Here is a 72,089-nt window from a genome sequence, read left to right as displayed (position 1 = left end):
CACAAGCCACTAATATAATATAAATAAAGATCATGTCTCAAGAGATACATAGATAAAGTATAAGTGAGTCTCATCTCTCACAAGATACAATCTAGCTCAAAAGATTACATTAATGAAGCTCAAGAAACTACAGCCTATAATACATATCTTCAGGTATAAAGATAAGAAAATGAAACTATCCTGAAGCTTTAATCAGTCTCTCTCCCCCTTTGTCATCTATCACCACAAAGGTCCAGTAATGACATACTAAGGACAAAGGGGTTGCAAGCTGTCTCAGAAAGCTGTCATCACTCATCATCATCTTCATCTCTACCAGTATTCTCATCATCTGAGAGTGTAGCACCAGCTAGACGAGAACCACCTGCACCAGATGGGTCATAGAAACTACCCATAAGGTCACTCCACTAGTCTGAAGCATACTCGTCTGCAGCACTAGGACGTGGCTGAGAGTGAGTAGGCACCTGAGCCTATAGTGGTAAAGTGTTAGGGTGCTCTAGAGCCTGCTGCTGCTGCTATCGCTGAAGGAACTCAGCAAACTCCATGTCGTACCTGCCCTACTGCTGCTCCCCAGTCTCAGGCTCACTAGATGCCTTATCTGATAGTGGAGACCTAGGAGGATCAAGCTCAAGTCTAGAAGCAATCTGCTTCAGAGTCCAATTGTCCTTCCTCCTAGCCTCCCTCTCCTTCTACTGACAGGTCTGTATGTCCTTGCACATCCCAAAGATAGCACTGAACATCTTCCAAATAGGAGAAGGAGGACTGCGGTGATGTGTAGAAGAATGTGAAGGAGCATGTGGTAGAGGAGAAGCTCGTCCAGCTGCTGCACCACCTGTAGGTGAATCTACCTCTAGTGCTGCTCCTCCTCCTCCTCCTAGTCCTTCTAGAGGTACCCCAATCTCTGTCAAGTCATCTACAATCTTCAGAACTTTATGCATCTTTTCGTACTCAAATGTGTGTCCTACGACCTTCTCAATCATAAACATGATGTAAGGTGCAAATCCATAGCCCTTGAGGGGCCTCTCTCCCACACTCCTGATCTCTGACCAAATAAAGTCAAACACACTAAATGACTGTGCATTAGGTGCCATCCTATGGAGCAGGTTCCTGGAATAATCTACAATGTTGCCCTTGTCTCCTCCCTTGCAGTCAATGGTCTTCCTAAACATCCTATCCAGGTATCTATAGGTAGGGTGAAGACCTAGAACCTTCCCCACTACTCCTCTCTCACCTCCTAGTGGGTACATGTAGGCGAGCTGCTCAGGAGGTAACACCTGCTCTGTGTGGATCTTGTCTCTCTGAAGGTCCTCCTCTGAGAAGCCAAGAAAAGCTACAAAGGTGTGGTAGTCAACACTGTACCACTAACCTTCAAGCATCCAATGCATACGCCTCGGCTCCTCTTCCATAAATAGAGTGGCATAAAACTGTGCAATGACTTCAGAGTTCCAATCATGCATAAACTCCATGAGCGTGTATACACATGTGCGCTGACAAGTGGCAATAGCATAGTCAATGGAGGACTTCTATAGCTTTCTAACATGTTTCCAATCTATCCATTGAGACTTGGCTACCATAGGATTCCTAGCAAGTATCACACTAGTATAATAATCCAGATGGAACATAGTGTGAAAGTGATGATCATACTGAATCCTAGGCAAACCTCTAGGATCAATCCTCCTCTGATCTCTTGCTCTCATAGTCATACCCTTTCCTTTGTAGTTGACTCTGACAACATAGTTGGGTAAAACAGGAGCATGTACCTCAAGAAGGCTATAGTCCATGCCCTGACCTGGGTGGTGCACTGGAGGTGCTGGCTGCTCCTCCTCTATCTCCTCAGAGCTGTCACCATCATCTGACTCTCTGTCTAAGTCTCTGTCAGTGCTTTTCCTTTTCCTATGCTCAAGTCTGTAATCCTCAGTTTCATCACCAGAAGAGGGGCTGTTATCACCATCACCACCCTCTTTGTACTATGGAGTGCCCCTAGTGGCTCTAGAGGGTCTCCTGCTACTGCCCTGCTCCTGCTGACTGAATCTAGGATGCATGTCCTATCTTGCCTTCTTGTGTTTCTCCAAAGCTGGATCATGCCTATGCTTGGACCTAGGCTCCTGTCTTTCGCTCATGACTGCTGTCCTGTATCCAAAGATATGCAAGGAATTTTAGATAAATGCCCAAACGATAGCTTATTTTAGTTGAAATATAGAAATAAGAATAATTATCCTATGCTTTGCAATCACCTTAACCAAACTAGGTCACAAGGTTCGCAAAACACAATAGACAATCAAACTTAGTCCTATGAATCAACCACTGAGAAGATTGAAATGAGGGAGCAAAACCTACTCTGCTGTCCATACCAGACACGTCTAGAATGAGTGGACAGCAACCCTAACCAGGGTCCTTCGCTCAATCTTCAACTAATCCAATCCAAACTCTAGGCATTGCTTCTAGACAGATAATGTAGCATCTCTACCGAAGGGATTTCAAAACCATGCCCTAACCGCTTAGATCGGATGAGGTCTAGGATTAGGGTACCTTGAGAGAGTGAATGAAGATATGATTGGAAATCCAAGTCCCGGAGCCTTTGATCTTGATGCAAATCTCCTCCAATCCAATCTCCCTCTCTTCCTTTTCATGGTGGAAAACTTGAAATCGCCAATGAAGGTCGAGGAGAGGCAGCTGGGTTGGCAGGAAGAAGAAAAACCTAACTTGGCCGAAGGGGTACCAGCCATTTTTATAATCCTGCTCATACCGCATACCAGAGACGCCCGGTATTTGCAGGCTGGCTGTTCTTTTTTCAAATTTCATTCACTTAATTCCAATCCCCTTCTCTATCATTTCTTGATAAAAAACATGTATGTCCTTGATCCAAACAAGGTGTAAATACTTTTCTTATCCAAATGCCATGAGTATCACTTCTCTTTTCTAAATATTTGGCATATATAGATTTTGATTACTTGAGAGAGAGATTTGTGAGACATAGTAGATTGTGGACTTAAGAAAGCCATGTCATGTGTAATTAGCCAATCAAACAATCAAGAAGAGCTATAATTATCACATGACAAGGCTAGGTCACAAAGACCAAGATTCAAATAGTTTTTAAATTCACACCACCTACACATGCTAGTAATGAGTTTTGAAAACATCTCTCCTATGTCACACAAATGCACATTCTAACATATAAAGGGCCTTAGATGCACTTACAATGCATGTATGTAAAAACATACCTTTGCCTTGAGCCCACAAGAATACCACTAAGAAGATACATAGCATGATAATCTTTATGTTGGCCTTGATTGCCATATAATCATGCTAGATACGAAATCAATTTTTCATCCAAAGGACTACAATGAATGCTAGATAAATTTGTTAGTCCACAAGGTACAAAATAGAAACTAAGCTCCCCCTAAATAAGTGCTTTAAGTAATTTAATTGACTTTCAATTAGCACTTTATTCTATTAATAATTTGGGGGTCAATTTTCTATTTTGAACCGCAACCAAATAATTTGCCATATTTAAATTTGAGTTCAAGAGATGCTCACAATTCACATAGATTTGGTAAACCACAAGCTTCTGAGTAACTTAATGATATATTAAAATATATGGATTAAAGACTCAGTTGCAATCCAATTAGTGTTTTGGTTCCTGCAATACCGAACACGTCCGAAATACGCAGAACAGAAACACTTTCTTTTTGTCCCTTGCCATATCGGACACGTCCGATAGTAATACCAGACACGTCCGATATATGCAGGATAGAAACAAATAACCCGCTGCTTGTGATTCTTCGTTTTAGCTATAGTATTTATTCTATGCCCTGCATCTCAACAAATAAATTGCTCTACTAGAGAGCTATTAAAAGCATCATATGGCAAACATGATAATTATCAAGTAAAACTAATTAGCCACTTTCAATTTTTCACAAATATGCCTATTTGTGAGTCATTGAGCACAAAATAAACAAAGTGGCTATCCTATAGGGTTTAGGTACTTGTTGTCAATGGTGAGGATGAAGTAGATGATATATTCATTAACTTATCTTCAGGTCAACCATATAGGAGATTATGATAAGAATTGGTTGATAGATTGAGTGAATATTTTCAATTAGCTTGCTCAACCACCCCGAAGCCTTCATCTCATCACCAAGTACCTACATCATTAACCTAAGCAAACTTTGGTACCTAACTCTTGTTGGGTCCTTTTGGATTAGTCAATAAGTGCTTAGGCACTCAAATAGCTTTAGTACTAGTTTGTGGTGAACACATCACCTTACTAGTGCCAACTCCATTTGTGGTCTTCCTAAGCATATCATTATAAACAAATGTGTTCAGCTTAGGAGCGTTACCATTTGGGCATTCATAGCTTAGATGCCCCTTTCTTCTACAAGCATAGCATATGCGGCCTTTATTTGCTCTATGCTTGTTTTGCTTGTATGGGCATCTATCAACCATGTGCCCCATCTCATTGCATCCATAGCATCTTCTTGTTGCAACTTGGGCTTCCTTTCTTGCCTCTTTGTACATTGGGCATTTCTTGGTAGGATGCCCCAATTTCTTGCTCATAAGACAAGCGCTTTGTCCATCACTCTTCATTTGCTTGGCCTCCTTGGTAGAAGCCTTTTGATTGGCGGCTTCAACCTTGTCGTCCCAACTCTTATGTGGACACATAGCCCACTCATGTCCATATAATCCACAACCATAGCATAACCTTTTTCCATGTTTCTTGCTCTTGGTTGTGTTGGCCTTACTTGAAATGTGATTCTTTTGTTGGGCTTTGGAGGAAGCAAGGTTTGAACCCTTCTCAAGCTTCTTCACCATGTTATCACGGTTATCTTGAGAAGGTTGTGCTTTCTCCTTACCCTTCAACTGAATCACATCTTTCTTTAATCTTTCCACCTCTTCTTTGAGCTCTATGTTTTCTATGAGGTTTACCTCAATCGAAGATTGGCTTGCTTGAGGAGCACACTCATTAGTACAAGAAATATTTAATTGAGATGGTGTACTAGTGAGTGAATGTGTGAGAGGTTGAGAAAATTTTACCGATGTGATCACAACCTCATGCGCTACCTCAAGCATGATGCTTAATTCTACTACTTCATCATGAGAGCATTTTAGATGAACATAGTTTGCTTGTAGCACATTATACTTGCTTGATAGTTCATCTAGCCTTGCCTTGAGCTCAAAGTTTTCCTTCTCTAGTTGTGAAACACTAGAAGAGGAGTTAGTAACTAAAGCATGCTCAATTGACAAATTTTCATACCTTTCACTTAGAGCCTTTAGTTCTTCCATCTTGGAGATAAGAAATAATTCTTGCTTTTGAAGTGATTGCTTTTGCTTCTCAATCTCTTCTTCAAGCTCATCATTGTTTTCAACTATCTTCATGATGATAAACTTGTCTTTGCGGTTGAGATGATCAAGGTTGTAGTTGTCTTCAACTTCAAGATCACTCTCATCTTGATCATCTACTTGTGCTTTCTCCTTTTCTTGATCTTTCTTGTTACTCTTCTTCTTGCTTTTCTTGGCCATGAGACACAAGTGATGAGTATCATGAGATACCGAGGTTGACTCATCACTTGGTCACTACTGGGCTTGAGTATCGTCGCAAACAGCTGCTTGCTGCTCTGCTGCCTCAGCCATACCGGACACGTCCGGTAGGCATACCAGACATGTCTGGTATGTGCAGGCTGACAATATGTCATGTGTTGCTTGCACTTCTTGCTCCAGCTCAGTGCTCTTGAGGTCTTGTGAGGCTTCTTCGCTGCATGAAGACACAATGGACATACTTTCCATTGACTCGATCTCAAGTGCATCATCACATTTGGATTTTCCATATAAATCAAAAAGTCTAGTCCAAATAAGATGAGCACTCTCCGGAGGTGGTTGTCCATTGAAGATTGCCTCATCTTGAACCTCTGCACTCAATGTACTCAACATGACATTAATAGCTTGAGCATTGAGTTGCATGCATATCTCTTCCTCTTTTGACAAATTTTTGTAGTTGCTCCAATCAACTATAGGAAGAGGTATGCTTGCATCCATAATATGCTCAAAAAGAGGACTAATATCCCTAAAAGCATTGAGTACATGAATTGACTAAGGTAGAAAGTTTGAACCATCATTTTGGAGAAACACCGACTCCAACTCGGTAGGCGTCGACATCCTTTTCTCACGGTGGTGAAGCTTTAGGTGAGAACCTTGCTCTGATACCAATTGAAAGGACCTAGGATGCCGCCTAGAGGGGGGTGAATAGGTGTTTCTAAAAATTAATACCTTTAAATACGGAAATAATTAGAAAAGGGTGTTTCCAAAATAGAAACTCTAAATTAAGAGTAATACCACCACTCATAAGTTAGCCACAGAGTAAACAAGGTATAAAGAATATATCTAGAAGCTACAACCCTGCAACACAAAGTTAGAACAAAAATCAAATAATATTCAGCCCTGAGCTCTAATACCGGATGTGTCCGGTATACATGATTTCTGTAGATCAGTCTGAAACTTGCTCCTTTCGATTTCTATCTTCAAACCAAGCTATAGGAACTTACTAGAGATGACAATATACACAGAGAACCCGCACAAGAGCTAGAGCAACACAAATATCAAATAAAATGCGAATTGAGATACGATATTTGTTTTACCGAAGTTCGGACTCGTTCGAGTCCTACTCTCCATTGAGGGGGCTGCAAGCGACCCAATGAAGGTCAGCCCTAGAGGGTACCACAAAGGTCACTCTAGCCAGAGTCTTTTCCAACTCCTTTTCCTCCTTCCACTAGTTGATTCCGAGGCGGTGGAATCGACCGCTACAAACTTTCTGAGGCACACCACAATCTCTCGGGTGCTCTCTGGTGATGCCTAACCGTCTAGGACCAAAGAGTCCAAGAGTAACAAATGCGAATCACGAGATTGACAATATGCACAAGTGCTCAAGTGGATGGATTGCTCTCTTTTTGAATTTCACTCAACCCATAATTTGATTTGGCAAATTTGATCAATCACTCACTAAGAGAGGGTTGGGAGAGTTGGCAAGGCTCAAAAACGTGTATAGCAACCAGTAGAATCAGCAGCCTCCAAAGGTGGAGGCTTGGGGGTATTTATAGCCCCCTTGGAAAAACTAGCCGTTTTATAGCCGTTGCCATACCGGACATGTCTGGTATCCGGTATGACTTATGCTGCCCTAACGGTAACTAAGTTACAGTGTCAATATTAGGCTCGGAATTCCTGATGAATGTTGGAACTCCTGACCGTCGGAACTCTCGACTCATGTTGAAACTCCCGACCCTCAGCATATTTGAAAACTAAGTAATTGAGTTGAAGTTTGTGAGGTGTCGGAACTCCCGACACATGCCGAAACTTCTGACCGTCGAAACTCCCGACTTACGTCGGAAGTCCCGACCCTCAAGGCATTTGAAAACTAGCTGTTGGTCTCTGGTCGTCCATACCGGACACGTCCGGTATGACCAGGACAGTGAACCTCCAAGTCAGTTTTAAGCGTGAGACGTCGGAACTCCCGACCATTGCCGGAACCCCGAACCGTCGGAACTTCCGACTCACGTCGAAACTCTCGACGAACCAACCCGAGAACAACACTTATCATTGCTGGGCAATACCGGACATGTCCGGTATCTTGCCAGACCAGCAAAAAAAACAGATTAGCTCTTTTGTCCCTCAAACACTCAAAACTCATATGGGTTGGCTTGAGCACTTATAAAACATTATCTATCAACATGATGCATCCCTCTTAATAGTACGGCATACCTATTAAACTCAAGATTAAAGGAGAAACAAATTTATACCGCTTGAGTTGACCTCTTTTGAATTAATGCCATCTCTTTCAATCTTCATCAAGTAAGGGTGCCAACATGTTGATATTGATCTTTTCACTTGAGCATAGCCATCTTGAGCACGTGACTTGATTTCATTCATCAATTTTGAATAATCCCAAATGTATCAAGTCACTTTCATCAAATACTCCAATAGTGATTTGATCCTCCACATAAACATGGCCATCATAGCTTGATTAGTACCTCAACTAAATGCAAGTACTTCCTTCTTCACCCTAGCTAGGTTCTTCGGCCGCCAAGCCGTCGCTTGCCCTTCACCCTTGCTTAGTACCTCGAAGCATGTCCTTGCTATCTTCACCATCTCAAGCCATCAAGTCACATCTTGTGTAGAATCATCCATTCATTTGTATTGTTATCTTTTTCATTTCAATTTAGCAAGCTTCAAATATGAGACCATTCCATATGCAATCCCTCATGTCTCATTAATTAATTCTTATGAGCTTGCTTTCACACAGTACATAGAAGTCCCACAATAAATAAGCCTTTGCATGAATTCTATTTGCATTGTTGTCTTGTGCTTGAACTAATTATTTATACAATAACACATCATTTTGTCTTTCATTAAGTACCTATGAGATAACATATTACCTATCCACACTTAGCAAATGGGTTAGACCTTTAATCACATTGTCATTCAATCATCCAAAACCACTAAAGGGCTAGATGCACTTTCACCCACGTCCAAGCACGGCGTAGAGCTGGAATCCAGAGGTACTTGGCAGACCAAGTATAAGTCGGTGCCTGAAGCAAGTATATAGTGGCAAAACTTTCTTAATTTAGAATCTCTATCCCTACAAAATCTCGCTACCCGAGCCATCTTTCTTCTTGTTACCTTAGGTGAACTAGTTAAGAGACTTTTACACATCCAGTCCTCATGGAAATACGATACCCTGAATACTTCCAGGTGAAATGTTACAATGGTAATTCTGTGCGCTTGTGGATTATTTCTGTATGCGTTAAGAAATACCCACACGAGGCTCCAAAAAAATGAATTGGACTTTGTTTCCTGAGAGCTTGGCCATGGCTGGCTCTCATCGGCGCTTCATGATGGTTCGGGTCACCACTCCTTCCCTTACCGCGCCACCCATCATCTTCCATTGCAGCGACGACATGGGCACGAAGGCATGGAGGTCGACCGCTGTCGAGGCTAGAGTGGGTCCCTCCCCTCCATGGTTGTTGGGGCCAGAGCGGGGTCCCTCCCCTCCACTGTTGCTAGGGCCAGAGCTCAACCTCCATGGCTGGGACCGGAGCACGGTGGTAGCATATGCGCACGCGGCATCCTCCATGGCGATGAGCACCCTGCAGCCACCATTGGCACCCCCATCCAGTATCCTCCACCTTTGCTCCCTTCTGCTTACTCACATGGTCCTTGACGTCGGGGGAAGGACGCCCCGCGTGCGAGCCTCCCCGGCTGACTAGGCCGCCATGGTGATGAGGATGACGACGATGGTGGCGGCGGCCGCCTTCCAACCCCCTCCTCCCTCTCCGACTTCCTACTGGTGGATTTCATGCGAACCAAGTGCTCGATGAAATGCCACTATGGGGGTAAACGTACCACCTAATACTCAACATGTCACTGTACCTAGCTATGTGGGCAAACAAACATAATCCCAACCTAGCCTGGATCTGCTAGGAAATTCACCCAAACAAGTAGGTGTTACACCTGTTAGGCCTGTCCTATGGTGACCTAGCTCTCCTAGACCGTTAATCAAACACGCCCTCGTTTCTAGTGAGACTGGCTCGACCGGTGTGGCGAGTGTGCGTCAGACGCCTGCCTTTGTATGTCACAGAGCGCAAACATAGGCGGATCATCGGCCATGTGAGAACTTGGCCCACGGGATGATGCAAACCAAGGGCATGTTTGGAACGCTAGCCCAACGGCCCGGCTACACACTTGGGCTGCAGTGCTCATGTTTGGTGTTGCTAGCCCAGTCTTGGAGTCAGCAACACATGAAACATAAACAGCTTGGCCAGGCACCAGAAAAATGAAGGGGGTTCATTTTTTCGGAGCCTGGCCTAATGGAGCGAGCGAGTGGCCCGATGGAGCGAATGGTCACCTTCCTATCCTCTCACCGCCTGCTCTGCTCCGCCTGACAGCCCCCATGGCGCCGCCCACCTCCACCGCTACCGTGGCGATGGCTGCCCATGTGTCTTTGACACCGGCCGCTGCTCCTCAAGTCGAGGCGGAAGATAGTGAGTCGCTTCTATCGATCGACGGCAAGGAAGCCCCACCACTCGTCCTAGGCAAAGACGTTGGACCCCTTTGTCTTGCTACTTGCTAGAGACGACGGCGATGGTCTCGAGCTCGAGGAGGCGGTGGAGCATGACCCACTCAGAGAGCGAGATCAAGAGGTCACGGCTGGTGTTGACCTCCATGGCTAAGGGCGGGCGCCACCAGAACCGCAGCTCCTGCTGCTCGAGCGCATAGGGCCCGTCCCATCGGATCTCACCGCCGCCGTCGGAGGAGGGAGACAGAGCGGAGTAGATGCGTAGGGAGCAATCGGAGATCCAGAGGAAGCCTTCAATGTCAGAAACTACGACAAGGAGCTTCCTAGCATGGGAGGCAATGGCCTCGATGTGGCCCGGCACATCGGCCACCGGCTCGACAGCATCGTACCTCCCTCTGCCTCTATGCGCTCTCCGTGCTCCCGCACCCCACCATGGCGCCGACTTGACCATGTTAGGATTGATGGTGTGTACCCCTCTGTGTGTAACTGTAGATCCGTAGTAAGACTCCTGTTTGGGTTCCTCTGCATGCCTTGGCTGCAGCCTCCTGGAAGCCGGTGCTTGGCACGGTGGTAAGGAGGCAAGGTGGTGGCGATGCTGTGGAACAGTGGAGACCCTGCAGGGGGAGCGACGGCGGTGGTGGGGCACATCCCATCGCTGGCAGCACGACCTTTGATCGGATTAGGGTTTCTCTATAGTGGGTGTGGCGGCTCCGGTCAACCTCATAGTCCAAGCCCTCATCCCCACCTTCCTTTTATGTGTGCTGTGCGACAGGGACCCACCAACTAGATTAGGGTTGGGCTCCCCCGATCAGGGAGCAGAGATAAGGGCCCAATAGGCCGTTGGGCCTATTGATGGAGATCAACTAACATTCCCCCCCCCTTGATCTTATTTCATCTTTCACTTTCATATCATTTACTTTTGTTCATTCCATTACAGATTAGCGCATAGAGCATGTCTCATCGTCACGGTCCATTGCTGATAGACTTAACAACTACAACACATTACTCTGTTCTAAAATAGATACTTATCTTTGGGCCTTCTTTTGTCTAGGAATATTTTAGGCTTTCCCTTAAACCCATGCTAGCTACATGTTCTCTGAACACCATGTTCTCTGAACATGTTGGGTGGTAAGCCTTTTGTAAGCGGATCCGTGAGCATCCTTTCTGTACTTATATGCTCAAGACTTATGACTTGATCCCGAACTTTATCTTTCACAACATAATACTCTATGTCAATGTGTTTGGCAGCACCACTTGACTTATGTTGTGAGCATCCTGTACTGCCAGATTATAATCACAGTATTACTTTAGTGGTCTATAGATGTCGTCAACCACCTTCAAACCGGGTATGAACTTCGTTAGTTAGTTCACTGTCTGTTGCCTTATAACACGCTACAAACTGTTATACATTGTGGATGATGTAGTGATAGTTTGCTTTGAGCTTTTCCATGAAATAGCTCCCCTTTGCGAGATGATAGAAAATCCATGTCTGGATATGCATTCACTCTCGCATAATCAGAATCTGAATATCCCACCATGTGGAGTGAATCAGATCTTCTATATGTCATCATGAGGCATTTCGTTCCTTGCAAATAATGTAGACTTTCTTTACTAATTTCAGTGTTCTATTCCAGAATTGCTCTAGAATCTGCCAAGTAAAACCCGGTAACAAATGCCAAGTCAGGGCGCGTACATACTTGAGCATGTTGCAAGCTTCCGACAGCTGAAGCATATGGAACCACTTTTCCTTTATCGATTGAGCTCATATTGGTTCCTAGGACATTGCAAATCCCTATATCTGTCGCCCTTGACTATAGGAGCAGGTGAGGGACTACATTTGTGCATACTGAATTTCTTTAAGATCTTTTCTATGTATGCCTTTTGTGACAGTGTTTATACCTTTTTTCTTCTATCTTGGTGAATCTCGATCCCTAGAACGAACGAGGCTTCGCCAAGATCTTTCATATCAAATTTCTTTATCTCCAGTAGTAGACTGACATCACTACTAGCAAGTAAGATATCATCTACATACAGGACAAGGAAGATAAATTTCCCATTCTTAAACTTTGCATAGACACAATTGTCCTCTACATTCTCTTTTAAAACCCAAAATTCTTTATTGACTGATCAAACTTTAAGTACCACTGTCTTGAAGCTTGCTTTAATCTATAAATGGATTTCTTTAGGCGGCATCCCATTTGTTCTTTTCCTTCTATGACAAAACCTTTTGGTTGTGCCATGTAAACATTTTCCTCCAAGTCTCCGTTGAGAAATGTTGTCTTTACATCCATCTGATGTAATTCTCAATCATAATGTGCCACTAATGTCATTATGATTCTAAAGGAAACTTTACATGAGACTAGAGAAAATGTCTCATTGTAATCAATCCCTTCTCTTTGCATAAAGCCTTTTGCCATAAGTCACGCTTTATATGTTTTTATATTCCCTTGAGAGTCAAGTTTTGTTCTGTAAACCCATTTACAGCCTACTATATTGGCTCCTTTAGGAATTATTTCTAAGTCCCAAACTCTATTGACATTCATCTGTTTCATTTCATCTTCCATGGCCTCAAGCCACTTTGATGAATGATCACTTCTCATGGCTTCTTCAAATGAGGTGGGATCATCCTCCATTTGAAATTCCTTAGTGTTATACACTTCATAATCAGCAGAAATAGCTGATTTTCTAACTCTTTGAGACCTTCTAGGGGCCTCCACATTTGGCATAACTTTTGTTTGAGGCTGTTGTTGCTCCCCCTCATGTGTGGCAATAGGTTCTATAGGATCCTGAGGAACAGGTTCCTCATCGTCATTCATTGTTGCCACAGGTGGGATAACAACAGGTGCTGGCACCACAGTATCTAGCACTGTCGGTGTAGCTATAGCAGGTAGTGAGAAAAATAGCTCATGAATCATTGGAGTGGACGCATACACCCGCTTCACTTCAAGGACAATTTCTCAAGCTACCATGCTCCCCTCATCTTTTCATCCTCTAGGAAAACAGCGTGTCTCGTTTCCACAAACTTTGTATGTCTCTCTGGACAGTGGAAAACGAAAACCTTTTGACTTTTCTGTGTTGCCAATGAAATGGCACCTTACTATTTTGGGATCTAATTTCCCAATGTTTGGGTTAAATACTTTAGCCTCAGCAGGGCTCCCCCACACACATGAAAGTGGTTTAGTGAGGGTACACTTTCTGTCCACAACTCATACAGTGTTTTGGGCACCGATTTACTTGGTACTCTTTTAAGAATATAAATAGGGTTTTTAACGCCTCCATCCACAGGCTCAACTGTAAGGTGGAGTTACTTATCATACTGCCCACCATATCCATTAGGGTACAATTGATTCTTTTAGCTACTCTATTCTGCTGAGGTTCACCTAGTATAGAATACTGGGCTACTATGCCATTCTTTTAGGGTATGCCGACCGTAATACTCCCCCACGATCAGACCTGACTATCTTAATCTTTAATATCTTGAATTTATCTAGTCCATCTTTTCTTTCTTTGATTGGATAAATATAGCCATAATGGGAGTACTCATATGTGAATGTTATGAACAAATCATAACCATCCACACTCTTTACAGGAAAGCTGATCACAGATGTCTGTGTGAATAATCTGTAAAATTCCTACGCTTCATTTGTCATCTTTCTTAATATTCTTTACATACTTTCCTTTTATGCATTCTCTGCATTGTTCTAAATCTGAGAGCTCTAATGGAGGAAGAATATCATTCTTAACTAGTCTTTCTATTCTCCCCCTCGAAATATAGCCTGAACGATAGTGCCATAATTTCGACAACGCATCGTGAGCTCTCTTATGCCACCACTTCCAGATTAACAATTTATCACCAGCTGCTTCATCAGCTGAGTGGCATATATCTTTGAAGAGCCAGTGAACTAACTCTTTATACTATCGAGGTACTCGGTTACCGTGTCATATTCTAGGATTGAGCCCACAATTGCAGGTTCAATCATGTTCTTTATCACAGCCAAACATTTCTTGTTGGCAGTGACCCACTTTCTATGCACAAGGGCATAGGACATCTTTTGGGATTCAAAATCCCTCTCTTTAGTTGCCTAATTGGCATCATTCTCTTTTGTCTTCCTCACCGGTGCCATAAATTCAGTGGAACACGGTGAGGTGACTACCCAGTCCACCTTAGACAAGATGAAAAACCAGGTCAAAACTTTTCTTAACATAAAAATAACATCATTTGCATGCCTTGATTCCAACGTTGGTCAAAATCAAAACATACTATTCTTATACACTAATTCTATATCACCGTTGGGCAGAAATAGAATTAATGCATAAATCTTTAACTTTCACAACTGTTCTTACACACTAATTCTACATCACCGTTGGGCAGAAGTAGAATTAATGCATAAATCATTAAAATTAACATATGTTCTTATACACTAATTCTACATCACCATTGGGCAGAAGTAGAATTAATGCATAAATCATTAACATTACGATATTGTTATTAACAACGTTGGTCAGAAAACAACAACATCATAATCATATCTAAAATCTTTTCTCTAATTAAATACCACATTGATTCAAAATAACTGGAGAATCAACAATTTCTTTAGCAGCGGAAAAACTTTCTTTTGCTCCAATTAAATATTACGTTGGTACAAATTAACTAGAGAATAAACAATTTCTCTAGCTGTGGAAAAACTTCTTCTTTTCTTGAATTTTACCCACAGAGAAAATTGTATTTTCTATTTCCTTTAATCCATTAATCAATTTCTAGGAAATAAACATTTACTGGAAAAACTTTCCTTTTCTCCAGTTAAATATCACGTCTGTTCAAAATCACTGGAGAATGTACTTACTCAATTTCTTGAATTTTACCCAATTACTTTTCTATTTTTCTTTTGAGCCAATTTGCATATTCAATTTTCCAGAAAAAATAAAAAAAACAAAACTAGGCTCTTGCTCTTTACTGTTTCGGCCTGAAACGGCCCACGGCCCACAGCCACGTGTGCCCTTCCCGCGCGCTCACCCGTGCCCAGGCCGCAACCTGGGCCTAGGCTGGGAATTCAGCCTGGCACGCGCACCCGCCTGGGCTGAAAGCCGGTCCATTCTTTCATCACCGTCAGATCTCATCCGACGGCTGCGCGGTGAGATCGGGCCGATCAAAAAGGGCGACGGGCGCCCTCCCCTAAAAACCCTAATTCATTTGCGCCTCTGCTCTCTCTCTCTCTTCGTTTCTCTCTTCGCCGCTCTCCCTCTTCTCTCCTCACACAGCAGCGAGGCGAGCGCAACCGAGAGCGAGCGAAGGCGGTGGAGCAGCGAGCCACGGCACCGTCGCCAGCCCCCTCGCCGACGTGCGCGTTCCCCAGCAGGTGAGCGCACCACCGTCGAGCGGCCTGGCCGCGGCGTCCCCTTGGCCGAGCTCGGCGAAAACCTTCCCGGCTCGGTCTTCTTCTCCCTCGCCGGCAAAACGGTTCGCCCGGTGCACGGTGAGATCTCTTTCCACTCCCTCTTCCCTTTCTCTATTCCCATCCCCTGTTCTTTTCGATTTGGATTGAGTTCTTCTCTTTTCCGAAACGATGTGGGGAATTAGGGTTTGGATCTAGGGTTCCTTTTCTTCTTCCCCTTCGGATCTGAGCGGGTCTAGGCCGAATCCCACTTCTTTCTTTTCTTTTCGCTTGTTCACCCGAAAAGGGGATCTAGGGTTAGGGTTTCATTTTTCGATTCGATTCGGCCGATTCGGTTTTCTCTCCTTTTGATTTCTTTTCTTTTCTTTGATTTCTTTTCTGATATAGGGTTTGGCTCTGTTCATCAAAGGCCAAAACCTTTTCTTTTCCTCCTTTCTTTAACCCAGTTAGGATTAGGGTTCCAGTGCCGAGGCCCTTCTTTTTCTTCTTCCCCGAGCTGTTTGCGCGGGTTAAGGTTAGGGTTCTTGAGACCCTAATCCTCTTTCTTTACTTCTTCTCTGATCCGAACACGGATCTGTTCTTTCTCCCCCGCGCGGTGGCGGTGGTGACCGGGTTCTAGTGACATCCGCCACCCCCGGTCCCTTTTCTTTGCTTTTACCGGTTAGGGTTAGGATTACACAGAGGCAACCGGCTCTGGTACCATTGTTAGGATCGATGGTGTGTACCTCTCTGTGTGTAACTGTAGATCCATAGTAAGACTCCTGTTCGGGTTCCTCTGCACGCCTTGGCTGTAGCCTCCCGGAAGCCGGTGCTCGGCACGATGGTAAGGAGGCGAGGTGGTGGTGATGATGTGGAATGGTGGAGACTTTGCAGTGGGAGCGACGGCGGTGGTGGGGCACATCCCGTCGCTGGCAGCACGACCTTTGATCGGATTAGGGTTTCTCTGTGGTGGGTGTGGTGGCTCCGGTCAACCTCGTAGTCCAAGCCCTCATCTCCACCTTCCTTTTATGTGTGCTGTGCGACAGGGGCCCACCAATCGGATTAGGGTTGAGCTCCCCCGATCAGGAAGCAGAGATAAGGCCCAATAGGCTGTTGGGCCTATTGGTGTAGATCAACTAACAGACCAGGCATCTCGACCTCCCCTTCACAGCCGCTGGCTCCCTCGCCATCACCGGAGACCCTCCGCGCCGGACCGAGCGCCACCAGGGCCGCCGCCCTGCGCTGTCGAAGGTGAGCCCTCGCCAGCGTGGCCGTCCATGGGGCATCTCCGTCGCGGCCCACACGGCGCGCGACCATGCCCGCCTCACCGGCGCGCGGCGAGCGGCCCCGGCGCGACGGGCTGCCCTAGCGCGAGCGCGGCTGCCCGGTGCGGTGGCATGCCGCGACGCGGCCTGGCCGGCACGGTGCCCATCCCCGGGGCGGCAAGCCTGCTCAGGCGCGCCGGCTATCACCAGTGTTGCTCCTCGTCCTCATCCTCCTGCCCTCGTCCCTCACCGGTGCTGCTCCAGCCCCTCCACCGCCGGCCATCAACTGCTCGATGAAATTCCAGTGAAGACTTTTATGATGGTAAGGCTACCACAATCCAGTGCAAGGTGGCCATACTTCTTCTGCGCTGGCAATCAAGCACGTTCTCGTTTGGACTCGGCTGCGCAGGGCTCGGCAATCAAACACAGTGACTTGCGGCCATAGCCAGGCCAGCCGGCCAGGTCGGCCAGCGGCACGTAACCAAACACGCCCCAAATAACCAATCAAAGCTGCCTGCGCCCGTCGAGCATGGCCGCGCTTGCCCTCGCTCCGGTGATCAGCCTGGCTTATCCAGGTACCGCAACCAATCACGTCGGCGCTGCCAATTGAGAAAAGATTCGGCCAGCATGCATATGCATGCATGGCAATTGGCAAATTACCGCGCGTGTTCTGATGAAGTTCCGCAGCGAACAAGGGCCTCGGTACGCATGTGCGCTTTAGCATGTTCAGTGAACTAACGTAGTAAGTCAGAATAGCCAGCAAGCCAATTTGGAACATTCAAGCTGCAATTAACCTTGTCAACCATCATAAACGGCCCTGCAACTGCAAACTGTAGTATGTGGGCATGTGGCGATGCTGGCTTTCAGTATGTAACGGAGGAAGCAAAGCCTGAAGCGTTCTCATGCAAAACAAGTTGCCTGGACTGTTTTGTGTATATGCAGCCGGGAAGAGCACGTACATAGAATGGAAGCTGGCGGCGATTTAAGCCTAGGCCGGCGAGAGGTTGTGATACCAGCCTTTTAACTTTTTTTAGATCAGCAATAATTCACATGATTGGACACAGTTAGGCCCCGTTTGGCACGGTTTCTACCGGCTCCAACACCAACACTGTAGCACACTGCAGCACGAGGCCCGTTTTCTCCCTCAACTTGTCTGTGTTACTGTAGCACGCGTACTGTAGCACCCCGGGACAAGCCAGAGAACCGGTTCCTCCTGTTTCGATGAACAGTGCACGTGCCGGTGAGAGGGGAGGGGAGAGAAACCGGCTTCGTGCTACAGTGCTGCTACAGTGTTGATGTCGGATAAGCCGGAGCCGGCCGAAGCCGTGCCAAACGGAGCCTTAGTTGGGAGCGCGGCATACATGCAGGTTCAGATATAAAGTGCTATGTTCGCTTGGCTGATAAGCCATGACTAAAAGTACCGTTGGCTGATTTGTTGTGAGAGAAAAATATTATTCATCGGCTGAAAAAATACGGCTTATAAGCCAAGCAAACAGGGTGCTAAGCAACCACAGGCGCTTCAGCTTATATTGGGCAGCTGTGTTCAGTCAAGATTACAGATTAGAAATAAAGAGAGGGAATGAATTGTCTAATTAATTCTTTGAGTTGAACTAGAGAGAACCACGGATACCCATTGAAACACAATCCCCATTCTCAGTTAGAAAGATGCTCCTAGGCTGTAATTTTTTTTTGGCATGTACAGAAGTTGCTCATCTGTACTTGTTACCCGCTTGCTGGCGCTCGTACGTCCGGACGGAACGGCTGTGTCGATGGGACGCTCATGTGGCCATCCAACAGTTGTCGTCTAATGGTGGGTCCTATACTAATCAATGCATTCCTTACTCGTTAGCCACTCTACGACATGGGCCCTGTTTGGATCCAGGGCTATAGCTAGTTTGTGCTAGTTTGAGCTCAACTAGCCCAAAAGTATCCAAACAGGAGGGCTAGAGTGGTTATTTACAACTAGCCCACCCCAAAAAACTATCCCTCAAAAGAGGTGATTATTTGGGCTAGTTCTGGTGGGGCCCGCTGAAAACTCTTATTTTTTTATTACTCCACCGGTCCACCCGCACCGGATCCTCGGCACTCCCATCCCACATCGCGACTAGCTTCCCCCCTTCACGACTCGCGCCGCCGCCGCTTCAATCCGCCAAAGGAGCAGCACCGGCGGCCCCCCGGAGGCGGATCTCTGTCGCCCGCGCCGCCTCCCTCCCTCCCGCCATGCCCTTCCCCTCCGTCGGCGAGCGATGGACGGAGACGGATTCGACTTGTGGAGCTCGCAGCCGTCGGAGAGCGGCCCTGCCCGCGCCGGTCTCGACCTCAACTCGCAAGCGCCGGCGGCGGAGGGGTTCCTAGGGATTCGGCTGTACAAAGACTTCCTCCAGGGCGACGACGTCGAGCTCCTTCCTGGATGCGGCAGGGGCTCCGGCCTCCCTCCCTATCGCCCACCGCGTGCCGGAGCAGAAGTACATTTATTGTTAATTTAACCCTTGCATCCAAACACCTCTTGGACTAGAGTTAGTTCAGGGCTAGTCTAGAGCTAGAAACTAGCTCTAACCTCTAGCTGAGCTAGAGTATCCAAACAGGGCCATGCTTTGCTACCTTTGGCCTCGTAAATTATCAGCCATCCTACGACATGCTTGTCGACACATACTCGACAGGCATTACAAGTCGCAATGGCTGCATCACTGCGCGCTACCTACAACCCTCACGCAACTTCCGTATCAAGATACAGTATAATGATACTTCAGTTCTATCGCAATGTTGCATTACTATCTTCTGAATGTTGCAAGTATATATATGAATGTCGCTTCGGGCATCTTTCTCCCATGCGGTCGAACACTTCATGTACCTACCGTTGCTGGAGTGCGAACGCAACAACACTCACCCTTGCATCGCTTCACACGCTGCCTGGACATTACTGTGACAGAGGGAGGGGGAGAGAGAGAGAGACGCGGGTGAAACGACCCCGATTTCCGCGAAGGAAAATCCACAGCGTCGAAGTGTAATAAGACCGTTGTAGATCATATTACCCAAGTTTCCAGTCGAATACCACATCCATACAACGATAATACCATAGTACAATAGTGCGGAATTACATAATTTATTACATCGCCGCATTGGCGGAATCAAAAGTAGCATTTATTCAGAATAACTTGAAGATAAGATCGCCAAACTCGAGCATAGGCACGAACCCCTCATCCGTCAAACTCCTCGGAGCTATACTCCTCAGCAGAACCTGTGTGCCAAAATTTATCAGTACAATTTGTACTGGCCACTCCCAACCCATGAGCATTGCTTTGTGGAAATTGAATGCAAGTGGAATATAGTCAAAAGGAACCTATAAGGCTAGGGTTTCCTATGCAGTAGCATATTAAGTATATAATAAAAGTATAGTCAAGTTTTAACACCATTCCCACACACATTCCACCCCATTTCCATTCTAGAGCCAGGTTTCGATCCTGGGATCGATATACCACCATCTCCATACCATTACCATACCATCGCTCAGTCGACAGGCCAACTCCCTCTCGGCACTGTCTCAAGGTCCGTAGCCCCTAGCTACGACCGACACTCTCTCACGGGGGAAGAAAGAGAAGGACTCATCTCACTATCTAGTTTAAGCGAAACCCAGGAAAGGTCCATAGCCGACAAGTCGGCACATGTATCGATCGATCAACCATACACTCTGCAGAGGTTTTACATAACCACAAGATCTACCTTCTTCGCTGACCGTCGTCAACTGGGCTGATTCTGGCCGCTTGCTAGCCTAGGATAATGCCACTCTACCATTCAGCCCTGGTACACCCCAAGTCTGGTCTAGGGTGGCTAAAACTGTGAGTCATGAGTCGGGTCCACAAGGTATCCATGAAGTCTCAGAAGGGTGTGGGGGAAATCCTCCGTGCCCCGTACCTCCTTACACTGTCCGCTATCAACCTAGCAGTAGTGGCAATATCCTACCAAGTAGTCCGGCCGTCCCGCACCATATAGGGTGAGTGGTACGTAAGGCTTCCCGGTGAATCTGAGTACTAGTAAGTCCTTAGGGATGACCAAGCCAGAATGTCTTCATTAGGGTTTCCATTTACCGTGCCACCACAGCACCTCCATCCCGGGCTCCTCCCATCACAGGTTCACACCTAGGACCACCTCATATACCTTTTATCCACCACAGGTATCCATTCCAGGGGTGCCCAGGTAGCACCACATGGCATGACTTGCCCTAGGCTCGTCGTATACTCCAACTTGGTCAACACAACCCTCACCCTCCACACACCCAAGTCACACACGCAGCACTCTCCCCATAGTCTAGATAACACCACGCATTAATGTTGTATAAGCGTAGTAGAAGTACAAGTAATGAGATATAGCAGTAAGCGTGTGTCTAGCCTAATAGTAGGGTATGCAGGGGTAAGGTTGCGTCAAGGTAGAGGCCATCAAGTAAGCATACTACCATGCAAGTCCTATCATATTATGAATATAACAATAAAGTAAAGCAATAGAGGTTCTATATTAGCCATGCGTAATAGGTGCTACGAGATTGGGTGGGATGTGGCACCTTTAGTGTAGTCATCTCCGTACTCCTCATGGTACTCACGGTCCTCGTCTGTCTGGTTCTCCTCCGAGTCTACAAACGATCATATTATAGTCGCGTTAGCGACGTCTATAGAATAGCACAAAGAAGCAATAAAAATTCAAAAGAGTCAAATGCACTCAAGCATGGGTTCATTGCGTAGAGCTCGATTTTAGATGAATTTTGGTCCTAGTTTCATATTTTTCTGAGGTCATATGAATTAGTTATGAATTTCCGAAGATTAAACCATCTCTGAAAATGGAAAAAGGCTGAATTAATCCTGGGCTGACACGTGTCACGCAGCGACTGGTCCACGTGGCATGCTGACGTCAGCATCCCGGTTCCGAGCTGATAGGTGGGGTCCAGCTGACATCAGCATTACATCATCAGTTCTGACAGGTGGGTCCAAGGAGTCTTGGGTCACTGACATGTGGGTCCGGTCAAAGTCAACGTCAGTCAACGGTGAGTCAACGGTCAACGGTCTACGGTCAACGATCAGGGTCACTGACGTGTGGGGCCAGGGCTGCTGACGTCAGCAGCTGATGTCATCATGACGTCAGCATGACATCACCCTGGTTGTGTTGGCTCCTGACGTGTGGGTCCCGTGTGACGTCAGCATGATGTCAGCATCTAACATGTGGGTCCAGAGTGTCCATGTCACTGACATATGGGCCGGGTCAATGGTCAATGTTGACCGGTCAACGGTCAACATGGGCCGAGTCTCAAATGGGCTCTGGTGGGCTCGGGTTGGGCTGGTCTGGGCCGGGCTGACCTGGACATGTGGCAGGCTATGACGCAGCCATGTCACAACCTTGGGCCCCCACTGGGCTGTGGTCTTTAGCTGTGGGCATGAGCGTGGCTCACGGTGGACCCATGTTCACGGTCCATGGACCTAAAGCAGGGTCCATGGTGGACCGAGTCCACCCTTCTTCTCTCAGGCGTGGTCCATGTGCACCGGGTGCATGCGCAGGTGGCCGGCGAGGGGAGTTTCCCCTGTTTCTCCCATGGTTGTGCTCTTGCCAGCGGCGAGCTCGCTGGTGAGCCTCCGTGGCAGCACTGGTGTCCAATTGGGGAGGGGAAAAGCTTCCCTAGGCCATGGTGATCATGATGCTAGGGTCTAAGTGGTGGCCGAGGCCTTCTAGGGCATTGGCCACAGTGGTTGGTGGCTCGGCGGTGCTCGCCGATGGCAAGGTCGCGCATGCAGGCTCTCTGGTGGCTCGGCTGGGCAGATAAGGGCTTCTGCGAATCCGTGGGTGCACGGCGAAGGCGTCCAGGGCTCAAGGCGAGGCTTTAGGTTCCCATGTGGCTGATAGGGGCTCCCCGGCGGCCACGGTGATCATGAAGACGACGACGAGGCATGCGGGTGCACCACGGGGCTCCGGTGGGGTGGTCACGGTGTGGTTGCGGGTGTGCGTGTGTACCCAGAGGCTGGAGACGGCCCTGGCCTACGCGCTCCTAGTGTGGAGCGCCATGGCCGACACGATGTGGTCCGGTGGCGAGCAGGGGAATGACTAGGGGCTCACCATTGGTGTCGTGGAGGATTGGATGGTGACGTAGTGGTGAGTTGCGGCCGTGTAGCTCCGGAAGTCGTGTAGTGTCGACCCACGACTGTGATGATGACGACGGCGTCGCCCTCGGCTCCGGTGACTTCGGCAGCACGCGGGTGGCTCCGATCCTCCTTTCCTAAACTCCTTCTCGGCCCTCTACTCTCGGTGTGGTGTGGCTGCTGGGCCACCAAGCGGCGGCGGTGGCTGATGGAGAGGTTGAGGTGCCAGGCGTGGCTTTATAGCCGAGCACCATGCCTCCAATGGCGGCTGGCATCGTGCGGTGGAGAGGCATGGGACGCATCCGACGGTGGAGCGAGGTTGCGTGGCTGCGGTGCATGGGGGAGCAAGGCCATGCCCTGGGCGTGACCCCCTGGCCTGCTCCTGCCAGCGCTGTCGGGGCTTGGTCACGCGGTAGTTGAGGCGTGGGCGGTGTGGGGGAGGAAGACGACACTGTGGACGGCGTGCGGCTGACGCGTGGGGTCCAGCGGCAACGACAACAAGCGAACGGGGAGGCGCGTGGGCGTGGGCGGCATGCTGGCTGGCTTGCTGGGCCTGCGCAAGCTCGTGGGCCGGCCTGCTTCTTCTTCTTTGTTTTGAATTCAAATTTGGTTTGAAATTTTGAATTTCAAATTGGTGTACCTTTTAGATATGATGCCCATATCATTTATATATATATATATATATATTAGTAATTTATTTAGCTATTTTGTATAACAACAATAGGTGTAGTTTTGTTATACACAAATGGAAATAGTTTTCTTTTTAAACATTTATCCTTTGGTTTGAATAATAATTGCTTTATGGTGTGTTTCTTTAAAGGAGTTTTAGGCATTACATAAAGCAAATGAAAATCCAAATCACCATGTGAGTTAACAATATATGCTATGTTTCATTTGTTAGTATTTAAATAAACATGATTAACAATGGCATGCCATGCTTGTGTGATGACTTAGGTTGGGGTTAGACCTAATGCATCTCTTAGGTTGGGTTTCTATACATGACACTCATCAACACATGGGAGTTTTTAAGAAAAAAATTTGTAGTTGGTATTTTTAGTGTATGGATTTTTGGGTTGTTACAGCGGGCAGCTATAACATGAAAACCCAGTTGTTGCAACATCTTAAATTATCTTGCGAAGCATCAAGAGAGATGAATCTTGCTGCTGCAGGAATGTTTGAAGACAAACTAAGGCAACTGCAACATCCGAAAAAACACATCTCGATCAAAACAATTTAGTAACATTCAGAGAAATATATATCATTTTGATAAAATCATGTTGAGACATCTAATTATCGTGGCTACAACATTAAAAAAGTACGCATCTCCATCTCAATGAGAGCATACAAAATCCGCTTATTATGCCATGCAACACCCCCAAAAAGATATTGACAACAAAATCAACTCGATGTCATTAGAACATCTTGTTAGAGCTACTGCAACATGAGTGAATCCTCTAAAATCAAACATCGTTGGGACATTAGAAATCATGCGTTGCAACATTACGGAGTTACCCCTATAACATGCACTACTACAGTGCAGGGATATAGTAACACAAACTTGAAAAAAGTGTTACTAGCTCTTTTAGTAACATATTTTTCTTTGTGCTCCAATTGGCCATGTTACTATAGGCTGGTTTTTTTAACACATTTACTTGTCTATAGGAATATTTGTCTAGTGTTACAATAATTTTTGCTGTAACACTTTTTTTTCTCTAGTAACACTTCTACAAGGTTTTACCCCTGATGCAACGGTCTAGAAGTGTTGCAATAGGCCAAAAAGTGTTGCAATCCACCGTGGGTGTTGCAATAGTAACACCCGGCGTTGCTAGAGATATCTATTGCCATATACCAAAGAGTGGCAATAGGTGCACCAGCAACGACAATGGGTGTTGCAATAGACCTTATTGCCACACATCAATAGCATTGCAATAGATGTACAGTCTATTGACACACTATCTCTGTGATCGCTATAGGTGGAACCCTCTATTGCCATGACAAATATTTGGTTGCTACATGTGGCCTTTTTATTGCCACACTATCTCTGTGGTTGCTATTGATGGAACCCTCTATTGCCACGGCAAATATTTGGTTGCTATAGGTGAAAGTCTATTGCCACGATCAATACTTTGTTGCTATACTTGGACCCTCTATTGCCACGCTTACTATTGTGTTGCTATAATTTGGAGACTCTATTGCCACACCCACTATTTCATTGGTACGAGGTTTTCTATCACACCATTGGTTTGTTGCTATAGCATATATTACAACGTTTTTAGTAGCATGAAACAATATTTGCACGCAATTAAATTTTTTAGAACAACAATATATGGTTAATAAAGCATTTAGACAACTATGAACCAAAATATGCTTTGTTTGTACAAATCATTAATAAAATCATCAAATATCAAATTTGGCTTAGACACACACACAGCTCAAACATAAGGTATCAAACACACTTCACATCAAAATCTAATAAGCTATAGCACTGCAACAAAGGTTGGCTTGTTGACCATCCCATCACTCGTGCGCTCCACTTATAAACTCCAGCTTCCTCCTGAAAATAATCGTTGACATTGGTATATGCATTAGTTAAACTAAAACTGTAATATAATATTTTGGCAATAACAGCATAGACTCAACGAAGTAAGCAATTTGAAATAATAAATTGAATACTAATAGATTTGCAAATTTACAGATTCAATCATAGTAAAATTATCCATGACTTATCTTTGGGGAAGGGGAGAATGAACCCTTTTACTGAAAATGACTTTATAGGAGGGGAAGAAGCAAAAGCAACACAAGAAAACTAGATCATATATATTGAACTGAATTGTGAAATTTAAACCTTAACTTACGGATATGGATAACACATGTACAGAATGTGACAAATTATATCAAAAGGCAAGTATAAAATCTTAACCGCGTACATTTACTAATACTATGGTTTTTAATTTTTAAGTGCATCATGATAAGGAGTACAAAGACAGAACATTGCTAGATGAAAAGGATCATTTTTAGGTGATGCTATGGTTTTGGAAGGATCACAGATCAACAATATAACTCAGGTGATCTATGGCAACTAACAACCAAATTTTAATTCAGAGCCGAGCTTGTGACTCATCCGAATTATATTTAGTGTGTGGGGGGTAGAGATTTAGATTAGCAGCACATTCTGCACACATCGAGATTACCAATAAAGCTACACAGGCAACACAATACCCACTTTGACTGATCCTAGCAACACATAGATGAAAAACAAAACCCAAAGAACAGCAGGAAGCAATTGCAGATCGAGTCCTCACCACTCAAGGACGCACTGGAGGTGAAACTTTTGCCTGCAGCTGGTCACCTGGCAAAGGCAGGAAGAGGGTCAAGAAGCGGAAGCCGCTTCCAGTAACAATACCTGCAACACAAATATCGAAATAAATAAAAAAAGAAAAATTGCTTTCAGCAGAAATCATCGTTCTATATGATCTGAACAAAAAAACAATTAGGCCACACAGATTCATAGTATGGTTGCCACCATACCACACCTGTTATACATAGCCACTAGATGACTAGATGCATTGTCCAATAATGATGATCTATTTTTTTAATCTGCTAAATAACAAACTAAAATTATGCCAGACCTTGGTTCTTAGTACTCAGTATGGAATTAAATATGCAGTTGCAACCACATACTTTTACTATCCATCTGTTGACACCGTTTTTTTACACGTGTTAAAATGTTCGGAGTGGACTAATCGGCAAGGGGAAAGTTACTGTATACTTTGATAGCCGATGAAAGCCAGCTTGTAAAGATGGTTGCCGATAACTGGTGATGCCGATGAAGGGAGGCTTGAAGACTTCTGCTGATGAAACAGGGAGTATGCCGATGAAGGGAGATTTGAAGACTGCTGCTAATGAAACAAGGAGTATGCTGATGAGGGAAGACTTGAAGACTATTGCTGATGAAACAGGGGGTATGCCGATGGGAAGAAGGACAGTGAGATTTCCATCGTAATTAAGGCGGACAGGGAAATAGATAGGAGTTGATTTCCTTTTCTATATTTGTTAGAGTATGATTCATGTAAGAGTCACGTGTTTCCTTAGATATGGGCTTGGTGTCCTAGTTGTGTTTGGTTGTGTCTCTTTAGATCAGGGTATAAATATGGAGTGAGGGGCAATGTAAAGAGATATCAATCAATATCAAAACCAATTTTTACTCCTATTTGTATCTACTTACTTTTCGGCGACTTCGTTAATTTGCATTATTTTCTCTTTACGAGTTCTCATTGATTCGGCGAGCTGCATCGCTTCAGTGCGACCTTCGGCGATCCTCGAGTTCCGCGTGAGTACCTCTTGGCCGTGACTTCTGGGCGTATCGCTGTTGTCAGGACCAAAGTGCTTGTATCTTCATCCTTGTCGATTAACAGGTCAAATCGACTGGCACGCCTTGGATACAGATTCGGGTATTAGCACTTTGTGTTTGTAGATCCACTTTTGCGTTAACACATCTTTTGGCACGCCCAGTGGGACCAATCAGTCCGGTCAATATGTTCAATTCCGAGATCGATGCGGGGAACATTATCACGGTATCAGAAGAAGATCTTAAGGAAGAACAGAGGCAGGCTATGGAAAAGGCCATAGAAGAATACAGGCAGCTTTGTCTGAAATCATTTAGCCTGAACAAGAGTGGACAAGTCATCCAGAAGCAAGATTTGCCATTGCCTCGGCAGGTTACCTTTGACTCCAATCCTGGTAAACTTCAAGAGATGGTTAATTCTACAGTAAATCATGCTTTGATTAATCATTCCAATGTGTTGTCCAATACTGTTCATAATGCTGTGGTTCGAACTCTCAAAGAAGGACAAGCGTCACCGCATTATGTTGAGCCTGCCTATCACCAACCAGAGCCGGCATCTGTCAATACTCCATCGGCTCCCTCGGCCGTTGTGGGTACAGAAGTTACTTCTTCTCCAGTATTGGCAGGCTTACCTAATATTCAATCTACACCGATACGATCAGATCTGGTACTACCAGGAGGACGAATTCAGCTTAGTATGGATCTATCGGCATCAGCTATGTCAGGCCCTGTGTCTCGGAATAGCCAGATTCCTACTAATTGGTGGGGATATGGTATGCCTCCGGAGTCATCTGCTTTCAATCTTGGATTACCTCAAGTGTTTGACGCAGTAGGTAAAGCTCCTATACCATCGGCTGTTTCGCCGATGGCCCAAGTGCCTCAATATGCCACAACAACTACTATGCAACCAACTCCAGGGGGTTTCCAAATGCCTTTGGTTCAAACGCCCAGTTCAAATCCATCGGCAAGCTTACTGCCGATACAGCAGAAAGCCCCTGTTATGAGTCAAACTGGGGTTCAGTTTATGCCTCAAGCTGGTTATAATTATCCAACAATGTCAGCAAATTACTAGTCATCGGTGAGTTTTGTACCGATGGGTTCTAATAATGGTTGGTCAGGACAGTTACCTGTTCAACACACAGTTCAACAAAATCAACAGATTGCAGGGATTCAACAAGGTTATATGCAAGCTGGTGTTCAGAATCAAGCATCGGCAGCTCAGCCGATGAATCCTTTCCAACAGGTTAATGGACCACAAGTAACGGCAAATATGCTGATTGTTGGAGATCATGGACCACAAAGATATGTGGAAGGATATCAGCAGGTACCTCCTGTAGAAATTCAGCCAGTTCGTCAGCAGGAAGCTGATGCTTTTTGGGCCAATAGGATAGTAGAAATTATGAAGGATCAGTTTGGGATAAAGCCCAAGGTCAATACTTATTCTTATCGGACTCCATATCCTCCTGCATATGATTTAATTCCTCTCCCAAATCGGTACAAGGTACCAGATTTCACTAAATTCTCTAGGCAGGATGATACATCAACAATGGAACACGTCAATCGCTTCATTATTCAATGTGGAGAGGCAGCTAACAGAGATGAATTAAGAGTTCGATTATTTTCATCATCTTTGTCTGGATCGGCATTTACGTGGTTCATTTCATTACCACCAAATTCTATTATTACCTGGGCTGATCTAGAAAAACAATTTCATAAGTATTTCTTTGCTGGAATCCATGAAAAGAAGCTTACCGATTTAGTAAAATTGAGACAGCGCAATGATGAATCGGTAGAGAGCTTTGTGCAAAGACTACGAGATGTAAAAAATAAGTGCTACAGTTTGGTGCTGGATGATCGGCAGCTTGCCGATCTGGCTTTCCAAGGGTTATTGCCACATCTTAAAGACAGATATGCTTCTCAGGAATTTGAAAGCCTCAGTCATCTTGTGCAAAGGATCTCCGATCAAGATACTAGGGTTTTTGAACCTAAAAAGAATTGGAGTAAAAAGGTATCATTTGTTGAAGAAGTAGGAAATTTTGATTCTGATGAAGAACCAGTTATCGGCTTAGCTGAGTGGGTTAAGAATAAAAAGCCAATATCTTGTCCCTTTAGTCAAAAAGAGCCAGAAAAGTTTATCTTTGATATCACCAAGGCTGACAAAATATTTGATCTTCTGCTTCAAGAGGGTCAAATTAAGCTATCACCTAATCATGTGATCCCATCAGCAGAAGAGTTGAAGAAGATCTTGTACTGCAAATGGCACAATGCAACTTCACACAGTACAAATGAATGCAAGGTGTTCAGGCAACAGTTACAATCGGCTATTGAATCTGGGAGAATTAAGTTTGGTACTTCTAATGCCCAAAGGCCGATGAAAATTGATCAACACCCCTTTCCAGCAAATACGTTGGAGGCTAAAGGGAAGACCAAGGTATTGACGTCCGAGGCTGCTGAGAAAAACGCATCAGTGGATCCCCAACATCGGATAACTACCAATGATGCAAGAAGTAAGGGATTGCTGGGAGAAAGCAGTAGTTCCAAAAAACCTCCTCGACCTGGCATTGTGATTACTCATCGAAGGCAGCAGGAGGGTTGGCGTCAGCGTAATGATCGATATTGACAACAGCAAGAAGAAAAACGTCAGGAAGAATGGCATCGGCATAAAGATCATTGGAGGTGCCCATTTTTTATCCATTGCTGGGAAGAAGGTATTAAATTACCAACTGTTGAAAATTGCCCTGAGTGCAATGGTTATTAAGGGGTCAATCGGTCAGAAAGAAGATTTCAACCTGGCAATCGGGGTTTATTTATCAATGAGCCAATTAGAAGCAGAGCATCAGTACATGATCGGCTGGGGGGCAGACTTAGTGTACATGAAAGGCTTGGTAAACACGCTGGATGTTTTCCGAGGAATCAAGAGGAGCTTGAGGAAATGGCGAATGCAAGAGTTCCCGATGAGGAAATATTCTACAGGGACCCTAATATACGCCGTGTGGAATCGACTAGGACCTGTTATCAGCCGGTTTGGAAAACTAAGTTTCCTCGATGGTGCCCAGAGGGTCTAACAAAAACACAGAGAAGGAGGATGCAACGTGAGCGTCAGGAGGATTTATACCAAGAGGAAAATTCCTCCAATGAGAAGTCCGGTCATCAGCAGTGGCAGGTAAAACACAAAAATAAGGGTCCATCGGCAGATGTTAATATGGTATTCATGTTGCCGATGGAATTTTTGGCATTATCTGATAATGAGGAAGAAGTTGTTCTCTCTGATCAAGTAGCTCAGTTGATACTAGATCCAATGATGGCTGTTTTTGAGAAACCTACCGATGACGAGAGACAGCATCTTAAGGCTTTGTTTGTGAAGGGCAGAGTTGATGGGCAGCCTGTGTCTAAGGTACTTATTGATGGAGGGGCTGTGATTAATATTATGCCTTATGTGATGTATCGGAAACTTGGTAAGGGAGATCAAGACTTGACCAAAACCGATATGATGCTAAAAGATTTTGAAGGCAATGTGTCGCCGGCTAAAGGGGCAGTATGCGTTGAATTGACCATCGGCAACAAAACCTTACCGACGACATTCTTTGTTATTAACGGCAAGGGTGCATATAATCTGCTTCTAGGGAGAGATTGGATTCATGCTAATTGTTGTGTTCCTTCTACAATGCATCAATGCCTCGTATAGTGGATTGGGGATAAGATTGAGGTTGTCCCTGGTGATTCTTCTTATATCATCGCATCGGCAGAATCAGATACTTATGAGCGAACTAAATGCATATCAGGAGAAGTTTGGGAAAAAGAGTTCCTTAGAGTTGCTGATTATGAAATTCCACCGATCCAAGCAGTCGGTTCTGAAGAAGAATTTTAATGGATAGGTTTGCCGATGATGGAAAATTAGATCAAGGGTTCACATCAGCAGATGATTTAGTAGAAGTAGATATCGGTAATGGCGATAGGCCAAGACCTACTTTTATTAGTACTAAGTTAGATTCCAAGTGTAAGCAGCAAATAATTGATGTGTTAAAGGAGTATAAAGATTGTTTTGCTTGGGATTATACTAAGATGCCTGGATTAGACCGATCGGTAGTTGAACATCGGTTACCTATCAAATCTGGATTTCGGCCACATCAGCAGCCAGCGCGCCGATGCAACCCTAATATACTTCCTGATATTAAGGCCGAGATAACTAAATTAGTTGAGGCAAAGTTTATTCGGCAATGTCGATATGCAGAGTGGATCTCTAACGTTGTTCCTGTTTATAAGAAAAATGGAAAACTTCGTGTTTGTATTGACTTCAGGAATCTCAACAAAGCCACACCGATGGATGGCTATCCAATGTCGATTGCTGATTTATTGATTGATGCTGCAGCTGGACATCAGATTATCAGCTTTATGGATGGTAATGCAGGCTACAATCAAATATTTATGGCTGAAGAAGATATTCCCAAGACTGCTTTCAGATGTCCAGGTCATGTAGGGTTGTTTGAGTGGGTAGTCATGACGTTTGGCTTGAAAAATGCCGGTGCTACTTATCAGAGAGCTATGAACTTTATTTTTCATGAATACATCGGCACATTAGTGGAGATCTACATTGATGATGTGGTGATTAAATCTGGAGATATCACAAAACATCTAGCTGATCTGCGAAAGATACTGGAGTGTACAAGGAAGCATGGATTGAAGATGAATCCTAATAAATGTGCATTTGGCGTATTGGCAGGTCAATTCTTGGGTTTTATGGTGCATCAGCGGGGCATCAAAATCAATAGGAAGTCTATTGATGCAATTAACAAGGTGGTTGCTCCTGCCAATAAGACTGAATTGCAATCTTTGATCGGTAAAATTAATTTCATTAGAAGATTCATATCTAATTTGTCGGGTAAGATCAAGGCTTTCAGTCCATTACTTAAATTAAAAGTCGATCAGGAATTTGTATGGGGAGCTGAGCAGCAGTTAGCCCTTGATGAAATTAAGAAATATTTAACAAATCCTCCAGTGCTAGTTCCACCTCAACACGGGAAGCCTTTCAGGTTATATTTATCAACTGATGATACAGTTATCGGTTCAGCTCTTATTCAAGAATTTGAAGGAAAAGAACGTGCTATTTATTATTTGAGCAGAAGACTAGTGGATGCTGAGATGAGGTATTCGGCCATCGAAAAATTATGTCTATGTTTATACTTTTCGTGTGTCAAATTAAGGCATTATTTATTATCTGTCGAATGTACGGTCATATGCAAAGACGATGTAGTCAAGTATATGCTGTCGATGCCGATATTAAGTGGTAGAATCGGCAAGTGGATTTTAGCATTATCAGAATTTGAACTACGTTACAAATCAACTAAGGCAGTTAAAGGGCAAGTGATGGCTAATTTGGTCACTCAGCATTATGATTCAGTGGACTCTTTGGAAGTTGCTCCCTGGACACTTTTCTTCGATGGGTCCACGTGTGGTGAAGGAGCAGGTATCGCAATTGTGTTAATTTCACCTCAAGGAAGGAAGTATGAGTTTTCATTACCGATTGTTGCTACGTCGATGAATAATCAGGCTGAATACCAAGCCTTGGTAAAAGGGTTAGAATTACTGAAGGAGATACGTGCCGATGCTGTTGAAATCTTTGGTGATTCTATGCTAGTTATAAATCAATTGGCTGGACTTTATGAATGCCGAAGTGAAGCTTTGATTTCGTATTATGAAAAATGTGTGCAATTGTTGAAAGGATTTAGGGATTTTCGTCTTGAACATATCCCTCGATTGCATAATGAGGAAGCTAATCGACTAGCTCAGCATGCTTCAGGGTATCAACTTATTCAGGAAGTGCTAACATCGGCAGTTAATACCGATGACTGGAGAAAGGAGATTGTCGATTATTTAAAGGATCCATATAAAAAGGTTGAAAGACGTATAAGGTTCCAAGCTACCAAGTATGTGCTCCTCGATGATGAATTATATTATCGAACTATAGATGGAGTTTTACTCAGATGTGTTGGTAGTGATGAATCGAAAACTTTGATGGGTGAAATTCATGAAGGAGTATGTGGTGCGCATCAGTCGGCTTTCAAGATGAAGTGGATGATCAGAAGGAATGGATACTATTGGCTGACTATTCTTGAAGATTATTTTAAATATTTTAAAGGATGTCAGGGATGTCAAAAGTTTGGTAATATTCAAAGAGCGCCTGCATCGGCTATGAACCCTATAATCAAACCGTGGCCGTTCCGGGGATGGGCTATTGATCTCATTGGTCAGATTTATCCGCCATCGAGTAAGGGACATAAATTTATTCTGGTTGCTACCGATTATTTCACAAAATGGGTTGAGGCAATTCCTTTGAAAAAGGTGACATCGGTTAATATGATTGATTTTGTGAAAGAGCATATTGTTTACCGATTTGGTATTCCTCAGACTATCACTACCGATCAGGGCACTATGTTTACATCAGGAGAATTTGATGAGTTTGCTGTAGGTATGGGAATTAAAGTTTTAAATTCTTCTCCATATTATGCTCAAGCTAATGGTCAAGCTGAGGCTTCTAACAAAGGGATCATCAAACTCATTAAGCGCAAAATTGAAGAAAATCCTAGGAGGTGGCATACAGTATTAAACGAAGCCTTGTGGTCATATCGGATGTCATATCATGGTGCAACCAAAGTAACTCCTTATCAGTTAGTATATGGACACGATGCAGTATTGCCTTGGGAAATTAAAGTTGGCTCTATGCGAATACATTCTCAAGATCAGCTGACAGCCGATGATTATAATACTCTTATGAAGGATGAGTTGGAAGATGTGGCGGGTCATCGGTTAAGGGTTTTAGTTAGCATCAAAGAAAATAAAAAAAGAGTAGTCAGATGGTATGACAAGAAGGTGAAGATAAAGGAGTTTGCCGATGGAGATCTGGTCTGGAAACTGGTTTTACCGATTGGGACTAAAAGTTCAAAGTTTGGAAAGTGGTCTCCTAATTGGGAAGGTCCATATCGGATAAATCAGTTTGTTCCTGGTAACGCATATATTCTAGAAACTCTCAAAGGGGTTGTGTTTCCTAGAGCATTAAATAGAAAATATTTAAAGAAATATTACCCTAGTATCTGGATGGATGCATAAAAGTATAAGTGCCGATAACAGTCCTATCGGCTAGAATTATGCAAGGATGTCAATGTCTCATAAAGTGCCGATACAATAAACAAGATTACAAGTTCAACAAGGATTGGATAGCTAATATCGCACGCAGGCGAATCTGCTCGGCTTCCTCCATTTCTTTGATATCGTCATCGGTAGTACCCTCCACGGGCTTGAGTTTTTTCTTCATGGCCAAAGCTTTGCGAGCCTGGATATCTCTTTCTTGCTGAAGGGTTTTTATGGCATTGGGTAGCTAGCTTTCTTCTTGTTGAGCATGAGTTAAAGCTGCCTCGATTTCCTTCAATTCAGCCAATAGAGCCATTTTCCTTGCTGATAAATCCAAGATTTTCCGCTTAAGTTCAGCACCTGAAGTCTGCAAGTTGCCGATGCCCTTGTGCTTCTCATCGGCAATTTGTTTCAGTTGTAGCATCTCTTCCTTGAGTTGAGCCTGAGCTGCTCTATCGGCAATACGTTGGGCAGCCCGCTGATATTGTAGTTGGCGACTCTCTAAATGGGCTGCTGGGAAGAGTACTTCTTCAACATCGGCAGGGACTTGGCCACGGATTGTTTTGAAAATTGCCTTTGCGGGGTCCGAGTCATCTACAAGTTGGGCGGTATCCTGCTGTAGCAAGTTCAGGAGAGCTTCCAACCTGGACTTAGTTTCTGCCGATATTGTTCCCAGTACAAGGGAAGAACTTGTTTCCTCTCCATCATCGTCAGAGATGTCAATAGCGAAGGAGAATAGGCTGTTTGGGGAGTCTTGTTCCTGAGGAAAAGAAAAGGAGGTCGGTTAAGGATAAGTATGAATATTGTAAATCAGCTAGGTTAATCGGTTTACCTGTTTCAAGGCAATTTCCTGTGCTTGACTGGAAGAAACAACCTGGAGTGTGTCATGTGAGGGATCGGCTGAGCTTGCCGATGGGATGTCCTCTATGACTTCATCAGTGGTTGGCTCTTGAGGTATGATGACCGATGACATTGGGGCAGATGTAGGGATCGGCATGGACCTTTGTCGTTTTGGCTGTGCCTCGGCATCTGTTAGAGCTTTGCGCTTTGCTTGGGCATCGGCAACGATTGGCTGGGGGGCATCAGTACTTGTTGGTTGTGAAGCTTGGACGTCTGGTACGCTTGCCGATGTACCCAATTGTTGCTGCAAAACAAGTGTAAGGTATGATATTTAACGAATAAAATGAAAAGTCAAGAGAATACCTCTGAAGGTTTGTCAAAAGAAGTGGTGCTTGATGTTGGAGGAATTGCCGATGATGATCTAGTGGCAGCTCTTACCCCCTGGTGATTAATGTTAATACAGTTTATAATCGGTATAAGTAGAAATAAACAAGGTTGTTACCTTGAATGCCTTGACCAAGGTTGTGGCAGCAGCCGATGGAGTGGCTCTAGCTATAGCCAATCTGGACTTAGAGGTGATGGTCTTAGTACGGATCTTCTGGTGGGTCAAAGCAGTTAAGGTGGGGGCATTGTAGCCGATCGGTGATATTGGGGAAATAGGCTGAAGATCGAAGGGTTTCCCACTTTTGCTCACCGATGGTGCTGGGTTGTTAACCTGTCATGAGAGAGTCAGTTACTGATATATGTAGGGAAAAAGCAAAAAGGAGTTAAAAGAAACTTACTACATCGTCAGGGATGGCATATTCAGGGTCGATCATGTGCCGATATGTGTGAGCAGAAGTTGCAAACAGTTGTTCCTTCCACTCTCGCCACCATTGCTTGTATGACTCAGTGATGAAGGATACTGGCGTCCAGGTGGATATATCAACATCTGTGATATCGGCATCGGGGGAGAGTTGTACCACCTTGTTCCAATCTGTTCCACGGGTGATTGTTTCCCTAGGTTTGATCACATCGGCAAAGCAAAGTTTGATTGGCAGTTGCCCAAAAGCCAATTGACGGGATACTGCCGATGGGTTGTAAAATTCATATGAAATGTTGGTGTTTTTTCCGCTACCAAATGTATTCACTAGAATTGCCCTGGGAGTAATGATGGCCATCATGAGTTCCTTATCCTGATTTAGGGTGTCATCGGCAAAGTTGAAAAGAAGGGGAAATCTGTTGTCCTCGTCAATATAAGGTACCCAGGCTCTATGATCACGAGAGAGACCATTGTAGAAGTTTTGGAAGAATCTGCCGATCTGGTCTTCATTGGCCTCTGTTCCGGGAAGGACAATTATGGCTTCACCAAAATTAAGGGGTGAGCGTGTTGCCGATTCATCATCCCCAAGCACATGGTCTTCAGCAATTTCTCGTGGGAATTGTTGGGCAAAAAAGTCCCATTGCAAGCGTTTGTGCATATGGGCATTCAGCCACATGTTGATAAACCACCACGGGCCTCCTAGGTTGCCGATGGGTTCGCCAAGCAGAAGTTTCTGAGACACTTGATGAAGAAGATGATAAGTGGAGCTCAGAAGGTATCGGCCAAGAGGAAACCTTACGCCATTAGCCAAAAGTTCAGCTGCGGGGAGGAAGGCGTTGGTTGGTCCTACTGATCGACCATAGAAAATAAATTTTTCTAACCACATATTCAAGAATGTGGCATGTTCCCTCTGGTTAAGTGTCCCAGTCTTCTGGTATTCTTGAATGTATCCCGTCCAACCGCCGATGTTGCGGGTATTCACCCTATATTCAGATTTTCTACCATAAATGGAGCCTTCATCGGCAGTTGAAATATCCAAGCCAGTGAGCATGTGGACATCGGCAAGTGTAGGAGTAGCTAGGCCATGTCTAAACATAAAAGTGTTTGTTGTGTCTGACCATAAGTAAGCAGCTGCAATCATCATCGATTCATTCTTCTGCATATCGGCAATAGATAGCCTAATGCATTGGTCTAATTTCCGTTCTGCCCAGTATACTTGCATCGATCTATTAACCCTCAAGTACCAATCTTTTCACCCTTTGGTGGTTTTGGGCCAAGATCAGAATGTGTCTTTCCATAAATTTAGAGAGAAATTTTGGGCTCTAAAGGGGATTCTGTTAACTTCTGCATTAATCAGATCGGTTGGATCTGGGTTGCCCATTGGTCCTAGGCATTGGACATGCGGCTGATCGGTTGGAATAACTAGTTTGTTGCGCAGTTCCTAAAGTTTAAAGGATCCGGAGAACAAAAGAAAGGAAAAATCACCAACTGTGTAGACTTGCAAAAACTAGGGGAATCAAAGTAAAAGGTAATGGAAGTGAAGCGAACCGTGGGGACGTCGAAGTTAATTGCCATTATCTTGAGGAAGATGAGGGCACGAGCTGGAGACTTGAGGTAACACTGGAGAAGGGTTCTTATTGGTTGAGGTCGTGCAGTGGTTCATCGGAGTCGCCGCCGGAGAGAGAAAATGTCGAAGAATGGAGTCTGAGGGTAGAAGATAAGTGTTCTGGAGGAATCTATTTATAAGCCGCTTGGAGTAGGGGTATTTCGGACTTATCTCTATGCCGCGCGCATGTAGGTCGAAGTGGTTCAGATGAATATGGTAACTGTTTGCACGATGATCAGGGGATTGTACAGATGGGTTGATGGCAAGTAATCATGACTTGGAAGAGATATCGGTGCAGGATATTTTAATTCTGAAAATGACAGCATTATCATGTTAAGATCTTGCCGATGGGTTATTGTTTTAGTATCTTAACCATAATCAAGGCAAGAGTGGTTGGCGATTGTGCGATATTTACTGAAGTGCGTGAATCAGGATTAGATTTGATTGGATTTGATAACAGATTAGGTTTTGGCTTGGAGAATAAGTTACGGTAATCTGGAGTAAATTTCGGAGCATTAATGGTTTTATACTCCGAAATTGGGGGGCATGTGTTGACACCGTTTTTTTACACATGTTAAAATGTTCGGAGTGGACTAATCAGCAAAGGGAAAGTTACTGTATACTTTGATAGCCGATGAAAGCCAGCTTGTAAAGATGGTTGCCGATAGCTGGTGATGCCGATGAAGGGAGGCTTGAAGACTTCTGCTGATGAAACAGGGAGTATGCCGATGAAGGGAGATTTGAAGACTGCTGCCGATGAAACAAGGAGTATGCTGATGAGGGAAGACTTGAAGACTATTGCCAATGAAACAGGGGGTATGCCGATGGGAAGAAGGACAGTGAGATTTCCATCGTAATTAAGGCGGACAGGGAAATAGATAGGAGTTGATTTCCTTTTCTATATTTGTTAGAGTATGATTCATGTAAGAGTCACGTGTTTCCTTAGATATGGGCTTGGTGTCCTAGTTGTGTTTGGTTGTGTCTCTTTAGATCAGGGTATAAATATGGAGTGAGGGGCAATGTAAAGAGATATCAATCAATATCAAAACCAATTTTTACTCCTATTTGCATCTACTTACTTTTCGGTGACTTCGTCAATTTGCATTATTTTCTCTTTACGAGTTCTCATTGATTCGGCGAGCTGCATCGCTTCAGTGCGACCTTCGGCGATCCTCGAGTTCCACGTGAGTACCTCTTGGCCGTGACTTCCGAGCGTATCGCTGTTGTCAGGACCAAAGTGCTCGTATCTTCATCCTTGTCGATTAACAGGTCAAATCGACTGGCACGCCTTGGATACAGATTCGGGTATTAGCCCTTTGTGTTTGCAGATCCACTTTTGCGTCAACACCATCAATCTCTCAAATTCTAAATAGGGACATGAAAATAGGTGACAAGAAGCATATAACTATGTACTTGCTATATTCATATTTCAGACTTTCAGAATTAAGAACCTATGTGCTAGAGCTAACAGCCTAAGTGCATAATACAATAATACACACTGACACACACCTAACATGAATAAAGTCATTTAACAAATGCATTATCTAGCAGTCTAGCACTAGTAGACAAAGCAATCCGAAATCTTTAACTCTTTTCTTTACGAGAGCACACATTATTTATTTCTGGAGAACACAAAGCACAGAGCACACGTTGATTTCTAGAGAGGAGGATGCAGTGGCGTAACTAGGATCTAGAGCAAGGGTGATCTATTTTAGATGTAAAACGAAATTATAGAGTGATTCATATACAATTTTTATGATTTTAGAGAGGTCATCTACTCTAATTTAACCTTTACTAATTTTTAGTGTGGTCCATGGACCACATGTCCACCTAGCTAGCTCCACCTATGGGAGGATGGAGCAGGAGTACTAGACTCAGTTGAGTTCTTAGTTTCTAATGATGTCACGGTGTCAAGTTCTCAATTGAGTTCTTAGCTTCTAACACTCAGCCACGCTCACATGTAAGGCAAAGATCAGCCAACACCACCTACTAGCCATGCAAAACTAAAATTCAGCGGCTCGGCCTCTAACTACGAGTGACTGCTCATCGTTCTACAATAAGTGACTGCCAAAAAAATAGAATTAGCATTTTTTAGCCACTAGGATCATGCAACTTGATCAAAATAATCTCATAATAATTTAAGTTTGAATTATGTTGTACTACTACTACTACAACAACAACAACAATATAGCCTTTCAGTCCCAAGCAAGTTGGGGTAGGCTAGAGTTAAAACCCACCAAGAGCCCTAAGTCACAGTTCAGGCACTTCAATAGCTGCTTTCCAAGCACTCCTATTCAAACAAGGATGTCTAGGTATATCCTAAGCTTTCAAATCTCTTTTTGTTGCCTCTCCCATGTCAATTTCGGTCTTCCTCTACCTCTCCTCATATTATTAGCTTGGCTTAGGACTCCACAGTGCACTGGTGCCTCTGGAGGTCTCCTTTGAACATGGCCAAATCACCTCAAACGATGTTGGACAAGCTTTTCTTCAATTGGTAATACCTCTAGGCGATCACGTATATCATCATTCTGAACTCGGTCCATTCTTGTGTGACCACAAATCCATCGCAACATACGCATTTCTGCAACACTCAGTTGTTGAACATGTTGAATCTTTGTAGGCCAACATTTTGCTCCATACAACATAGCTGGTCTAATCACCGTTCTATAAAACTTGCCTTTTAGCTTTTATGGTATCCTCTTGTCAAAGAGAATGCCAGAAGCTTGTCGCCACTTGATCTACCCTGCTTTGATTCTATGACTAACATCCGCATCAATATCTCCATCCCTCTTTAGCATCGATCCCAGATACCAAAAGGTATCCTTCTTAGGCACTACTTGACCTTTTAAACTCACGTCTCCCTCCTCCTATGTAGCTCCACCAAAGTCGCATCTCATGTATTCGGTTTTAGTTCTGCTCAATCTAAAACCTTTAGACTCAAGGGTCTGCCGTCATAACTTTAGTTTCCTATTTACTCCTGCTTGGCTTTCGTCCACTAACACTACATCATCAGTGAACAACATACACCAAGGGATATCCCCTTGTATGTTCATGGTAACCTCATCCATTACCAAGGCAAAGAGATACGGACTTAAAGCTGACCCTTGATGAAGTCCAATTTTAATCAGGAAGTAATCTGTGTTACCATCGTTTGTTCAAACACTAATCACAATATTACTGTACATGTCCTTAATGAGGGTCACATACTTTGATGGGACTTTATGTTTGTCCAAAGCCCACCACATAATATTTCTTGGTATCTTGTCATAAGCCTTCTCTAATCAATGAAAACCATGTGGAGGTCCTTCTTCTACTCTCTAAACCACTCCATAACTTGTTTTATTAAGAAGATTGCTTCTATGGTTGACCTTCTGGGCATGAAACCAAATTGGTTTGTTGATATTTGCATCGTTCCTCATAGGTGCTGCTGATGACTCTCTCCCATAACTTCATAGTGTGGCTCATCAACTTAATTCCTCAATAATTAGTATAACTTTGGATATCTTCCTTGTTCTTGTAGATTGGTACCAATATGCTTCTTCTCCACTCCTCAGGCATCTTGTTCGATCAAAAGATATTGTTGAACATCTTGGTTAGCCATACTATAGCTATATCCCCAAGACATCTCCACACCTTGATTGGGATATCATCAGAGCCCATTACTTTGCCCCCTTTGATCCTTTTCAAGGCTTCTCTAATCTTTGATTCTTGAATCCTCCACACAAAGCGCCTGCTAGTGTCATCAAACAAGTTGTCCAATAGAACAATGGTGTTCTCGTTCTCACCATTGAACAATTTATCAAAATACTCTTGCCATCTATGTCTGATCTCATCCTCCTTCACCTAGAGCTACTCCCTCTCATCCTTTATGCACTTGACTTGGTTGAAGTCCCTTGTCTTCCTATTGCGAGCCCTAGCCATCCTATAAATGTTATTATCTCATTTCTTCATACTCAAACATTGGTAAAGGTCCTCATTGGCTCACCCCTTGGCCTCACTCATCGCTCGTTTTGTAGTCTTCTTTGCCACCATGTACTTCTCTATGTTGTTTGCACACCTATCATGATACAAGCGCTTATAGCACTCCTTTTCCTTAATAGCCTTTTGCACATCTTCATTCCACTACCAAGTGTCTTTTGAGACACATCTGCTCCCTTTGGTCACTCCAAGCACATCTGAAGCAACCTTTCGAACGCATGTTGCCATCTTCTCCCAGATGTTGTTTGCATCGCCTTCATCCTTCTAAGGGCCCTCTTCAATGACCTTTTCCTTAAAGACCTTTGATGCCTGCCCTTCTAATTTCCACCACTTCATTCTAGCAACTCTAGCTTGTTTGTTCCCACAGGCTTGCACCAGAAAGCAGAAGTCAGCCACCACCAGCTTGTGTTGAGTGACCACACATTCTTCAGGTATCACCTTATAGTCCACGCATGTTTGTTTATCCATCCTTCTTGTAAGGACAAAGTTGATTTGACTAGAGTATTGGCCGCTACTAAAGGTCACTAAATGGAACCATCTCTTACAAAAGAAAGTGTTAGCTATCATCAGATCAAAAGCTATGGCGAAGTCTAAGACTTCCTCTCCCTTTTGGTTCCTACTACCATATCCGAAACCCCCATGAACCGCCTCGAAACCTGCACTTGATGTACCTACATGGCCATTAAGATCACCTCCTATAAAGAGCTTCTCACTACTAGGGATAGCTCTAACCAAGCGATCTAAGTCTTACTAGAAAAGTCGCTTATCACTCTCGTCATTGCCTACTTAGGGGCATACGCACTAATTATGTTTAAGACCATATCACTAATGACAAGTTTAACTAAGATGATTCTATCCCCTTGCCTTCTCACCTCCACCACACCATCCTTGAGGTTCTTATCAATCAAAACTTCTACTCCATTTTTATTTGAAGTTGTCCCTGTGTACCAGAGCTTGAAGCCAGTATTGTCCACCTCCTTCACCTTCTACCCCTTCCATTTAGTCTCTTGGACGAATAAGATATTTACACGTCTCCTAACCGTTGTGTCCACTAACTCTCTTAACATACCCGTAAGGGACCCTACATTCCAGCTACCTAAATGGAACCAAAAATTGATTCATTGAGCGTGATGTAACACTAGTAATGGATCATGATTCAATTGTACTATTATGTTTTTCTATGTGCCAATTTGAATGTAAATCTTTTTCTATCTAGTAGCATCGAATTAAATATTATCTTTCTCAAGCAAAACTTCAGTTTACTGATTTGAATATGAAGCTTAAAACAGATTACAAGCAAGTGCAGTTCATATGATCCAAATCATTGCATTCTCTAGTTTAGCAATAATATGTAAATTTGAATGGTTTGTGATTTGAGTTACCTGGTAAATATCAAAACAACTATTGTTGCTATAGATTTTGAAAAGTGCATTCCTAATCCCATGGTCCCCAACGAGCATCAGTGAATTTGACCTTCATACTTTGGCGAACACCTATAGAAGTCTAATTCAAGATTTGAGCATATGTTGTAGTCATTTATCCCACATCCCCAACAAGCATTAGCTGCTACATATAAATAAAATCTATTGTAAAAGAGGGTCCTGAGGAATAACACGAAATAATGCTTAGTTTGACATCTCTAGTTGCAGTTTAGTCAGTCCAATTGGAATTAGTTATAACACTGAAAAAATACCTATAAGGCCAAGTAAAATAACAAAAGAAACATGGATGTTGCAAAGTCAAAGGATTGACTAAGCATGGCCATAGCTCCACCTTCTTCCCTGTGGACTACGCCTTCTTCAGCACCTTGCTCGCCTCCAAAAATGCTGTGAATAGCAATATATAGTGTATAAATTTTATCACAATAGCAAGTACTACATCATATCACAATAACAAGTATAGTGTAATAAATTTTAACAACTATGTTGTCTCAACATAGCAGGTCCTAAGCCCTGGTAAAGGAGGAGGGTTGTGATAGGCGTGGTGAGCCAACGTTAAATCTAGCCATTCTAATGAAGATGAAACCCAAAATAAAACCGTTGGGGGCGAACCCTCTTAGCGACGCGCCATATCGGAACCCGGGTATGGTGTTAAATGAGCAAGAGCCAGGTCATCACCCCTGTGACGCGTCGTGTCACGATCTAGGCATGGTGTCAAGTGAGCAAGGATCGGGTTGTCGCATCCTTAGTGGCGCGCTACATCGGCGCCTGGGTATAGTGAAAAATGAGCAAGGGTCTTCACATCTGAGTCGACGGGTGTGAAGGCTAAGGAAGCTAGTCGAACCAACTAGGATCCGTTTAGGTAGTTAGAATGTAGGGTCGCTTACAGGTAAGTTAAGAGAATTAGTTGATACCATGACTAGGATGCGTGTAAATATATTATGTGTTCAAGAGACTAAATGGAAGGATCAGAAGGCGAAGGAGGTGGACAATACAGGTTTCAAGCTTTGGTACACAGGGACAGTCATGAATAGAAATGGAGTAGGAGTTTTGATTGATAAGAGCCTCAAGAATAGTGTGGCGGGAGTAAGAAGGCAAGGAGATAGGATTATCTTAGTCAAGCTTGTCATTGGTGATATGGTCTTGAACGTAATTAGTGTGTATGCCCCCAAGTAGGCCTTGACGATAGTGCTAAGAGATAGTTCTAGGAAGACTTAGATGGCCTGATTAGAGCTGTACCTAGTAGTGAGAAGCTTTTTATAGGAGGAGATCTTAATGGGCATGTAGGTACTACAAGCGCAGGTTTTGAGGCAGTTCATGGAGGTTTTGGGTATGGTAGTAGGAATCAGGAGGGGGAGGAAGTTTTGGACTTTGCGGTAGCTTTTGACCTGATGATAGCCAACACTTTCTTTAGAAAGAGAGAATCTCATCTAGTGACCTTCAGTAGCGGACAACACTATAGCCAGATTGACTTTGTCCTCGCAAGAAGAAAGGACAAACAAGCATGCTTGGGTTGCAAGGTGGTACTAGGGGAGTGTGTTGTTTCTCAACATAAGCTTTTGGTGGCAGACTTTTGTTTTTAGGTGCGTGCCCATAGGGATAAGCAAGCTAAGATTGAAAGAGCAAAGTGGTGGAAACTGAAAGGGGAGACGTCAGAGGTATTCAGGGAAAGGGTTATCAAAGAGGGCTCTTGGAAGGAAGAAGAGAACATAAACAACATGTGGGAGAAGATGGCAACCAACATCCGGAAGGTGGCCTCAGAGGTGTGTGGAGTAACCAAAGGAAGTGGAGGCGAGGCTAAAGATACTTGGTGGTGGAACAAGGAAGTCCAAAGGGCTATTAAGGAGAAGAAAGAATGCTATAGACGCTTGTACCATGACAGGAGTGTGGACAACATAGAGAAGTACAAGGTGGCAAAGAAGACTACAAAGCAAGCTATAAGTGTGGCAAAGAGTAGAGCATACAAGGATCTTTACCTACATTTGGGTATGAAGGAAGGAGAGAAGGACATTTATAGGATGGCTAGGGTTCGTGAGAGAAAGACAAGGGACTTCAACCAAGTTAAGTGCATTAAGGATGAAATGGAGCATCTCTTGGTGAAGGAGGATAAGATCCGACATCGATGGCAAGAGTATTTTGACAAATTGTTCAATCGTGAGAATACGGACACAACCTTTCAGTTGGATGACTCTTTTGATGACACCAATAGGCGCTTTGTGTGGAGAATCCAAGAATCTGAGGTCAGAGAGGCATTGAAAAGGATGAAAGGAGGTAAGGCGATGGGACCGGATGGTATCCCAATCGAGGTGTGGAGATGCCTCGGGGACATAGCTATAGTATGGCTAACCAAGCTGTTCAACCATATTTTTCGATCGAAAAAGATGCCTGACGAGTGGAGAAGTATATTGGTACCAATCTACAAGAATAAAGGGGATATTCAAAGTTGTACTAATTATCGGGGAATTAAGTTTATGAGCCATACTATGAAGCTATGGGAGAGAGTTATCGAGCATCGCTTGAGAGAAATAACGTGGGTCTCTATGAACCAATTTGGTTTCATGCCCGGTAGGTCAACCATGGAAGCAATTTTCTTAATAAGACAAGTTATGGAGCAGTATAGAGAGAAGAAGAAGGACCTACACATGATTTTTATTGACTTGGAGAAGGTGTGGCAGAACCTCCTAAGTTATAGGACCCACATGCACTTGTCACTGTCTAACGATCTTTGACAACTATGCATATGTTCCTGGTAACTTAAGAAGTCTGTCGGGTGTCCTCGGGGAACCCCGAATCATCCATGATTTTTGAGTAGGGTCACATTACAGAGTCATTGCAGTATTACAACATTTATTCAAATATATACATCAGAGTAAAATAGCGGAAGTCTTACGGTAACTTAGTTTACAAACCAGTTGTTTCAAACCTTACTCAAGTTCTAGTTATTAACTACGATGATGAACAGTGAGTTGAGTCTCCATAACCGAGGAGCAATGACGATTCGAACCGATTATTAACCCAGCTGGGGATTCTAGACCACATGGCATATGCAGGTCCCCGACTTACATATATCAACCTACCCTCGGATCTTCTAAAACAAGAACGAGTCCGCGCCACCCGAGAATATAGTACTTCACCAATCCGGCCCATTGCCACGTGGGTACACGCTATTCCTGCCATCTCTCCACTCCCAGTGCGCGAATAGCCATTCTCATAATAGAATAGCCGAGTTAAGGCTTACCGAAGTATGTGGTTACTACTACAAAGTCTCACCTCATGCAATTCAACAATGGACAGACCTTAATCGACATAGGCGGAAAGAAGCCGCTCACAAGACCTCCATGTCTTATGGCTCTCACACACCGAGTCTGCCCAGTCTAGATTTATTACTTCCATGCTCATATCTCATGATAACATAAGTAACCAAAGATCCATTTAAAATTCTCAGGTGACAGGTAATCACCCAACTAAGCATGACTAAGCATAACTAGACATTTACGAATAAAACAGGTAATCAAGGTAGATATGGAAAAACAAGGTTGGTGATGCACCAATTAGGTTTCCACTTGACTCCTAATCACTTAATGCAGTATAGAAAAGCAAAAGCGATAAAATTTGTAAAACACATGGTAGGGTTAAATGCATCCAGGGCTTGCCTTCGTTGACGGAAAGGTTAGGTTCCTACGACGTTCCACAATTATCTGATCCGACCTCAACAAACGGATTAACCTCCTCCACAACTTGATTAACTACCACGTGCTCACCTTCGTTTGCTACACGTAGTAACAATGCCATGTTTAACATGATGCGGAATATGAAACATGATGCTTGATGATGGATGTAAAATTAACAAATCGAATACAACTTTCCTTCGCGGTACAGTTGCAAGTCAAACGAACTAGATCTTTTTTGTAACACATACATCAATTGCCAAGGATCATTATCAACTAATGACCCAAGGTCATCACTCAATTCCAAAATTTCAAACAAAACCTAAATCATTAAAGGTTACTATTTGCTTTTATGAATTAATTATTTAATTTCAAAATTATGAAATAAATCAACTTATTCTAATTGAGCTCAAAATTTTTGTAAAGGTTCATCACATGATAACTAAGTGGCAAAACAATTTTCATAATTTTTGGATAACTAATTAAGCCTAGAAAAATCATGGAAACCCATTTATTAATTAATTGAGCAATTTTTATCACATTTAAAAGTATTATAAATCAATATTTCATAATTTTACTAAATAATATTCATCACAGAGAGGTCACACAAAAATTTTCATAATTTTTGGAGCTCTAAATAAATCTACACAAAAATAACAAAAACAGACACTATTCACTCAATTCTGAAAAAGGAAAAATCATTTTCAAACTGCTGAGTCACTAACATCGGGTCCCACTTGTCATCTTCAACCTCTAGCTTTGACCACGATGGCGATGGCGCTGACCGACGCTTCCTTGCCGACGGTGAGACCAACAGTGACAGCGAAGACACCAACACAATCACCATGACTAGGCGCATCGATTGAAGGCACTAGCTTAAGCGATTACAACATGATTCAAGGCTGACGCCGGCCATGGCGGATGCGATAGCATGGCAGCACTATGCCAGCAATAGGAGACTAGTAGCAGTCAAACAAAGGGTCCAGGAAGCATCAGTAGCTCACCCCGAACGTGTTGAAGCAAAGAGCGAGACCGGAGAAGCAACGGTGACGCGGGTCGACGTCCACGGTGATCACGGCGAAGCAAAGCTCGTCAGTGGCGGTGTTTCAGCGACTGCAGTGGGCAAAATGACCAAGCAACAAGGGAGTAAACACCACGGCCTCAAGACAGAGCTATAGGTACACAAAGCAAGGGCAACGGCTCACCGGAGGGCGCTGGCCACGACGGCGTAGCCATGACGAAGAAGTTACCGGCCGCGAGGAAGAAGGGTTCACACCGTGGATTCCCGGTGAAATCAGGCGACCGCAGTTGGATGGCTAGGCGCACAAGATGTAGGTGAAGCTATTGAGCGCTTTGCTGCGATGGTACAGGCACTGGTTCGACGGCGAGGGCTCATCGGAGATGAGCAAGGGCGACGGGAAAAACAGAGCAGCGAAAGGAAGGTCAACGACAGCGTCTGAGCTTTATAGAGCAGCCGAGAGAGCAAGGAGGCGACACGCAGTGGCCTTCTCCGCACCAGCGCGAAGCCAAGGGCGGCCACAGGCACGTTTGGAACCGAGCAGAAGGTCGCCGGCGGTGGGGCGGTGGTCGTGATACTGTTCACCATATTTACAGAATTGTCATCCGTTTTAAAATCCAAATTACTTCCAAATTGGTATAACAACTCAAAAATCTCCAAAAATAAAAGTTGCTCAAAATCCAAAGTTCTACAACTTTGCTTTTATAACCATCCCCTAATTCGGTCTACATTTTGAAATGAACTTTTGAATTCAAATAGGGGACATTTAACGAATTTTTCCTTTTCAAATTACTTCAAATTTTTCATAACAACTTTGAAAACTCCAAAAACAAACTTTGTATAACTTGCCAAGCTCTACACTTTTGCTTTTAGGCCCAACTCCAAAATATGCTTAGATTTTGAAATAAGTTTTTAGGGTAGGATTTAAATACTGAAAATCAGGTTTTTTCTTGAAAATTCAAATTCAAGCCAAATTTCAAACTTGATTCAAACAATACAATTCAACACATACCACATAAAGGTAAACTTGTTTTATTGTATGTATATCAAAATTTTCACTAAATGCCAAATGCTTTGCAATGCATATGATGACATGGTAGGTTTTAGTATTTAAACACCCGAGGTGTTACAATCCTTCCCCCTAAAAGAAATCTCATCCCGAGATTCAAAGCCATAGGGTAAGTAATGGAAAAGGAAATGTGTCACGAGAACACATACAAAATCTATCCATATAACAGCTGAGGTTCCTTTACAAAACACATGTTGTAACAACCGAGCTCAACTAACATTACTCTATATTGACGCAAGAAACTCTAGAAACTTTTCTAGCAAGTAATCTTCGGATTCCCAAGTAGCTTCTTCTTTGGAATGTTGATTCCATTGTATCTTGTAGAACTTGATTGTCCTCCTTCGTGTGACGCGATCTTTCTGATCTAGGACTCGAATAGGATATTCGGAATAGGTCAAATTAGGTTCAAGTTCCACTCCTTCAACCTCAACATTCTGCTCAGGCACTCAGAGACACTTCTTTAATTGAGAAACATGGAACACATAATGTACAGCTGAAAGATGTTCGGGTAGCTTCAAGCGATATGCCACTTTTCCATACCTCTCTAAAATTTGAAATGGCCCAATATATAGAGGTGCCAACTTGCCTTTAACACCAAAATGAGTAACCCCCTTCATCGGTGATACCTTTAGATATACAAAATCTCCCTTGTTAAACACCAATGGTCTATGTCGTTTATCTGCATAACTCTTTTTTCAGGATCGAGCTATCTTCAAATTACTTTGTATTTGTTTAACCTTGTCTTCTGTTTCTTTCACAAGGTCAACTCCAAAGAATCTTCTTTCTCCGGGCTCAGACCAACTCAGTGATGTTCTGCATCTACCACCATAGAGTGCTTCAAATGGAGCCATTCTAATACTCTCTTGATAACTATTATTGTAAAAAAACTCAGCCAAAGGCAAACATTCATCCCACTTCTTGGAATAGTTAAGGACACAACACCTTAACATATCTTCAAGTACTTGATTGACCCTTTCAGTCTAACCATCAGTCTAGGGATGATAAGTTGTACTATACAGGAGTTTGGTACCTAACGAAGCATGCAAGTGTTTCCAAAAGCTGGAGACAAACTGTGTACCCCTATCTGACACAATGGTCTTTGGTACTCCATGTAGACTCATGATTCTTGCTAGATACATCTTGGCATACTGGATAGTAGGATATATACTCTTGACTAGAAGAAAATGTGCTAACTTAGTTAGTCGATCTACAATGACCCATATTGAGTCAAAACCTTTTGATGTCTTGGGTAGACCAACAATAAAGTCCATACTAATATCCTCCCACTTCCAAGCTAGAATAGGTAATGGCTGTAACTCTCCAGCAGACCTCAAATGTATAGCTTTCACCTTTTGACAAGTATCATACTTGGCTACATACCGGGCAATTTCTATCTTCATTTTGGTCCACCAAAACCTTTGTTTCAAGTCATGGTACATCTCATTACTTCCCGGATGAATTGATAACCTAGTAGCATGGGCTTCTTCAAGAATTGACTGTCGCAACTCCGGAACCTTTGGTACCACTAAGCGATTGTTGAACCATAACATACCTTCATCATCTACTTTGAAGCATTCTGCTTTCCCATTCTTGATTCTTTCTTTGATATGGGCTATACCCTTGTTTTCTTTCTGAGCAGCAATAATCTAATCTTGAATAATGACTTCAACAGTTATATTGGCCAAACTACCTTGTTGAATTACCTCTATACTCAACTTTTCCATCTCTTGGCATAAAGTCAAACCATTGTTCTTACTGTCAGACAATTGCAATGGCTCTTTTGACTGAGGGCATCTGCAACTACATTTGCTTTACCAGGATGGTAATGTACTTCTAAGTCATAATCCTTAATCAATTCTAACCACCTTCTCTGTCACATGTTCAAATCCGATTGAGTAAAGATATACTTTAAGCTCTTGTGGTCTATATAAATATGGCACGTATTACCAAGCAGGTAATGCCGCCAAATCTTTAGAGCATGGACAACTCCTGCTAACTCTAGATCATGAGTGGAATAGTGCTCTTCATGTTGCTTGAGTTGCCTGGAAGCATAGGCAAGACTCGGCCTTCTTGCATCAATACACATCCAATGCCAATACCCGAAGCATCACAATAAACATCAAATGACTTCTCGATATCAGGTTGGGCTAATACTGGTGTAGTGGTTAACAATCTCTTCAAATTCTAGAAAGCTTCTTCACATTCAGATGACTAGACAAACTTGGCTTGGTTCTTCAACAACCCAATGATGGACTTGGATACTCTAGAGAAATCTAGAATAAAATGACGATAATACCCCGCCATTCCTAGAAAACTCTGAACTTGATGAACAGTGGTTGGCAGTTTCCAATCAAGCACGTCCTTAACTTTGCTCGGATCAACAGCAATTCCTTCAGCTGATAAGACATGTCCAAGAAACTATACTTCCTTAAGCCAGAAGTCACACTTACTAAATTTGGCATATAGTTGATGTTCTCTTAAGCGGGTCAGGACAATTCTGAGATGTTCCGCGTGGTCCTTCTTGTTCTTGGAATAAACTAGGATATCGTCAATAAACACTACCATAAACTTGTCTAGCTTAGGCATGAATACTGAATTCATCAGATACATAAAATGAGCTGGGGCATTTGTCAAACCAAAAGACATTACCAAGTATTCATATAATCCATATCTCATGGTAAATGCCATTTTGGGAATATCATCAGGTTTAATCTTGATTTGGTGATAGCCTAACCTTAAATCAATCTTAGAGAAAACTTTGGCTCCAGCCAGTTGATCAAAAAGCAAGTCTATCCGAGGTAAGGGATACTTGTTCTTAATGGTCACTTCATTCAACGGACGATAGTCAACACATAACCTCAGAGTCTCATCTTTTCTTTTCACAAAGATTGTAGGGCATCCCCAAGGTGATGAACTAGGTTGAATAAATCCTTTCTCAATCAACTCTTGCAACTGAGTCTTCAACTCGACTAATTCCTTGGGAGGCATCCTATAAGCTCTCCGAGAGATCGGAGCTGTTCTAGGCTTTAACTCTATGTTAAACTGAACATCCCTATCTGGTGGTAGACTGGGTAAATCCTCAGGAAAAACATCAGGGAATTCACAAACTACCGGGATATCTCTAATCTCCTTGACAAAAGTTGCACAAACTCTTTCCACTGATCTCCTTAAGGTTGGAAGTTGGATAAGAAGCTGAGAACTACTATTAGGCAAACTCACCCTTAATGTCCTATGCAAAGCATCTATAACAGCCTTATGCTGAAACATCCAATTCATTCCCAAGATCACATCTATATCTTGATCCTTGAGAATAATCATGGTAGTGGGAAAAATATGCCCACCCAGGTTTATAGGTACCTGGTATACCATTTCCTTAGTACACAGACATCCCTCGGGCGACTGTATAAAGAAACTTTCCTTTGTTTCCCCAATTGGAATTGCATGCTTTACGACAAAGGTTCTATTGATGAATGAATGAGATACACCAGAATCAAAAAGCATAACAGCAGGGTGATTGGTGACAGGAAACATACCCATCATCACTGGCTCCCCTTCTAGAATTTCTCCAGCTTGAATATAGAACACCCGTCCTATCTTCCTTTCATCTTTGCCCTTCTGAGCATTCTGATTGTGGTTCTTGTTCTGTGCTTGACCTTGTTGTTGATTGGCAGGGGCCTTCTGATAATTTTGATTAGCCTGTTTGGGATACGAACATTTCCTGGAGAAGTGACCGTTCCTTCCATAATTGTAACACGGATAATTGTGACCCTGGGATGTTGGAGCATTGCCACCAGGAGCATTGGTCTGTTGTGAATTCGGGTAGGTTATAGCAGGACAGACATTTGACTATTGCCCAGCTTGGAACTGTGGTGGACGATAAGGAGGATGATAATGGTTGATTGGATGATAGATTATCTTTTGCCTCTTTTGATTTCCACCAAAAGATCCAAACGGCACACTCTTCTTTTTCTTGATCTCCTTATGCTGCCGATACTTTTCCTCAGAAGCAATTGCAATGTTCACTGCCTCATGATAAGTAACATTGGCACATGCAGTCATCATTGTCTATAATTTGGTATTCAGTCCTCTCATGAACCATTTCTTTTTCTTGGCATCTGTATTGACATGTTCAGATGCATACTGTGATAGGTGATTGAATCTACCCACATATTGCATAACCGTTTGATCCCCTTGCTTCAAAGCAAGGAACTCATCTAGCTTCATGGCCATCACCCCTTCTGGAATATAATGAGCTCTGAAGGCAGTACGGAACTCAGCCCAAGTTATTAGAATGCCAGCTGGTTGCATAGCCACTAGATTTGCCCACCAGGCACCCACTGCACCTCTAAGTTGCTGAGCAGCAAACACAGGTTTCTGCATTTCTGTGCATGGAATAAGATCAAATTTCTGCTCCATGGTCTAAAGCCAATCATCAGCCTCTAGTGGTTCATCTGCCTTAGTGAACACTAGGGGTCTTGTATCTATAAAATCAACATACGTAGCCTCCTGCCTGTTATGATTGCGGCCACTATTTCCTTGCACCATATTCTGATTATGCACCATATTCTGGTTACTCTGAGCGATCTCTCAAAGCAATTAAGCATTTTCTACGGTCACATGGACCAGTGCTACTATAGCATCAGCTAAAGTTGGCGGAACTGGTGATGGATCAGGAACACCACCCTCTTCATGCGAAGAACCAGGAATATCCAAAGCACGAGTACGAGGCATCTGTTCATAACAAACCAAACTTTACTCACAAGCTTTTATTGAGATATAAAAGAGCTCACTGCAAACACATTACATTGGGTTTACTTATTTAAGCACAAGCCCGCACCTAAACAAGACTACTTAACTTAACTAGATCTCCTATTTTACAACTCTACTCTTCTTCTCGACCACATCAAACCTCATGATCGGTATCTATTCCGAAAACATTTCCGCCTTCATTATCACTTTCATCAACCATCGCTAATTCTTCTGGATCTTCTTCTTCTTCCTCTTCAAGTTCATCATCATCAGCAATGATGACACCAGGGTCCATTGCATCAGCTTGAGGTTCATGATTTGGATCCAGGAGGTTGCTCAGTCTATGGACTTCTTCATGCAAAGTAGTATTATGTTCTTCTAAATCTTCTACATAAAATTCTAGTTCATGCGCTCTAGCTCTAGCTACATCTTCCCTATGCCAAGCCTCATTTCTCCCTTCCACCATACGAACTAACATACGCTCATAGTTCTGATGAGCGGTCGTGCGACACTTCAATTGCTCCTTTAACTTGCCCAGCCGGATAGTATCCAAGGCTCTATCCCTAGTAGCATGTGCTAACTCTATTGAAAGCCTCTATATCTCTACCTGGGGATCAGGCCTAGAGCTGCTACTGCTAGCACCATCATTTCTAGGGGCAAGCTGGTGACGAGGAACTCCTTTAGGTCCAACGGACTTACAGGGCGTTACCTTGGTGTAAGCCATACTGTAGGAAGCAAGATTAATCTAATTAAGACCATCTGATCAAAATCTAAAGAGTAACCAGGATGGATTACATAATTCAACCCAGACTCACTACCCAACCCAGACTTAGGGTGAAGGAAGTAACACCGGTAAAAACGCGGCCCACCAGGCCCGTTAAAACACGGTGTGAGAACACAACGGTCCATTTACTGACACAGCTAAAATGACGGAAGGCACAAATCCACACAATGGTATAGTTCAACGGATAGATTTCGGACTTATCCATCTAGCAAAATAGTAGAGTTACCATATGGCTGCAAAAAGAACTCATCAGCCATGGAGCAATGGAAGGTTACCTCACAAGGAACATAACAACCCGGTTCTAACATAAAGAACTCGGGATTCTCATAGACAACCAGGACATCAGCAGAATAAAGAATGACAACTTAGAAGACAAGATTCTCTCTATTACAAATGACTTCAAAAGATACAAGATTACACATCTTACAAGACCCAACGAACTCAGAACTACGACAGGCAAGTAGCAAAAAGGAACCCAGAAACAACTAGGCTCTGGAACAACTACGTGTTCCAAATCGCTACTCGGTAGAACAAACCGCACTCGGCTACATTATTTTCTTCAAAGGATGGACGCAGTGCACCCAAGGCAGAAATCAGCAGAACGGCAGGACAACATGGAGCAGAGAAGGCCGGTAGGCATCTGTCTACCCAAGTCCGATGTGATGCTGGATATGGTGTTGATCTGCACCGGACAATCTCAAGACAAGCGGCGAGGATCAACCAAGAACTGTCAGATGAAGGAATGAAGCCCATATCATAAGACTTCCTCCAACTACTGCCACGTACATCCTGGTACGTTGCTGCTATGGGATTAGTCTACCTCTAATCCCTATCACAAGACTTCCTCCAGCTATGACAAGACATATGAGAACTACAAAATGTGCCCAAGGGCTGCTCTACCTCACAAACTACCATATTCATGACTATGGAGACTTCAGAACAAGCAACAAAATGCTCAACGAATCAAAACAACACTCCAGGAGGGTATTTATAGACCAAAGGAGCGGTGCACATGGACCAGGAGCACCAACAAAACAAGCCTAACAAAGGACACAGTGAAAAGACAGAATTCAATGAAAGAGGACTCAGGCGTGAAGGAACAGTACTCAACAACAAGCATATTCGAGAGAATATACCAACACAGTACAACCCATGAACAAAAGGCATTTACACTCAACCACCACCATACAACTACATCTGACAATAGCAGACTACCAGAGAATACGCCAAGACCCAGCATCCGAGTTCTTCCTGAGCAAAACAACCTGGATATATGCTTGGGGGCTACAAAAGGAAAGGAATATAGTTCTTTCAAACAACTCAGATTCAAGACCGTCCAACTTTTTGTTCCAAATAGCAAGAGGCTCGGGGGCTACACTCAGTGAGTGTACTTTTTTCTTCAAAAAAGCACACGTCACTCAGAAGACTTCTTCAAGACAGACAACTTCAAGGCCACAAGATAAAAAGAACCCGGACATAGCTATATCTGAGCTCTTTTCGACAAAAAGAACCTGGACATAGCTAAATCCGAGCTCTTTTCAACAAAGAAACCAGGTATATGCTCGGGAGCCTTTCGACGAAGAATTAGGGAGATTTCAAGAAAAGACCCTCAAGCTCCTTGTGCCAAAAAGCAAGAGGCTCAGGGGCTACATCCAAATGGGGGTACTTTTTTCTTCAAAAAGGTACACACCATGCAAAGATCTCACGAAGCGCTGCATGGTTTCGCTCAAGAAAGCACTTGGACGACGTTTGTTCCTACTTGACAAGACTTGAAGGAACAAGACGAGGCTTCCAGAACTCAACCATGAAGTGCTCGGGGGCTTGTTGGTGCGGGACCCATGGGATACCCCGCAAGGAAGGGAGAAGAACTAGCCTAACTAGGATTCTTCCCCTGTAATCTTAGTAGTAGTATTATTTTGTAATCCTACTAGGAACTCTCATCGTAAACCGACTAGGACTCTGGCCTCCTGACTATATAAAGAAGGGCAGGGCTCCTTGGATCGGGAGTTCAGAGAACAATTGTACAATACAACACTTTACAATCAATCCAACGCAAAGGCTAACGCCGACAAGACGTAGGGCTATTACTCGATCAACGATTGAGGGTCCAAACCAGGATAAATCGACTATCTCTTGCGTTAACCGTTGAGTTCCGCATACGCTGAAGCCCGAACATACTGCCCTAGGGACCCCCGTGTTAGGCTATCGGTGGTCAAACATCGATGGTAACTTTCTGCACCGACAGTTGGCGCCGTCCGTGGGGAAGACGTTGTATGTTCAACACTTTTTGGTTATCGGATGGTCCACTTTTTTGCCACCATCACCATGGCAGGCTCAGGCGATAGATTCGCTTTGGCTCACTAGAGTTTCCCGCACTCCCACCTGTTGGGATGTGGGTTCCACCCATCTTCGAGCCATCCTAGGCCTTCCTCTTTGAAAGCTTGGACTTCGTCGCTGACTGGCTCGGCGTACTACACCTCTGCGAGGAGGCTCTTGTTCTGGCACCCATCAGAGGGGCGCCCTCCATTGGCTCTGGGACACACGATGACTTCAATGACAAGGCATCTGTGCTTCATTCGGAGCAAACTCTCTGCTCAAACCCCACTATAAGTAACATACAAACTGTTATTTACTTGTTATTTTCTATCTTTCGCCGATTATCCAGAGGGACCCCGTTGTCTCCGCCGCGACCGCCATGCGACCGGTTCCCCTACAGCCTCGCGTCCCCCATGGATGTGTATGCCTAGGGGCTCCGAAGGATGCCAGCTCCTCTCGCTCTCATGTCTGAATTCGTGGGGATGGCAAGCTATGCTCCCACCTATTTCCTCGACCTCATGGATGATAATGTTGAGAGTGATGGCTCTAGCATCGGCGACGTGGCACCTCACCACCGTCTGTCCCAGGAGTATGCTATGGCGGATGCTCCGAGATAGCCATCGATGGAAGCAGAGTCCTCATAGACTCACACCCCTCTGGACCCTCATGTGGAGACCCCTGCACTCACATAGGAGCACAGCGAAGAGCTACGACAACAGCGACTGAACCAGCCGCAAACTGCGCTAGCACGCTCGGCGCACCACACTGTGCCCCATGCGCATAAACCACTAGGCGGCACCCAAGGTCACGCCCATTGGGTCTAGCACAACACCATGGATAGGGGGAACGATCCCCCATAGTTCGCTCAGGCCAATCAGAACATCGCCGCTGCGGCAATGCTTCTACGTGGCCTTCCCAAGCCAAATGACCCCCAGGAACAGGTGATCCACCGGGACCTCTAGACACTAGTGGAGACTGCCATCGTTTAATAGGCAGAGAGCTCCGCATCGCGACACTGACTCGTGGCCTCTCTCCCCATCGAAGGAGTGGGGACGCACCAAATGAACCACTCCACCTGCTCAGCGCTACAGCCGTTGAGTGTAGAAGCCACATCTCCGCCTCATCTTGACTTAACGACCGCTCTGCACCGATCGCCTATACACAAGTGGCTCAGGCCAAACCAAGACGCTCACAGCAGCGACCGGAGTCCTAGCTCGGATGGCCTAGGACCATGGGCCTTTGTACGATGCATCCAGTGAGCACCGCTCCTGTAGTGCTCCAACGGAGGCCAAGGCAAAGGCAAGGCCAAGCGCCAGGATCAGGATGAGGGCCCCTCCATGTAGAAGGGGAAAAAGAACAGAAAAGATCACCGCCGACTGGCCAACTCTGCATTGGTTGCCATGGACGATCACACGAGCAAGCAGCCCCAACAGGACCTTCCGGGCCACTTCAATGAGCTCATGGAGAGCCCATGCACCAACCATGCCTACCCATCAAACACCTCTACAAGGACTGCGAGCTCCTCAAGCGCCTTCTATGATAGGCCGGTAGGCCAAAGGAAGAAAAAGGCGAAGAAGCAGTGACCAAGAAAGGGGGCGTAGTGGACAAGGATCTGGACGACTGAAGGTTGAGTTGATCTGACTGGACGCCTACTAACTGAAGGATAACAATGACAACATTCCCACCAAATGCTTGGAACAACTATGTCATTTTCTTCCCCTAAATTTTATTCTTACCATTGTTCACTTAGCATTTGCTCCTATAAACGTGCCCTGACTTGAACATTTTTAGCCCGAGGTCACTCGGGGGCTCCACGAGGGTGCACTACTACCTCTCTTTTTTCATTTATTATCATATGGTGAAACTCCTTCCTAACCGAACAAAAGGGTAGTTCGTTCCTTTAAATTGCCTTATGTAGCTTTGCTTTAAAAAATTCCGACCGATCGCACCCCACCTCTATCTACGGTTATGAGCAGCTAAGCCTCATGGGCCATGCCCTGGGCTTCTAAGGTTGCATCCTATAGGATGAATAGGCAAGTACAAAAAAGAAAGAATAAAAAACAAAATTATGCTAAGGTAAAACTAAGGAACGGAAGGGACAAGCTTCCCCGAACGGAGTAACTCCATCACAAAAAATGAAACCAATTGCAGTCATTAAGTACACAAGAATGTTTGCATGGGGGCTCCCCCATGAACTTAAACTTTTACATCTACTAAACTACTTATACTTTACAAGCTATTAGGGTGGCTTGACGGCATCTGTTGTCGGTGCAACCGGTGAAGGCACGGGCTGCTCACTCCTTGGTGGGACGACATTTGGCTCGGTTGAAGGTGGGACGACGTCCACTTCTGACCTAGGCTCCATGCCATCCATAGGCTGGACGACATCCCCCTCAATGCATGCTTCTAGCCATGTCTTCATGATGGACATCCATCACCCACTGCGGCAGCAAGCTCTCCCCGAGCGATTGGATGTTCTCCGTGCTCAAGCCGTCGGCATACCCACCATAGATAGTGGCGAAGTCCAGGTTTGGATGGTACATCGCCACCAAAGTCAACACCACCAATGCTCCATAGAACAGCCCGCTTGTGAAAATGGCCTGGACCTCATCCGGAACCTCCGCCAGCTAGATGGTGAGCGTGCTAGTACTTGGCGCTGACCCGAAGACCTCCGAGACGACAAGCTGGGCAACATTGCAGACCTGGTCAAGTTCCCCCTTGAGAGCACATCGCTCTTTAAGGGACTTGGCCAGTGCCTCTACATTCTAGCCAAAAGTTGCCTTGACCATCTCCAGGTCCCACTCCAACGACTTCACATTTCTGCCTAGCTCTGCAAGAAGGGCGACAAGCTCAGAAACAAGCTGAGAAACCAACACGACAAAAACTGGAGAAGGTACATACTAAGGCAGAAGTTCTCAAGGGTGAAGAATTCCTCTGCCTGTTGGGCCACCTGCTCGCGCATCTAGGTGCTCGCCTCCTCTGTCCCCATCACTTGGCCCTAAAGCGTGAGCACTTCCTGGTCTGCCTCCAACCGAGCCATACGCTCCAACTCTAGGGCCTTTCGCGCTGACTCCAGGGTACTCCGCTCTGACTCAAGGGTCTCTAGGGACTTTTGGAGCACTGCCTCAGTGTTTGCCAGGGATATCCGCAACCCTGCCTCGGTCTCTGCCTGGCGAGCCTTCACCGCCTCAAGCCCCCGCTCGGCGGCGGTCGCCTGCTCCGCTGCATGCTACTCCTCCACCCGTACCGCGGTCACCTTGGCCACCTGGTCCTAGGACTCATGGCAGGCAGACTCTAGTTGATGCTCAAGCTCAACCACCTAGGCATGCTCCATTTGGAGGAAGCAGAACTTGCAGGATGACATCTCCTTCAGACCCTACGAAAACAAAAGCAAGCATGCTAAGGCAACCAACAAGAGACTCAGAGATCAATGACAAATACGGGAAACTCACCTCCATGGTGAGCTATAGGTTGACCTTGACTAAATGCTGGGTGGACTTAACCCACTCCTAGGAGTCCTCGAGCTTCACCGATAGGTTGGTGAGTTTGGACTCTATGGCAAGTCCTTTCCCCCCAAGGATGTCCCAGAGCTGACACTCCTAGGAATCCCGAAGGACAAACCGCACCTTTGATGGGTCCTCGAGGCAGGGCCACTCTAGATCACCCTCTGGTAGCCCGCCGGAGGGCCCAGCCTCCGACTAAACCACCGCCAGCTCCCACGATGGCATCGAAAGCTCCACCGCATCATCCACTTTGTCATCGAATGGGATCTCCACCACATCGGTTGCATGGGCCACCGATGGGTGTTCCGACTCTCTCTCGGCTGTGTCTCCCCCCAACATTTTCAGCTCCAACCGCGAGGGTGAGCCATGCAGCCCTCTGCCTAGTGAGGTAGGGGGCTCAGTCTCCTTCTCCTCTTCCACTATAGCTGGTGGAGGAGGGGCCGCAAGGGACACCACTGGCGAAGCCTCCGTGGTCACCACCGGGATCGTCACCAGCACTGTTTCCACCACTGTCGCCGTACCAGCAACCGACCCGGGGAGCACCACCCCCGGAAGGGAAGGTTCACTGCCACCACCCTATTCCCACCGCTGCTCACCGCGGTGCGCTACAGGGTGGGCCTCCAAACATCCTGCACAGGAGTTGGGGCGATACTCAACCTTGTCATCTCTCGGCCGCTGACAAAGAGTACGAGTCAGTCATACTCCAAAAAAAGGACTCAACAACAAGATCAAAAAGAAACAAAGAAAAACATACCGGGAGGTAAGCGGCACGACTCTGAAGCCAAGACCCAGCATTGATGGGCCCATAGGGTGAGGACCGCTCCTAGGCTATGACCCACGCCCCCACACTTTAGCCGGGGGCGGAGTCATCCTGACCGGCTCCTACCTAGCCTATAGGTCACCGCGACCTTCGGCTCAGGATGCACCGATCGAAGCGGCAGGCGGGGCATCCTCCTGCTGCGAGTCATGCACTGGCACTAGTCCTAGCAATGCATAGGTGCAAGCCTACTCCTCTGACTGCCTGACTTGCTCGGTCGCGCCCGTGGCAGGCGGGAACGAGACCAGCGACTCCACCAAGGGGCGTAGTGACTGTGCCCACTTCACCTCCCATTCGTCGGCGGCGTCTGTGCTCACTGCATGCTTCCTCAGCATGGGAACCTCGGTGTGCCTCTCCGCCTCCTGCTCATCACCAGTGGACATCGCTGCAGGGTCACGGTGCTCCACCGAGGTCAAAATGACCTCCAGACTTTCCTCCTCCTTGGAGAAAACCATGTCATCCACATATGTGGGATCCTCCGACTCTTGCTCGGACTCGACGTCGCTCTTATTTTCCCTGGCCTTCACACGTCGGGCAATCTCCTTCTCCTTCTTATACTTCCACTAAGCCACTAAAAGGTCCTTGTTTGGTTTTGGTAATTAAGTGACAACTTAGGTGGACTAATTGTGTTTATGTGAGATACACAGGTGATTAGTCCACAGGTACATGTGTGTGAGCAACATATGCCATGAAGGTGAAAATGGCTTGGAGATGTTGCAAAGCTCACACATGTGATGATGAAGGAGCTTAAATGCACATGATACATGACATTGAGTCATGTGATCAAGGTGGAGAAGATCAAGACAAGACTTGGCTTGATGGACCGGTTGCAAGCATGAAGGGCAAGTTGGAGGCTTTGGAGCGATGGACCGCGTGGCGGTGAAGCTTGAGCAAGACTTGGTGCCGATGGACGATGGTAATGGTGAAGAGCAAGTAAAGTCAAGATCGATGAACCAATATGATCATGTGATGATATGAAGTGGATCATATCATTGTTGATCATGTTGGTGCATGTGTTGCATCGACATTGGAGGAGATGGAATGGAATGCGCAAGGCAAAGGTATAACCTAGGGCATTTCATTTCACCGGTCATAGGTGTGTAGAGAAGTTTATGACCGGGTTTAGGATAGATGGCCATACTATCAAGAGGAGCAAACTTGTTTGCATATTGGTCATCTAGTGCCACTCGAGTGATCTAACTTTGCATCGTCGCTAGGATCGAGTGGCGTGGCAAGTTGAGTGGCTAACATCCTTTGAAAAATGATTGTGAAAAGCTAACACACATACACATGGTGGTGTACACTTGGTGGTGTTGACACATTTACAAAGGAGATGAAGTTGGAGTTGATGTGGATCAACTTGGTGAAGAAAAGGAGTGACCGGACGCATCCGGTATGGTGACCAGACATGTCCGGTATTAACCGGCGAACTCAGCGACCGGACATGTCTGGTCACCACACTAGACGTGTCCGGTATGAATCTACATGGTCGGTGTTCTGTGAATGGTCAACCAGACGCTGGCAACGTCTGGTCAGGGGTGACCGGACGCGTTCGGTCGGACCTGGGTGCTTACTGGACTCGACCAGACGCAGCGCCTCAGTGTCTGGTCTTGTCTGCTTCTGCGTCTAGTGTGAGCATCCAGTCGGACATGTCAAAGAGCCGTTGTGGCAACGGCTAGTTTGAATGGGACATGTGGCGATCAGGCGCTACCGGACACGTCCGGTATTGCGACCGGACGCGTCTGGTGCATCCGGTGCTGCGTCCAGTGCAGCGTCCGGTCAGCCTAAAAAACGCCCAGTGAAGGGGTAATGGCTAGTTTAGCCCATGGGGCTATAAATAGAAGTGGCCCTTGGCCATGGCTGGGGTGGAGCACCTTGGGGGACTTTGTGTCCATGCTTGAGAGTGCTTGGGAGCCCTCCATCTCACACATACTTGATAGTGATCATCCGATTGTGTGAGTAAGCGATTCTAGTACGATTGCATCGTGAGGTTGCATCGAGTGGCACTAGGTGATCGAGTTGCAAGCCGGTGGTGCTTGTTACTCTTGGAGGTTGCCACCTCCTAGACGGCTTGGTGGTGGTCTCCATCGAAGCCCGCAAGAAGCTTGTGCGGTGTTCCAGAGAAGTGCTTGTGAGGGGTACTTGTGCTCGCCCCGCAGGAGCCGCGAAGAGCAACTTTAGTAAAGCGTGTCATTGAGCTACCCTCACTCAAGGGATAGGTTCTTGCGGCACCTGACGTGCGGGCTTAGCGGGTGATGCTAATTAGCCGCTGAACCACCAAGTGAGCGGTCGACACAACGGGGACTAGCATGTTGGCAAACACGTGAACCTCGGGAGAAAAATCATCGAGTCAACCTTGTTCTTCCCGTTGGTTTGCATCCCCATTACACAAGCTTGCAATTACTTTTATACATATTAAGCTTGTGTAGTTGCTCTTGTAATTAGATAGCTTGTGTAGCTTGCTAATTACCTTCTTGCTTGTGTAGCATAGAAGTAGCTCCCTTGCATGGCTAATTTGGTTTTAGTAACCTTGTTAGTCACATTGCTTAGTTTGTGTAGCTAAGTAATTGCGCTCTCTAATTTGGCATTGGTTGCCTTGTTACTAAGCATTGTTAGTAAGCTTAGTTGGCTTTGTGCTTTTGCCTACTAGCATGTGTAGGAGCTCCCTTGTTGATTAAAGTACTAGTGGCATAGGTTTATGTGACCTTGCTCCTAGAATTGGTTAGGAGAGCTCTAGTTAGCCCGGCACCTTTGTTGCTTGATTAGTATCTTTGCAAGGTGCTAGTGAACATAGATAGAGGGATGTAGTTTTGGCTAGACCAATAGTTCTAATTCTGCACTTATTTCGGTTAGCCGACGTGACTAATTTTAAAAAGGACTATTCACCCCCCCTCTAGTCGCCATCTCGACCGTTTCAATTGGTATCAGAGCCCGGTCTCTCATTTGTGGTCTTCACCGACCCGAGAGGATGGCGTCTAATGGGCTAGATGTTTGTGAGGCGCACATTTTTGATGGCACAAACTTTGCACTTTGGAAAAATCACATGCTTGATCATTTTCGTGCAAAGGGACCTAAATTTTGGTGGGTTGTCACAAGTGGTCTCACCCATGTCTTGGACCATAGAAATCTCACCAAAGCTCAAAGAGTTCTCTATGAATTTGATGCACATGCTTGTTGTTTTCTAATGGATGCTTTAAGCTTTGATTTGATGAAACAAGTAAACATCAAGGGAACCGCTCATGAAATATGGGAGTCCATCAAGGAAACCTTCGGTGATTCCTCCACATGGGATGATGGCAAATTCAAAAAGGAGGATGAGCCTAAGAAGGAGGTGCATGAGTGTGTCGAGCATAATCACAATTTGGTGATTGTGAAAGATTGCTCCACCTCATGGTCAAGTGATGATGATGATCGATCCACTACAAGTTCACTTGACAAGGTTGATGATGACGCCACAAGTGTTGCAAGTGATGATGCTACCCAATGCACACTTGATGGTGATGATGGTTCATGCTCAAGCCATGATGAAGATGCTACTACAAGCTCTCCAACTACATCACCACATTGCTTCATGTCACAAGGTGACACCAAGGTATCAAATGATAATGTGGTTGATCATATTGATTCATATGATGAGCTTGTTAGTAGACTTGCTAGCATGACCATGTCTTTAGAAAATGAGAAAGCTAAAACATTGAAATTAGAAAATGAAAACTCATTTCTAAAGAACTCTTGTGAAGAACATAAGAAATTACATAATGCTTATAAATCTTCACTTGATGAGCTAAAATTGAATCATGAGACACTACTTGCATCTCATGATGAATTATTAGAACAACATGCTTCTCTCATTAAAATGTTTACCAAGAAACTTAAAAATAATGAGAGTTCATCACATGGGTCAATTGATCAATCACACATTGTTGCTAACCCTTGTGATGTAGGCAAGAAGCATGTATCCACCTCTTGTGATGATTTATTAGATATGCCATGCTCTTCATAAATAGATGCTTGTTCTACTTCTATGTCTTGTGAGACTAACCTTTTGAAGGAGAACAATGAGCTCAAAAATAAAGTGAAGAAATTGAGCAACAAGTTAGAGAGGTGCTACAACTCAAAAGTCACCTTTGAGCATATGTTGAAGACTCAAATAAACTATGGTGACAAGTGTGGCCTTGGCTTCAAGAAGAAGATGACAAAGGGTGAAAGAAAGAGAGAGAGAGAAAGATGAAGAAGCTACAACAAAGAAAGCTCTCTTATACCATGTGCTACCGGTGTCATGAAGCGGGACACCTTGCAAATGGTTGCCCTAACATTGAGAAGCTCAAGAATATAAAAGAAGAAGAGAGGCTAAAGCATGTCAAGTGCTTCAAGTGCCGCACTTGGGGTCACCTTACCTCAATGTGCCCAACCAAGCAATTGGTGAAGCAACTAAAAGAGCCTCAACCAAAGCCACAAGTTGAGCAAGAGAAGACACCCCAAGAGCAAATCAAGATCAACCATGAAGATGGTGATGCTTTGATGATAAAGAAGAAGAAAACAAGAAGGGGTGGAAAGGCAAGGCATCAAATGCAAACTCAAGATACCAAGATGATGAGCAAGAATGAAGATAAGAAGAAAGATTTTGCTCACATCAAGTGCTTCAAGTGTGGAAGTATGGGACACTTTGCCTCTAAGTGTCCTACCAAGCTTGAGAAGAAGGCTCAAGCAATCCATGAGAGGCAAGGCAATGAGAAGCACCACATGAGCAAGGAAGAGAAGGCTCAATCAAAAAGAAAGTGCTACTCATGCCAGGAAAGGGGACACATAACATATTCATGTCCCCTAGGTAATACTCCTAAGTCTATTTCAATTGATGATGATTCTATGCTTAGGAAGGATGGCAATGGTACCTCTATGGTTGCTATTACAAAACATCCCGCTACTCATACTAAGGCATCACCTAAGTATGTTGCTCCTAACTTGAGAGGACCCAAACTTATTTGGGTACCATCAAAAAGTGGATGATTGATTGTAGGTACCATCGGCATTGGAGGCTTGGTTCAAATGATATTCATCTTGTTGATCATGTAGTTGAGCCGAGTATTGCTAAGTGATGATCATTATCCCAATGCCATGACAAATTGAATGAAGTCCAAATGTGCTACAACATACAAGTGTAAATTTCAAGTTGTTGGTGATTCATTGGATATATTTGATGACTTGCAAATAATTGAGTTGAAGCTTGCCTAGTTGGATGATCATGAGCTAACCAAGGTATATCTCTTGTTGATCATTTCATTTGGGTGCATATGAGTTGATTGAATTGGATAAATATGCAATGTTGCTTGCTAGGAGATGTTTGAATGAATAATTGATTAATAGTCAAGTTTGGATTGATTTGTGTTGGATAAGTTCATAAGATGACTTTTAGTAAGTGGTTTGAATGGATATATGTCTTATGGAAGTATTCAAACAAGTTAGTATCAAGTTTGATTCATATTTGATGAAGAATAGCTCAAGTGTTGAAATCTATTCTATATTGCAAAATCTGAGCTAGCTGTGATCTTAGCCATATTTGAGTGATCAAAACTTATTGGATTGGCATGAAAATTGGTATATATGCTCTAGACTTATGGTATAAGATGCTGTAGAAATTTCATGAGAATTGGATAAGAAATGCTTTGGTTTTGGGGTAGATCTTGTCAGCTATAGTGCAGCAGTTTTCAGCATGTAGCAGTGGTAGAAGAATTGATATATGGTAGCAATATAGAAGTCAAATGAAGCTCAAATTTTTACAGCTGCTATATAACTTAGTAAAGAACATCTCCACCAAATTTCGTGGTATTTGGAGTTGTACTTTGAGAAATATGCTTATTCCTTTGAAGGGTACAAAATCTGTCAGAAAAGTTACAAATATTGGATTGATCTAGAGTCACTTTGATTGAAAGGTCCTCAAGTTGGAAACATGTTTACAAGTGTTTGAGGTACCTAAGTTTGGTTTTGAGATGATCTAAAGGCATGACAAGCAAAGAGTACAAGGCCATTTGATTGTGGAGTGTACTTTGCACACATTTGGTACTCAAATTAGAAGATCAAGATTAAACTCAAGATGAAGTTGAAATTTAAGTTCTAGTGGCTATTGGATATCATTTGGTAGAAAGAAAAGAACTTAAACAAGAAGAAAGAAAAGGACTTAAAGAAGGAATCAAGGTTACTCATCAAGTTAAGTCCATCACTTGGATCAATCAATCAAGTTATTTCAAGTGAGTATCAAGAATGATTCTTGGAGAGAGGTCACTTCTCCCTAGTGTAGGGGCTTGTCGCCTATGTGTAGGTAAACCAAGTGTGGTACTTGGAAGGCTAACATGGAAGTGGTGATCCGAGGAACATTTGAGATGCTTAGTTGAAGCAATCAAAAGGGTTGATCAAGAAAAGCAAGCAATACCCAAAAGAGAGATGATCAAGATATTTCAAGTAGTATTCTCAAATTGATACTCTCATGCAAGCATTGATCAAAAGATGAAGCAAGCCAACCACAATAAGAAAGTGCACTTGATCATAAATGGTATTCATTTCATATGGGTGAAGAATGAAATTCAACATTGTATCTATTGGTCTTCACCAAGCTCATAATTGGACTTCACATTGCTATTGGAGTAATGAATTGGAATCTATGTGACTATCCTCTACTCCAACATAGCAAAGGTATCATTGTAATATGCATGATCATTTCATCCCTTACTAGTATGCGGTTAGTGCATATAGTACATGCTTCATAGGATCATGCATAACAAATGAAATGTTTAATTTCATAGCCTACCACTATTGTTTGAATGATTACTAGATCTAGTGGTTAGTATATGAATTTGTTCATGAGCTAGCAAACCCAAGTACTTGACTTAATTTGGATTGCTAACAAGTGACAAGTACAACATTGGCAAGATAACCCTTGCAAGAGGTGTGAAGAAGCTTGTCATTGGTTCAAACCGAACTTGAAAACTTAGGCAAATCATTTTAGTTCAAGTCAATCATAGAAGCTCATGATAGTGATAAGAGTACAAGCACAAGATAACAATGCAAATGGATATCTAGTTTGTTTCAAATGGTATCTAGACTCAAGTATTTTATCAAGAATCTACAAATAATGTCTAGATCAACTCACAAGTGATATCCTATAAGTGGTACTCATGAAGATAGCAAATGTTCAAGAAATGGTCTTTATTGATAAATCAAACAAGTGGTTCCATACTAGAAGATTCTTTCAAATGGTATTCACTTCCTACAAGTGGTATCTATACATAGTATCAATCATGCAAGAAAATGGTTCCACAAGTGATCCTCAACTTTAAGTGATCATCAAATGAAGAATGCATCCCTCACCTACAAGAGCTTAAGTGTATCAAATGGATGACCCATGCTATCACATAGGGGGAGGTGTCCCACAAATTGATCACAAGATCAAAAAATCTTATGTGTGGTATCTCAAGAAGCCCTACACAAGCTACAAGTGGTATTTACAAATGGTGTTATTCCAACAATCAAGTGATGTCCATCAAAAATGCAAGATCCAAGCCTCAACCATCTACCCCAAATGCATACCTTTGCATCAATGAGAAGCACACATTTTATGGAAATTGATGACAAAGGGGGAGAGATTGTACAAAGATATGAAAGCCTCTATAAGGGGGAGAGATAAATTGTGTAAGGGGAGAGATAAGATATGAAAGCTTAGGAGGTTGGACATGAATATAGACAAAGAGGGAGCAACATTGGAGAAAAGAGATGGATCAAATTTTTTGGACAAGAGAAGCACACAAGTAGGGGGAGCAAGCTCATGAACTTTGATTGATTGCATTTGATATGTGCATATTCATATGCTTGCTTGCATTGCATAAGCTTTTAAATTCAATAATGCATGCTTGTGTGGTGTATGCTAGTTGTAGAGCTTGAATGATGATTTGATAACTAGCATGCATAGGATGATAGCTAGACACTTGGTATGCTTTTCAAGTAAAGCTAGTACCTTGCTTTTAATGTTGATCTCACAAGGTATTTAGTGTTTTATTGCCAAGTGATATCTAGCTAACCATGGTGCTAAGGATGAACTTAAAGGTGCAACTCCGATTGGTACACGCTTCAAAGGTTTATTCTATACACCTTAGCATCATTTTGTAGTAATTACTCTCCCACATTTTTAATCTATGCATATGTGCAAGATACAATCCAAACTCTTAGCACATATGTAGGGGGAGCAATTGCTACCATTTGGGGTTCATGAAACTTGTCCAAAATCATTTTCACATGGTAAAATTGCTTGGGCAAGCAACATGAATCCAAAAGAGCTTATTTTATATATCTTTGTAGAGTTGTCATCAATTACCAAAAAGGGGGAGATTGAAAGGTCCTTGTTTGGTTTTGGTAACTGAGTGGAAACTTAGGTGGACTAATTGTGTTTATGTGAGATACAAGGTGATTAGTCCACAGGTACATGTGTGTGAGCAACATATGCCATAAAGGTGAAAATGGCTTGGAGATGTTGCAAAGCTCACACATGTGATGATGAAGGAGCTTAAATGCACATGAGACATGACATTGAGTCATGTGATCAAGGTGGAGAAGATCAAGACAAGACTTGGCTTGATGGACCAGTTGCAAGCGTGAAGGGCAAGTTGGAGGCTTTGGAGCGATGGACCACGTGGCGGTGAAGCTTGAGCAAGACTTAGTGCCGATGGACGATGGCAATGGTGAAGAGCAAGTAAAGTCAAGATCGATGAACCAATATGATCATGTGATGATATGAAGTGGATCATATCATTATTGATCATGTTGGTGCATGTGTTGCATCGACATTGGAGGAGATGGAATGGAATGCGCAAGGCAAAGGTATAACCTAGGGCATTTCATTTCACCGGTCATAGGTGTGTAGAGAAGTTTATGACCAGGTTTATGATAGATGGCCGTACTATAAAGAGGAGCAAACTTGTTTGCATATCGGTCATCTAGTGCCACTCGAGTGATCTAACTTTGCATCATCGCTAGGATCGAGTGCCGTGGCAAGTTGAGTGGCTAACATCCTTTGAAAAATGATTGTGAAAAGCTAACACACATACACATGGTGGTGTACACTTAGTGGTGTTGGCACATTTATAAAGGAGATGAAGTTGGAGTTGATGTGTATCAACTTGGTGAAGAAAAGGAGTGACCGGACACGTCCGGTATGGTGACCGGACACGTTCGGTATTAACCAGCGAACTCAGCGACCGGACACGTCCGGTCACCACATCGGACGTGTTCGGTGTGAATCTACATGGTCGGCATTCTGTGAACGGTCGACCGGACGCTGGCAGCATCCGGTCAGGGGTGACCGAACGCGTCCGGTCGGACCTGGGTGCTTACTGGACTCGACCGGACGTAGCGCCTCAGCGTCCGGTCATGTCTGCTTCTACGTCCAGTGTGAGTGTCCGATCAGACATGTCAGAGAGCCATTGTGGCAATGGCTAGTTTGAATGGGACACATGGTGATCAGGCGCTACTGGACATGTCCGGTATTGCAACCGGACGCGTCCGGTATGCACGTCTGGTGCGTCCGGTGCTGTGTCCGGTCAGCCCGAAAAACACCCAGTGAAGGGGTAACGGCTAGTTTAGCCCATGGGGCTATAAATAGAAGTGGCCCTTGGCCATGGCTGGGGTGGAGCACCTTAGGGAACTTTGTATCTATGCTTGAGAGTGCTTGGGAGCCCTCCATCTCACACATACTTGATAGTGATCATCCAATTATGTGAGTGAGCGATTCTAGTGCGATTGCATCATGAGGTTGCATCGAGTGGCACTAGGTGATCGAGTTGCAAGCCGGTGGTGCTTGTTACTCTTGGAGGTTGCCACCTCCTAGACGGCTTGGTGGTGGTCTCCGTCGAAGCCCGCAAGAAGCTTGTGCGGCGCTTCGGAGAAGTGCTTGTGAGGGGTACTTGTGCTCGCCCCGTGGGAACCGCGAAGAGCAACTTTATTAAAGCGTGTCATTGAGCTACCCTCACTCAAGGGGTAGGTTCTTGCGGCGCCCGACATGCGGGCTTAGCGGGTGATGCTAATTAGCCGCCGAACCACCAAGTGAGCGGTCGACACAACGGGGACTAGCGTGTTGGCAAACACGTGAACCTCAGGAGAAAAATCATCGAGTCAACCTTGTTCTTCCCGTTGGTTTGCATCCCCATTACACAAGCTTGCAATTACTTTTATACATATTAAGCTTGTGTAGTTGCTCTTGTAATTAGATAGCTTGTGTAGCTTGCTAATTACCTTCTTGCTTGTGTAGCATAGAAGTAGCTCCCTTGCGTGGCTAATTTGGTTTTAGTAACCTTGTTAGTCACATTGCTTAGTTTGTGTAGCTAAGTAATTGCGCTCTCTAATTTGGCATTGGTTGCCTTGTTATTGAGCATTGTTAGTAAGCTTAGTTGGCTTTGTGCTTTTGCCTACTAGCATGTGTAGGAGCTCCCTTGTTGAATAAAGTACTAGTGGCATAGGTTTATGTGACCTTGCTCCTAGAATTGGTTAGGAGAGCTCTACTTAGCCCGGCACCTTTGTTGCTTGATTAGTATCTTTGCAAGGTGCTAGTGAACATAGATAGAGGGGTATAGTCTTGGCTAGACCAATAGTTCTAATTCCGCACTTGTTTCGGTTAGCCGACATGATTAATTTTAAAAAGGACTATTCACCCCCCTCTAGTCGCTATCTCAACCCTTTCAGCCACCTCGGCTTTCTTTTTCTTCCTAGCATTCGCCACCTCTTTCTGGGCGGCCAGCCGAGCCACGCCCTCTGGCCCCTTCGGAAGGTGCAGCCGGGACCTATAAGCATCAAGTCCCTACGAAATTGGTGACTCCAAAATCAAAAAGTAGGAGAGTAAAGGGGGAAAAGAACACAAAGTAAAGAAAGAGGAGCATATCAGTTTGGACACCACCGAGGCATTGAGAGGTATGGGCTTTCCATCGACGTTCTCTTTGGGCTTCAGCTGTAGCACCCGGTCAAGGTGACTCTAGCCCTTGTCATCCGGCAGCTCCTCCGGTGACGCACGATTAGGGTCCAACAGGCCACCGTACCTCCACATCAGTCGTGACCTCTTCGCCAACGAAGCAACCCGGTGGTGGTAGAGGGTGTGGAACACCCACACCCCATCAAGGCCACGCCGCATGAGCTTCCGGAGCTCCTCCTCAATGATCTCCACCTTCTTCTTCTCTTGACAGG

The 72,089-nt window shown here is 44.4% G+C and overlaps 1 pseudogene; it reads right to left on the bottom strand.

Moving 5' to 3' along the window:
• Positions 1-26,118: 26,118 nt before the first annotated feature.
• LOC136462278 (uncharacterized) lies at positions 26,119-58,036 on the bottom strand (annotated as a pseudogene).
• Between the last annotated feature and the right edge of the window lie 14,053 nt (positions 58,037-72,089).

The sequence above is a fragment of the Miscanthus floridulus genome, chromosome 7 (assembly GCF_019320115.1).
Source record: "Miscanthus floridulus cultivar M001 chromosome 7, ASM1932011v1, whole genome shotgun sequence".
NCBI lineage: Eukaryota > Viridiplantae > Streptophyta > Magnoliopsida > Poales > Poaceae > Miscanthus > Miscanthus floridulus.
This window is presented reverse-complemented; position numbering and strand designations above follow the sequence as displayed.